The sequence below is a fragment of the Talpa occidentalis genome, unplaced genomic scaffold (assembly GCF_014898055.3).
Source record: "Talpa occidentalis isolate TD23 unplaced genomic scaffold, MPIMG_talOcc4v2.1 talOcc4.2, whole genome shotgun sequence".
Lineage (NCBI taxonomy): Eukaryota > Metazoa > Chordata > Mammalia > Eulipotyphla > Talpidae > Talpa > Talpa occidentalis.
Window position 1 is genome coordinate 30000110 of NW_023602073.1, and position 71413 is coordinate 30071522.

The following is a 71413-nucleotide window of genomic DNA, read 5'->3' on the forward strand; positions in this document are numbered from 1 at the left end:
CAAGTTATGTTGAACATTTTTTCATATGCCTGTTGGCCATTTGCATTTCCTCTTCAGAGAAGTTTCTTTTTAGCTCTTCTGCCCATTTTTTGACAGGATTATTTTCTTTGTTGTTGAGTCTCATCAGCTCTTTGAAGATTTTGTGATCAGTCCTTTATCATTAGTGTTGTGTGCAAAAATGTTCTCCCACTCAGTGGGGTTCCTCTTTGTTTTGGTTATTGTCTCTTTTGCTGTGCAGAAGCTCTTTAATTTGGTGTAGTCCCAGCTGTTTATCTTTGCCTTCACTATCACTGCTTTGGGTGATGTGTCTGTAAAGATATCCTTGATGTGCATATCATGTAGTGTTTCACCTATATTTCCTTCTATGTATTTTATGGTTTCAGTTCTTATGTCTAGTTCTTTAATCCATTTTGAGTTGGTTTTTGTGTATGGTGTGAGGTAGTGGTCAAGCTTCATTCTTTTGCATGTAGCGACACAGTTTTCCCAGCACCATTTATTGAACAAACTTTTTTTTCTCCAATGCGTAGTCTTTGTCCTTTGTCAAGGATTAGTTGACCATAAATCTGTGGGTTTATTTCTGGATTTTCTATACGATTCCATTGGTCTGTGTGTCTGTTCTTGTTCCAATACCATGCAGTTTTGATGATTATGGCTTTGTAGTATAGTTTGAAGTCTGGGAGTGTGATGCCTCCGTTCCCTTCTTTTTTTCAGGGGAGATTTGCCTATTCGGGTTTTTTTGTGGTTCCATATGAATTTCATCAATAATTGTTCTATTTCTTTGAGGAATGACATAGAAATTTTTATTGGAATAGCATTGAATATGTATATTGCTTTTGGTAGGATGGCCATTTTAATAATGTTTATTCTTCCAATCCATGAGCAGGGGATATCTCTCCATTTCTTTGTGTCCTCTTCTATTTCTTTTAACAGTGTTTTATAGTTTTCTTTGCATAGGTCCTTTACCTCTTTTGTTAGATTTATTCCCAAGTATTTGATTTTTTTTTGTTTCGATAGTAAAGGGATTTTTTTTTATTTCTTCTTCTTCAGATTTATTGTGGTGTATAGGAAGGCTACTGACTTGTGCGTGTTGATTTTGTATCCTGCCACTTTACTGAACTTATTGATGAGTTGAATTAGTTTTTCTGTGGCATTTTTGGGGTTCTCTATGTGTATTATCATATCATCTGCAAATAGTGATAGTTTGACTTCTTCTTTTCCTATTTGGATTCCTTGTATGTCTTTCTCTTGTCTTATTGCTCTGGCTAGGACTTCCAATATTATATTGAAAAGCAGTGGTGAGAGTGGACATCCTTGTCTTGTTCCAGATGTTAATGGAAATGCTTTCAGCTTTTCACCATTGAGAATGATGCTGGCTGTTGGCTTGTCATACATGGCCTTTATGATGTTGAGGTATGTTCCTTGTATCCCAAGAATTTCAAGGGCTTTTATCATGAATGGGTGTTGCACTTTGCCGAATGCTTTCTCAGCATCGATTGATATTGTCATATGGTTTTTATATTTCTTTTTGTTGATGTGTTGGATAACGCTGATTGATTTTTGGATGTTGAACCATCCTTGTGTTCCTGGAATGAATCCTACTTGGTCATGGTGGATTATCTTATGGATACATTGTTGGATTCTGATAGCTAAAATTTTATTGAGGATTTTTGCATCAGTGTTCATAAGGGAGATTGGCCTGTAGTTTTCTTTTTTGTGTTGTCCTTGTTCAGTTTGGTATAAGTGTAATATTGGCATCATAGAATGTGTTTGGTATTATCCCTTCCTTCTCAATTTTTTGGAAGAGTTTGTGAAGTATAGGCATTAATTGGTTTCCTAACGTTTGGTAGAATTCATTTGTAAATCCATCAGGTCCTGGGCTTTTGTTTTTGGGGAGGTTTTGATTACCATTTCAATTTCCCTGCTTGTAATTGGTCTGTTTAGGTGTTCTATTTCTTCTTTATCTACCTTTGGGTGATTGTAGAGTTGTAGGAATTTGTCGATCTCATCTAGATTTTTGAACTTGTTTCCATATAACTGTTCATAGTAGTTACTGATTATTCTTTTGATTTCAGCCTTGTCCATTGTGATTTCTCCTCTTTCATTCATGATCCTGTTTATTTGTGCTTTCTCCCTTTTTTCCTTTGTGAGCTTGGCTAGGGGTTTGTCTATTTTATTGATTTTTTCAAAGGACCAGCTCTTGGTTTCATTGATCTTTTGGATTGTTTTTTTAGTTTCAATTTCATTTATTTCTGCCTTGGTTTTTATTATTTCTTTTCTCCTACTGGTTTGGGTTTTTTGTTGTTCTTTTTCTAGATCTTTGAGCTTCAAGATTAGGTTGTTTCTTTGAATTCTTTCTTGTTTCTTGATGTGAGCCTCTATTGCTATATATTTTTCTCTTATTCACTGCCTTTGCTGCATCCCATACATTTAGGAAATTGGTGTCCTTGTCATTCAATTCAAAGAATTTTTAATTTCTTCTTTGATCTCCTCATTAGTCCAGTGGTCTTCCAGTAGTGTGGTTTTCAATCTCCATGAGGTTGGGGATTTCCTTGCCTTCTTTTTATGGTTTATTTATAGTTTGATGCCTTCATGGTCAGAAAAGATGGTTGGTATGATTTTAATCTTGGTGAATCTGTTAATGTTTGTCTTGTGTCCCAGTATGTGATCGATCCTGGAGAATGATCTGTGTGCACTTGAGAGAAATGTAAACTCAGATTTTTTGGGGTTTAGTGTTCTATAGATGTCTATTAAGCCCAAGTGCTCTAGGTCCTTATTTAGAGCTTTAGTGTCTTTACTTATTTTTTGTCTCGTAGATCTATCCATTGTTGATAGTGATGTGTTGAAGTGTCCCACTACGTATGTGTTTTCTCTGATGTCTGTTTTCAGAGATGACAATAGTTGTCTGATATATTTTGGTGCTACTTCGTTTGGTGCATATATGTTAATGAGTGTTATTTCTTCTTGAAGTATTGTCCCCTTGATCATAATGTAGTGACCGTTGGGGTCTCTTTTTACCTTTTTGAGTTTGAAATCTGTTTTATCTGATATAAGTATAGCTGTTCCTGCTTTCTTTTTTGGTCCATTTGCTTGTAGGATTGTTTTCCATCCTTTAACTTTGAGTCTATTTTTATCTTTTGTAGCTAAATGTGTTTCCTGGAGACAGCAAAAGGTTGGGTTTTGTTTCTTAATCCAGGTTGTGACTCTGTGTCTTTTTATTGAAGGGTTTAGTCCATTTACATTTTGAGTTAATATTGATATGTTAGCATCTGTATTTGCCATTGTGTTTGTCTTTCCTTTGATTTTATTTATTTATTCTTTTAATAACTTTTTTTGGCCTTCTTTCGTTGTTATTCATCCCTCTGAGGTTTTGGCTTTAGGAGTCCTTGTAGTATTTTTTGGAGTGGGGGTTTAGTCATAATGAAATTCCAGAGTTTCTGTTTGTCTGGGAAGGTCCTTATTCTTTCTTCATAGAGGAAGGAGAGCTTTGCAGCATAGAGTATTCTTGGTTGGCATCTGTTTTCTTGGAGTCTGTTGACTATGTCCCTCCACTCTCTCCTTGCCCGTAGTATTTCTTTGGAGAAGTCTGATGTCAGCTTGATTGGTTTTCCTTCGAATGTTATCTGTTTCTTCCCTCTTGTCAGTTTCATTATTTTTTCCTTGTCCTGGATTCTTGGGAACTTTACTATTATGTGTCTTGCTATATTTTTCCTTTCGTCATGGAAGTTTGGTGTTCCTCTTGCTTCTTGTATATCAATTTTAAGCTCCTTCTTCACGTTTGGGAAGTTCTCTTCAATTATCTCCTTGAATATTTTCTCTGTTCCTACATCTCTCTCCTCTCCTTCTGGGATTCCTATAACTCTTATATTTCCTTTCCTCATGGAGTCAGATAGTTCCCGAAGTCTTTCTTTGGTCTTTTTCCTTCGTACTTCTCTTTCCTTTTCTATTTTGGTTCTTTTTATTTCTGTGTCTTCAAGAGTAATTATTCGTTCTTCCATTTCATCTATTCTGTTTTCATTGCTTTTCCCAGAATTCTTTAGTGCCTCCATTAATTCTTTGATCTCCTGCATTTCTTTTACTTCCCTCCTTAGGGACTCAATTTCATTCTTCTGATCATTGATTATTTCCCCCCTATCATTGCCTTCCTTTATGACTTCTGTCAGTTTTTTCAATCATGGCAATTTTAAATTCTCTTTCTGGAAGGCTCAGAAGTTCTTCCAAGTTACTGTCGTTGCAATCTGGCGGTAGTTTTCTTTTTGTGGTATACTTTTTTCCTGAGGAGTTGCTAGGTTATGTGTGGTTCTTCTACTCCCTACTGTCTGTTTTCTAATTTGCCATATGCATTGGGACACTGTGTTGCTGGGACTGGCCAGCATCTTGGGTGATTTTCTCTGCTCCCCTCTAGGTCCTCTGGGTGCCATCTGTCGGTTTCAAGCAGTCTTTACTGAAGAAATGTCCCTGTTCTAAAATGGCGGTGTGGGGACACGCTCCCCTCGCGCCTGGTCTGCCACGGCGGTGGGTTCCCACTCCCTCTCTGGGCTCGGACTGCAGCCAGAAGGGGCCTGGCGTGGGCGAACTTCCCAGCTCACCTCCTGCTCCTCTCGGAGCCTTCTGCTGGTTTAAGGCAGTCTTTACTGAAGAAATGTCCCTGTTTTGAAATGGCGATGCGGGACACACTCCCTGCACACCTGGTCTTCCCCGACGGGGTGATTCCGCTCCCCCTCTGGGCTGGAACTGCAGACCAGAAGGGGCCTGGCGTGGGCGAACTTCCCAGCTCACCTCTGGCTCCTCAGGGAGTCTTCTGCAGGTTTTAAGCAGTCTTTACTGAAGAATGGTCCCTATTGTAAAATGGCAGTTCGGAGACAGGCACACTCTTCCACACGCTCGGTCTGCCCTGGCCGTGGGTGCCCGCTCCCCCTCTGGGCTTGGACTGCTGCTCAGATGGGGCCTGGTGTAGGCGACCTCCCAACTCACCACTGGTTCCTCCGGGAGCCTTCTGCTGGTTTCAAGCAGTCTTTACTGAAGAAAGGTCCCTATTCTATGAGGTGTTGGTGATTATTTTTCTGGTCGCTAGGTGCACCAGATATCTCTCTTAGTGTCCTTGGGGAGCAGTTTTTTTCACTCTGTGGGATGTGGAACAGATTGGGAGTGGTGGGGAAAGCCTCAACGGCTTTGGGGTGCAGTGTCTGCCTTGTGCCTCACCGTCGTGGGGAACCCACGCCTCGAATTTTGTGCCCGGGTGTCAGTTCCAAAGCCCTCGGGTCCAGGACGTGGACTGTAGCCCAGTTCAGTGTCCGCAGAAATGACGCCTTTTGCTCCCCGCTCTCGTGTCCAGGTGCCTGGTTTCTGATTACTCAGTGAGGGACATTCACCTCACTGACGACCCCCACGCGACTCCCCACAAACCTAGGTCGCAGGTGCAGGGACGTGGGCAGCCGAGATCTGCGTTTTCTTTTCAAGCACGTAGCCTTCCTGCACAAGCTTACCAGCTGGCCTGGGGCTGTTTGTAGGTCTCTGGGAGTCTTTGTTTTTCTCTAATGGCGCCTGGAGCTGTTAGCTCACCTCTGCAGGGAATGCTGCAGGGTTCTCCACAGCTCCAGCTCATGGGGTGTGGTGGCTGATATACTTCCTTTCCACTCACAGTCCCGCTTGATGCGTAGTTTGTTGTTGTTTGTTGTTTTAGTTTTTTTGTATTTTCCTCCTTTCTGTTGATCGGAGAGTGCTGACTTTGTGGGTGGGGGAGGGTAGTAGGGTTCTGAGCTTTCCTCCCTTCTAGTCCTCTTTTATGGCAACTTTCTTCTTCGGGTAGTTTGCTGCAGTGGTCCCTTTATCTTCCATGTCCCAGTTCTCACTGGGACCTGCCGCTTTTCCTCCCTATTAACTTTTTTTTAATGGGAGATGTTACTCACAGCGTTTCCTAGCCACCATGTTGATCTGCCCTCTTCCTATTTATTTATTTTAAAAGAAATAAATGGCAAAATTCCACCAGGGGGAACCTAGCCTCCTCCCCAAGTAATTAACAGGAAAACCCTGAAGCATTTTTTCTTTTATTTATAAGATCATGCCACATTATCTTTCTTGTTTTTGAGTTTTTATTTTTATCTCTTAACAATTTTAGCCAAGTCCGGGCTCGAAATTTGGGCTGGATTTTGGAATGGTCTCATAATTGGGAGCCGATGCCTCTGCAAAGAGGTCAGTACTGGTTCTGGGATTGATTTTTGATTTTTGAAAAATAATTTTTTCATCTGCTTAATCCTGATCACTTTCCCTAGTACTGCAGGCTATTTTTTTCTTTTACTTTGGGTATTGCATCTTTTGTTTTGCCTCCAGCCAGGCAAAAAACGACCTATCTGTTCAGGCAATTGTTTTGTTAATACCGGGCTGTCAGCTGAGTCCTCTTTGATGTTCTTTAGGGATACAGCCATAATTTTCTGAGTTTTTTATTTATTTTCTCTAATTCAGACCCTTGATCTAGCATATCCTGTAGCAGACCCACAGTGAAAAGGCATCTATGGGGACCTTCTTGGGTCCATGGAGAGTATAATAGGTTGTCATTTTCTCTCCTACTCTGGCCCAGGTTCTTACATCCAGAGTACCGTCCCTTGGAAACCAAGGACAACACATTTCAACAAAATTTGGAAACTAGCCAATTGCACATGAGAGGTCTTAAGGCCTCTCTTAACAAGTATACTTATATCAATAAAGAGTCCTCTTTCCCTAGACTCAATATGGCCCAATGGCTTCTCAACGATAAGATACCCACTCGCCTTATCACGTAATAAGACACCCACTAGCCTTATTATGGTTCTGAACTACTGCTGCCTCCAACCTTGCTTTCTCTGCAGTGGGGCATGCACCCTACCCTATGGAGCAGAGCCTAGCCATCCCCGCACAGGAAAGAAATCTCTCCTTTCAAGTCCCTGCTTCGAGCGCCACTTTCTGGGGACCAGCCTCCGGCAAAATGTCGTGTCAGGGGTTCCTGAAAGGATGAGATGGCCTAGGCAACCTGTAAGGGGCTGAAACTTAAGGGCTTAGGGGAAGGGATAAGGTAGTGAGGAGACACTAACACTGGATGAGGTGCAAGTATCTTCTGCCGAGAGACTCAGCAGGTCTTTATTTATTCATTATTAGTAATTAGAAAAAAAATACATCATCATGTGCAAAGCAGAAACAATTAGTGTTTTATATTCCCATGGACTACTGGCTCCTACGGGTCCCAGTTAGACAGTAGCCTTCAAGGTTAATAGATAAAAAAACCAAACCTAACACTAAAACTTATTATTTCAGCTAGACAATTACCTAAGACAGTTGATAGCTGCCAGCACATCCCTATTAGCTGAAGCCTAAGCATCCAAAGACTATTCTATTCATATGGCCTTCAGCCGGAGACCAGCTGCTACTCAGCTATCAGAACTATTTCTACCTAGAAACTCCTTAACACAGTTAACTTCATTTAAATCTTTCCTAAGAAATTTCTAAAAAAGCAAAAGAAGGATATACTAGGATTGCTGTGCTGAATTGCTTGTCAGATATATACAATAAATTGTCTCCCATTATCAAGTGGGCCAAATTGTTTAATAACTAATTTCTAAACAGATAATTTTCTGTGTCATTTATTTGCAGTATACTGATGTATATAATTTATTGCCTAATATACTTTTTGGGAAATTTTTCTCTTTGTATGACCAAGAACAAAAAGTGAAGGAATGTTAGATCTTCAGTCCCACGGTGTGAGGCACAGGGAATCTTCAGCCCCACAGTGTGAGGCCTTTTACCTTCGGCCCCACAGTGTGAGGCACTTTAGCTTCGCTGCTTGCCAGTGTCTTATCTGGCTGGGGCAACAAGGCCCCCTGCAGCAACACTTGTTTCTGGTCTTTTTGATCTAGGCCATTCTCACAGGTGTGAGATGGTATCTTATTGTAGTTTTGATTTGCATTTTCGTGATGATAAGTGATGGTAAACATTTTTTCATGTACCTGTTGGTCATGTGTATGTTTTTGGAGAAGAATCTAGTTTAGATCTGCCCATTTTTTCATTGGGTTATCTATTTTCTTGTTGAATTGAGTTCTTTATAGATCTTAAATATGAGCCTCTTATCAGATATATGAAGATGTTCCAGCATATTTGACAAGGCATAACTCAGGTATTCCTGGGTCTTCTGGCCAAATACCATTGAAGCAGGGCTATATGGGTACTGTTGCTATCCAAGGACAGTATCCAATAGAGCAAAGATCACTGTCTGAGTTCTTCATCTGCACGCACAATTGCAAGACCACTCAGGTTCAGGGAACAATAATGGGGTTTATTTAACAAGCAGGGAAACAAAGAGTTACTAAGCCCTTAAATGGCCAGCTGTCTCACTACCAGCTGTAGACACCACAGGGTGTCTACAGTGTTTAGAAGGCTGCCCTTCCAAGATGGTGCCATCCTCCAATAAGGGCCAGAAGCATGTGGCAACTGAAAGTAACAGGCCAGGATCCAACAGGCAGGCTCAGTGAGATGACAAAACAGCAGCCCTCAGTGACAGTCTGAAGATCAGGACGAACAGTATCGAACGCTGGAACAGACAACAGCAGCAAACACAGGAGGCCATGGCAGATGATCCAAACAGCTCTTGGTGAACCCTTGGCTGACTCCAACAGCAGGTCAGCAGACACCAGGCCCGGGCCCTTGGTAGTCTCTCCAGGCAACAACAGCGACAAGACCAGAGGTAGGCTCAGCCACCTGGTCTCTGTAAAACTCCTTGGCTTCTCTCTCTTCAGAAGTGCCACAAGTCTAGTCTGGGCCTCAGTGTATAGGATCCTGGTGAAATGCTCCTGTGCTCCCTTAAATTCACTTCTAGGGTCTTCCCCTCCCCCTCCCATCCCTCTTGACTGGACAATTAACCTGACTGGTGCCTGAGGGAGGGACTGCCCACAGGCAGCAGCTTTTGGTGAAGGCAGGTAAACCCACCACATTTTTCTAACAGCTACAGCTGTTTAAGAGGCAATGAGAAAAACACGTTTTACCCTGCAGTTTACACTGCAAGGCCCAGTAACACCCTCATAATCCCACCTATAAATGCTTCAGAGCTTGTGCTGTTTTAGGGAAGGGAAGAATTAAATATAATTCTATTGCATCCTCTTATTCAATGAAGTAGTGTGTTTGTAAAGAGACACATATATTGCTGATAGAACTATACATTAATACTGTAACAGGGTGGTCTCCAGGACAGGGGGAGTTTCCAAGTTCCCTGCCCCACCCAAAGGAGGGTGGAGCTGAGCAGAGAGAGAAGAAGCGGCAGAGGAAGGAAGGAAGGAAGGAGGATGGAGCCAGAAGGAGACCTGGAGGAGGCACATGGAGAGGAGAAACGTGAAGAAACTGCGCTTGTCTTTTGATCGTGGACTGCTTGACACAGATGTGGGTGAGAGACCTGTGGGGAGGTAACAGTGGGGGTTTTTGTCTTGATTTTGATTTTGCTCTTTTCCTTCCAGACTTGACTGGCTGTTTCTGATCCTTTTCTGTGGGTCCCCACTGGAAGGTGCTTTAGACTTGGGGCAGGTTTTGGGGCCTTACTCTGGGCCATTCCCGCTTGGGTGGACTTTTACCCACAAGGGGATGAGTAAATTTGGGTGCTTGATTTAGAAGCTAGATTCTTTGCCTTTCCTGTATTGTTTCCTAATAGTATTAAAGTTCCTTCCCATGAAAGTCTCATATGTTTTGTGTTCATGTGGCTGATGGCAGAACCCATTTAGAGTAGGCAGGTTTGTGGGGTCTGGGCTGCCCCTCTCCCTGCCCTGTAACAATATCACCTCTGTGAAGGTAATTTTGTAGTTTCTTTCTGTATTAATAAAGTATATACACTTGGACTCAGAAACTCCTCCCTTTGGATTTTATCCTCCTGATGTTCTTGTTTATTGCAATGTCTATATAAGACACTAGTTTTTTTTTTAAAGATTTATTTTTATTTATGCAAGAACGGGGGTACAGGCCAGATGTGTGGGAAGGTGAGAAGATTCACCAGAGACAGAGCAGGGAACAGAACAGGCAGAATGATGAAATACACTGCTGAAGGGAGCAGCGGGCGAGACAGGAGAGGTCTGCACGCCATGTGGGTTGCTCCAAGGCCAGCACTGCTCTAGAGGCTGCGGACAGCTTCACAGGGCTGCGCTCAACTGCCTGCACAACCAGGGAGGCCCCTAAGACACTAGTTATAATAACCAAAGGTTCCCAATAACCTAACTACCCATCAATAGGCTAACAAAACACCTGCCACACAGGATCACCTAGAAGATAAAGTATGTCTGGCACTCAGCACAGCAATAGCACATAACGAGCACTCAATGAATGATTACCACTCTCATTTGAATTATTATGATTCATAGCACCAAAAATTTCTAGCTTCAAGCCCAGTGTGTCGTAGGACCAGATGCCACCTACTCTCAACTGGGTGCTCCCACTCACTGGCCACAAAAACAGGGAAGAGCTTTACTTTCCTTATTCCCAAGTCCTTTTCCCAGAACTGAAAACTGCATTCCTCCTTTTGATTCACAACTTCCACTGCAAGCGGCTACCCCACTCACCTGGGACAGATAGGACTTAAAATTCAAGACTGTTGGGCCTCCCCAGGTGGCGCAGGCAGTTGAGCGCCACGCTGTAAAGTTGTCCAGCTGTCCGCAGCCTCTGCAGCTGTCCAGCTGTCCGCAACCTCTGCAGTGCCGGTTCGATCCCCGCTGGCGGCGGGGGTCCCACATGGCGCGCAAACCTCTCCTGTCACGCCTCTCCCTCAGCAGTGTATTTCATCAGTCTGCTTGTTCTGTTTCCCACTCTGTCTCTGGTGAATTCTCTCACCCTCCCGTGCATCTGGACTGTACCCCGGTTCTTGTATAAATAAATAAATAAATAAATACTCTTTTTTAAAAAATGAATAAATAATTTTTTTTTTTAAAAAAATTCAAGACTGTTTCCAGACTGGGCAAGGTAAAGGGGGTGGAGGTTTTGTTGGGTTCCAAAGAAATTGATGAAGGCACATCTCAAGTTTCCCCCTGTACTGGGACTTAGTGGGAAAGATACTGATGGTAAGTGACTAGAAGAGAAAATTAAAGGGCAGGGGAATGAAATGATGTTGGGGGTTAGGAGGGGATAAATAAAAAGAACTAGAACTCTAAGACAAACAAAAATATGAATATCTGTGGTAGCAGACAGACCACACTTGTAGAGATTTTTCTGTCTAGGCTGAATAGTCTTACTGTCAGGGAACATTTACCTGTGTCCCTGGCATAAGGCTTACCTGGGAGTTTACCCTGAGATAACAAATGTTGGTGACATTTAAAATCCTAACTTTTGCTGCATCTTCCTACACTAAATATCAAGATACCTGAGTTTTCATCCCAGCATTATCTGTATGATTTCAGGCCCGTTTCCCTATCTGTAAAGTAAGATTTCACTGTTATGTTACTTTAAAGATGCCGTCCAGGTTTAAGGTATTATGATTCTGTGGGTGTAATGATACTGAAGTTATCAGAGGATTTTTAACAGATTCTAACAATTCATCTTCTTTCATGAGGGGCTGCAGTTTCATAAGGTTGGGGGAATATAAGAATTATCATTCCCATTTTAGAAATAGAGGAAGGAGATTTGGTAGGGAGGAGGAGGGATCAGACCCACCTTTTCTCTCTCCCTAAATGCATATTTCACCCTCAGTGACACTGGAGAGATAAATAGCTGTGGGGCTAAAAGGTAGCAGCAGGGTGAGTCAAAGGTTTGTCTGCAAGAGAAAGTCCCTATAAGGCCCCACCCTACTTCCAACAACCTGCCAAGCAAGAGAAATACAAAACAGCAGAAGTTCTGGTTGACTTATTGCCAGTGCTGGAAAGTACCTGCTCTTCCTGGGAATGTGCAAATTTCACTTTCCTAGAAAAGGAACCTTCAAAGGTAAGTCCCGCCAGACAGCAGTGATGTGTACTGCTCTGGATTTTCAATATATAATGCTCAGGGAGGTCAGTGGAGGAAGGACATTTGTTTATTTATCCAACAGGCATTTATTTATTGTCTACTATGAACTTAGCTCTGCGCCAGGTGAAGGTATGACGCTTAATAAAATACATTGCCTTTCCAGGAGCTCCAGGAAAGGGCATTTTCTCTGACTGAGGAGATAAGCAAAGCTTCCAGGAGGACCTGAACCCTGAGTTAAGACTTGGAGAACTTGGGGTACATCAAGAAGGTGGTGCAGGGAATGGCAAGGGCATACCACATGCAAAGGAAGTCTGCAACAGGAAAGGGGGAGACAATCAGGTTGGAAAACCTGGAGTGCCCTCAGGGAGCCCTGGGCAGTAAGGGAGGATGCGCAATGGAAGGATTTTACAGAAGTGACACTAACCTCTGTGGCTTCTAGAAAGTGAAGAGACTTCACGAAGAGTGGCTAGAAATGGTGATCAACTCTGGCAATGAGAAAACCTGAAATTGTGAGTGACAACAATGGTACAAGAGAGAACATAATGGATTCAGAGGTACTCAACACTAAAAAGAAATGAATTTTATTTGATCTCATTATGAATTAGAGATTAGGGACACAAGACACAATGTAATTTATTGGTTGGGGTCATGAGCTCTGGGGTCAGGCCTGGATTCAAATTCGAAATCCACCACTCTGTGACCTTGACAGAGTTATTTAATCTTTTCCAAATTTGGTTTCCTGTCTATAAAATGGTTTTTAGTTTTCAAGATAAGGATTAAATGAGAAAATACAAACCTCCTTTGAGGTTTATATTTGAGGATCAGAATGAAGTAAGATAATAGATGAAAACACATAGTTCCTACTCATTAAGCACTGTAAGTAGTAATTATTATCAGTGTTTTAACACTATAAATTAGAGAACTACGAGCTTCCCTTCTATTCAAGTTTCCCCAAAAATATCAGACACCAGTGGAAATGGGGGAGAATACGAAAAAGGCAACTTCATGAATATTTGTCATTTTAGCTATTATGTATGTTAAACAATAGGCTACCTAGGAAAACAGTAGCCATGATTATTAAGGTAAAAAAATCACTTTCACTTTTCTTTTTTTTTTAGATTTATTTATACAAGAACTGGGGTACAGTCAGAGGCGTGGGAGGGTGGCAGAATTCACCAGAGACAGAGTGGGGAGCAGAACAGGCAGACGGACCAAAGACACTGCTGAGGGGAGCAGCAGGCGAGGCAAGAGAGGTCTGCCGCGCCATGTGAGTAGCTCCCTGGCCAGCCGGGAATCGAACTGCACTGCAGAGGCTGCGGACAGCTTCAAAGTGTGGTGCTCAACCCACGGTGCCACCAGGGAGGCCCACATTTTCACTTTTCTACATGAATGTGTACTATTTATATATTATGGAAAAAATATTTTAAAATATATTTCCCATACACTACTCAGGGCCAAGAAAAGCACGTGTCTCCAGGAACCCAGGTATTTGGACACAGACAGCACCAAGGCCCATCAGGAGGAAGCATACATGGTCTAGACAGCCAACCCAGCTCCAGGAACAATGCCCAGGCACAGCCCAGGGAAACTCAAGGCAGGAGCTACCCGGGGTCATGAAGATGTCCCCATAATGGGCCAGAGTCCTCGGGCTCCTGCTGCCGCTGTTGCTGCTGTTGCTACTGCTGCTGCTGCTGCTGCTGCTATTGCTGCTGCTGCTGCACCAGTCGGGAGTACAGGTCCTGCCCCCCCATGAGCTGGGCTTGCTCCTGCAGCTGCCCCTGCCTCAGTACCAGGATCCGGTCCGCACTCTGAATCGTCTGCATCCGGTGGGCGATCACCAGCACCGTTAGGTCCCCGAGGGCTTTCCAGTCCTGCACCTGGGAGGGGAGGTGTCACCATGTTTAGGAAGAGAGGAACAGGCTGGACACCACAGCCCACTGGGCACCCTCTCTATGGCTTATGGTAAAGACCCCGTTAAACATGAGAAGGCAGGGAAGAGCAGAGGAAGCGCCACACTGCCCTCAGTGCTGTGCAGCCAGATGACGGGCAGGGCAGCCCTGGAGGGAACGCCACACAGGAAAGCTCACCAAGCACCTACTCTCCATCCCATCCCCCACCCTAAGAAGGCGCTGATACTCTGCCCAGCTCCGCACAGGCTCGTCCTTCCAATGTGACCCCTCAGGCGCCTGGCCCTGGCCCTGGCATCCGGTACTCACGGCCTGCTCACACTGCACGTCCAGGGCACTGGTGGCTTCGTCCAGGATGAGGACGCGTGGCTCCCGCACGAGGGCCCGGGCGATGGCCAGTCGTTGTTTCTGCCCCGCAGCCAACAGTTTCCCTCTCTCTCCTACATCTGAGGAAACCAGGGAAATAGCCCTCCTCAGAAACAAGGGGCCACCGCAAAGTCCTGCCCAAGGGCAGGCCGACTCCAAGCCGGTGTCCCCCACACCAGTGAGGAGGTCTGAGGACCTGGGGTAGGGAGGCCAGGCGGCGCCGCTCGGGGTGCTGTGCTGAGGGGGCTGTGCTGCGTCCTGTCTCCAGGAACACAGACCTGGGCGCACCGGAGGCCCAGGAGGCCCAGGTGGCCCAGGAGGCCGCGTGGTGGGGAAGGCCGGCCAGCGGCAGCTGGGGAAGGGCAAGGGAACTCAACCTCACCCCAAGGGTAAGCTCCAGTTTCTTTTTCGACGGGAGGTACCTGTATTTAGGCCGTGCTCCATTTCGTCTATGAACTCATCCGCTCGGGCCGCCCGGATGGCAGCCAGCACCTTCTCCTCGCTGCAGCTCTTCAGCCCGTAGGCGATGTTGTCGCGCACAGACCCTGAGAACAGCACCGGCTCCTGCCCCACCACGGTCACCTGCACAGGGGCGCAGAGACAGTGTGAAACCCCCACCTCACACCCTCCTCGCCTCTCTCCCCCAGGCCTCCACCATCCCCGTGCTCGCTCTCTTCTCCCACTCTCTCTCTCTCTCTGTCTCCGACACACCTGTCGGTGCAGGTAGCAGTGTTCGTACAGGGAGAGGGGCTCCCCATCCAGCAGCACCTGCCCCTCCGTGGGCTGGTACAGATTCTGCAGCAGGGCAGCCACGGTGCTCTTCCCAGACCCGTTGGGCCCCACCAGGGCCGTCACCTCACCAGGTCGCAGGGTGAACGTCAGCCCCTAGAGAAGCCAGGAAAGAGTCAGGAGCCTCCTTCTTCTCCCCTCTCTTTATAGCAGACGGAAGATCAGCTTCTCGGAGGCAAACGCTCCGCTGACCATGGTGCCTGAGCAGCAGGGGTGAGGGGGCCGAGCCTTCACCTCCCAGCGCCCCCGCTCGCCCCCCACCTCCGCAGGCACCTTGAGCACAGGCCGGTCAGGACTATTGGGGTACGCGAAGGTCACTCCCCGGAACTCCACCAGCCCCCGCAGTGTGGAAGGGGCCAGTGTCCCCGGAGGAGGCAGATTTGGCTTTCTGTCCAGATACCGGAAAACCTTCTCCGCGGCCCCCACGTTGCTCAGCATGTCCACACATACGTATACCAGGGTCTGGAGAACAAGAGCAGAACAGGTCCGTCCATCAGCGCCACCGGTACCAGATCCCCACGCTCTACACACAGCCTGGCACACCTCACCCCGCCCACCTCCCCTCCTCCTAAAAAGATTCTCTGCTTTCCAATGTGCGCTTTGGCTGGAATTTAAAAGCAGTGTTCCAATTTACAATGTAAGGGGTGAAGACAACCACGCTCCCCCCACGCAGTGCCCTGACTTCCAGTCACTGTTTTGTGAACTTATGCGGGGTTCTGCCTCCCCTGTAAGACAGGGAGCCCCTTCAAAGCAGGCTCTTTGCATATCTCATCTTTGTAGCCACCAGAGGGCCTAGCACAGCCCTGCACATATAAAAGACATTTTAAAAATATCTAAGAAAATAGGGCCTTCTCTGGTGGCGCAGGCTGTTGAACACAGCGCTGTGAAGCTGACCGCAGCCTCTGCAGCGACAGTTCGATCCAGACCGGCCAGCGAGGGTCCCACATGGCGCTGCAGACCTCTCCTGTGGCTCCAGCTGCTCCCCTCAGCAGTGTATTTCGTCAGTCTGCCTGTTCTGTTCCCTACTCTGTCTCTGGTGAATCCTCTCACCCTCCTGGGCATCTGGCCTGTTCCCCAGTTCTTGTATAAATAAATAAATAAATCTTAAAAAAATTTAAGAAAATAAATCAGGAGAAAGACAAATATGGTGTCGCTCACATGGAGAAACAAAACAAAGGAACTGATTAAACCAAAATGACCCTACAAATACGACTGCAAAATTGGGGCTACTGGAGGGGATGGGAGGGGGTGAGAACAAAGTGGGGGGGGGGCAGGAACGGTCTATGGTAAAGGATCATGTGTGCTTGGATGGTGGGGGTGCTGTGGTGACACACATCTGAGGAGGTGTGAGTCCATTCCCCTAAATCATATACAGCATTGTAAACCAGTGTTGCCTCAATTGACTTCTAAATGAAATACTTCACTATAAAGCTGCTTAAAATAAAGGTCTTCCATTGTAAATAGTGCTGCTATAAACATAGGGGTGCCGGTGCCCTTTGGAATTGATGTTTCTGTGTCCTTTGGGTAAATACCTGGGAGTGGAATTGCTGGATCATATGGAAGCTCTATGTTTAGTAGGTCCAGAAATCTCCACACAGCTCTCCATAGTGGTTGGACCAGTTTGCACTCCCACCAACAGTGCAGAAGAGTCCCTTTTTCTCCACACCCTCGCCAACATTTGTTGTTGCTAGTTTTTTTAATATGTGCCATTCTCACTGGTGTAAGATGGTATCTCATGGTAGTTTTGATTTGCATTTCCCTGATTACAAGTGATGTTGAACATTTTTTCATATGCCTGTTGGCCATTTGCATTTCCTCTTCAGAGAAGTTTCTTTTTTGCTCTTCTGCCATTTTTTGACTGGATTATTTTCTTTGTTGTTGTTGAGTCTCATCAGCTCTTTGCAGATTTTTGTGATTAGTCCTTTATCATTAGTGTTGTGTGCAAAAATGTTCTCCCAGTCGGTGGGGTTTCTCTTTGTTTTGGTTATTGTCTCTTTTGCTGTGCAGAAGCTCTTTAATTTGATGTAGTCCCGGCTGTTGATCTTTGCCTTCACTATCACTGCTCTGGGTGATGTGTCTGTAAAGATGTCTTTGATGTGCATATCATGTAGTGTTTCACCTATATTTCCTTCTATGTATTTTATGGTTTCAGGTCTTATGTCTAGTTCTTCAGTCCATTTTAAGTTGGTCTTTGTGCATGGTGTGAGGTAGTAGCACTATTTACAATAGCTATGCTATGGAAACAATCCAAAGGCCCAAAAATAGATGACTGGATCAAGAAGATGTGGTACATATACACAATGGAATATTACTCAGCAATCAAAAAGATAAACACATGAAGTTTGCAGCAACATGGATGGAGCTGGAAGGGATCATGCTCAGCGAAATAAGCCAGAAAGAAAAATAAAAATACCGGATGGTCTCACTCATAGCAGGAATCTAGAGAACTTAAATAAGAGACCAGGAAAAAGACTAATCAGTACAAAGTAAAAATCAAAATCAACAAGCAACTATAACCAGAGACACACTACAGGATGGGGGGGGGAAGAGGTGGGGAGCAGAAGGACTAGAGTCAAAATAAGGGGGGGTGCAATTGTATGGGGAATATAACCATAATGAAGATGCATACATTGTGCAAAGATGAAAAATGATGTAAGAATTATATAAAATAAAATATTTTTTAAAAAAAATGAAGGTCTTCCAGAAGCCATCCGCACAATTTTCCACTTAACCAGGAAATACTTCCTTCTAAATGCACAAAATCATGTTGGTGTATTCTATAGGGGTTTACACTGATTAATAAATATATCTGAAACTTGGGGGGATCAAAATAAATAAATAAATAAAAATAAATATATCTAAGAAAGTCACAAAATAAATCCAAGATAAAGCAACTACTTAATTTTGAAAACTGGTAAATACAAGGAAGGAAATAAATGTTCATTCTATCTTTCCTAATCAAATTGTACCACCAGGTAACCAAACAGCAGAAGAGGGGAAGTCTCCCTTGAGAGGTACATTCCAGCTGATCAAGGAAGGAAATGGACCACTCTGATGATGTAATGGGCCTAGGCACCAAGTCCCAGTGCTGATGCTTCTCCTGCGCCTGTAGGCAGACACAGGTACACAGATACATAGGTACAGGAGAGAGAAGCATACTACACGTATGCTTGCATTACATGTGTGAATGAGACAAGGGGAAATTTGACCACTGATTGTATCTGATTAATTTTAGAAATTATTGTTATGTTCTGGGCTTTATGTTGTTGTTATGTTGTTGTTTGTTAAGATTTATTTTTATTCATTTGTATATACAGCAACTGCGGTATAGGCAAGAGGTGCGGGGAATGAGAGCATTCACCACAGACAGAGTGGGGAGCAGTAGAGATGGATCTGCTGAAATGCGCTGCTGAGGGGAGCAGAGGGCAAGACAGGAGAGGTCTGCTGTGCCATGTGGGTCAGCTCCCTGACTGGGGATCAAACTTGAGCTTCAGTGGCTGGCTATTGCTTGATAGCGCTGAGATTTTTACCTCTGCACCGCCAGGGAGTTCCCTTTATGGTTTTTCTAATGTTTATATCTTAAAGATCCATACTGAAATATTTACATAGAACACTACGTCTCCACTCTGCTTCTAAAAAAATATGTGTGAGGGAAGTAGGTGGAGATACAGATGAAACAGGTTAGCCAAGAGCCACTAATTGTCAAAGCAGGTGATGCAGGTTTGTTATAGTTTATCTTTGGGGAGGTGGGGGCATGTATTTGAAATTCTTCATAACAAAATGAGTTGGGTTTTTTGTTCTTAAGGAGAACAAAAAAAGCCCAAGTTTCAGAAGATCAGAAAGAAATCGGGGGGTGGGGAGAGTCAGGGAGAGAGGAGCAGGCATTGCCCGCTGACTCACCTGCACATACTGGCCCACGTTCTCTTGGTAGAGCAGAAAGGAGAGCAGCCCGCCCCGGGAGAGGGACCCGCCCAGGATCTGCTGCAGCCCACAGTTCAGCATAAGCACCTGCACACCCAATTGCAGCATCTGGAAGGGAGAAGATGGGTGAGTGTGGGAAAAGGGTCTCCCCCTTTCTTCCCCTTTCTGCCCCATGACACTGAGCAACAGGAGTAGCGTCAGGCTTTCTGCCCCCTCCCGGAGCCTACCCACAAGCCACTCAGGCCCTCACCCTGCTAAAGAGCAGGTAGATGGCCCGTTCCAGGTCTCTGCGCCACCTCAGCTGCCGGCATCGTTCAAGGGCCTCCTTATAGTGGCAGACCTCCTGCTCCTCCGCCCCAAAGCTGCGCACAGTGGGCAGCCCTCCGACGGCCTCCCGCACCACCTGCCCTGCCTTGGCCACTGCATCCTGGATCTCCAGAAGCACCACCTGGAAAAGCACAGCAGAGATGGGAGGAGTTGATTGGTCAGAGGCAGCAGAACCCCATGTCACATTCCAGTCGTTGGGGTGCTCCCCCATTTTCCCTAAACAATACCAAACTGTCCTCTTTCCCTCTTCCTTACATTGCTTTCTAGAAGGACTAATGAGTGTGAAGGAGGGTGGGAACAAAATATGGCAGAGCTCTCGGTGCTTTTGCTTAAACCTTCATTTGAAGTGAATCACACCTCTCCTGCTATGTGAATGAAGAAGTAAGTGTTTTCCAGAAGCCACAGCTAGTTAGAGAAGGTGGAGATATTCTTCAACGTGGATCAAAGATGTAAACAAGAAAGCTAAAACCATCAAACCCTTAGAAGAAAATACACAGAGATGTTTCTGACACTAATTTGGTAATGATTTCTGAGCCTTCTGACGCTCATTTTGGTATTGATTTCTTAGATATGACACCAAAAGGAAAAGCTACCAAAAATGAAATTCGATTTGCCAAAATTAAAAACTTTTGTGTATCAAAATGGTATCAACAGAGTGAAAAACGAAACCCACAAAATGGGAGAAATATTTGCAAACCATACATCTGATGAAGTATTAATATCAAGAATACATAAAGAATTCCTACAACCCAACAATTAAAAAGCAATGTAATTTAAAATTGAGCCAGGATTTGAATGTGTTTCTCCCAAAAAAAAAAAATGAAAAAAGGCCAATAAGCACATGAAAAGAATCCCAGTATCACACAGCTTCAGGGAAATGTAAATCAAAACCATGATGACATATCACCTCACAACCATTATGTCTGTAATGGAACACACAAACACACAGAAAATGACAAGTTTTGAAGAAGGGTATAGAGAAAGTGAAGTGAGTGTGTATTGCTGGTGGGAATGTAAAATGGTGTTGCCACTATGGAAAACAATATGGGGATTCAAAAAACTTAAAGTTACCATATGAATTCTACTTCTGGGTATAGACCCAAAACTATGAAAGAAAAAAATCAAACAGATATCTGTGTAGTCATGTTCACAGAAACATTAGTCACAACCGTCAAGTGTTCACCCACAGGTGAATGGTTAAATGAGGTCTATGTATCAATGGAATGGTAGTCAGCCCTAAAAAAGAAACATCTGACCCACAGATGAATCTTGAAGACAGTATGCTAAGTGAGACAAGCCAGCCACAAAAGGGCAGATACTATAAGAGGAACCTGGAAGAGCCAAATTCACAAAGGCAGATAGTACAGGGAGACTACAGGCCTGAGGGAGGGGGAAATGGAGACTCAGTATTTAACTAGCTGGGGGCTCAGTATGGAAAGTTCTGGAGGGAACTGTGGTGGTGGCAGCACAACACCATGAACATTCTTACCACCAGTGAACGGCACTTAAACATGGTGAAAAAGGTAAGCTTTAAGCTTTATATAAATATAATGATATAAATATAATTTTACAAAATTAAAAGAAGGTGGAGCTGACATTCCGACTCAGGATTCCTGTCAGTTTACCTCCCCTGCACACCGTTCATACTCCTTCCGTTGATGATAAAGGGGATCAGTCTCTACCTAAAATCCTCTAAGATGACTTTCCTAATCATTTGTGGATTCTTTACAGAAAAATGTGCTTGCATTCTGTCTCTCTCTCCACACACACACACACACACACACACACGCCTGGGGGGTGAGGATCTTGGACCTCTGCAGCCTGTCAGAACTGCTGCTCTAAGGACTGAAAAGAGAAGACCCTCAGGGGAGCTTGATTCTTCCAGGGACTCCCCGCCATCCACATATACCTGATAGCGGAGGTTGTACACCTTTTTGGCCGCAATGGTGAGAGGCACATCCAGCAGAGACAGGAGGGTGAGGCGGGGAGACAGGCTGAGCATGAAGCTGTACAGTCCCACCACTTTGACCAGGCTCCGCAAGAACACGTTGGCATTCAGGGGTAGCCAGCGGCTCATCAGGGTGGTGTCCGAGTTCATCCTGGAATTCAGCTCCCCTGGGGAGGACAGAACAGGTGAGGAAGCCCTGTGTAGTGCCAAAGCCCCAGAAACTCTCCCCTGACCTTTCCCTCTGATAGCCCCCTCTTCCAGGTGCCTCCCTCCTCCAAGGGCCTCCCTCACCCACGGAGAGAGCCAGGGGGTGCCTCACTGCCCTGCCCCTCAGACAGAAAGGCCGAGCAAGCAGGCGCCCGGGGGGGGGGGGGGCAGAGGTTGTGTGCAGGTGAGGGGAACTTGCAGGGAATGTCCAGGGAACCCCAGACTTGGACTCCACACCACCTGTCTTCGTCTCCTGGAAGAACCCGAGGTCCTGGCGTAGAAGGGAGGAGAAAAGCTGCTCCCGGATCCGCAGGTTGATGTTGGACATGGTGTAGAGGAAGGAGCCTCCACGGCACCCAGCACACAGCGCGCTGAGGGGCGGGGGGTACAACAGGTGAGAGGAGGAGAAACATGCAGTGACGGAGGGAATGGGGGAGCGCAGAGAAGACATGGGATGAAATAAATGCACAGCTGGAGAACCATGTAGGGGCGGAAAGAAAAAATAAGATGGAGGGGGACAAGCAGGGCAGGAATAAACCAAGGACCTGGTGAGCTAGTGTGGGGACAAGATCACAACATGCAAATCCAGGGGTGTTGGTGGGGTTCACTCTGTGGGAGGTCCAGTAGAGGACAAACAGAGAGAGAAGGTGTGGCTTCCGACCTGACCTGCCTGCTTTCCCGCTAGGTCCCCCTCTGCCTCAGTCTCTTTCCTCCCTGTCCTCAAAGTGCCTCTTCCTGGCCCCAGATACTGCGTGGCAGGGACCACAGCCATGACCCCCTGTCCTCACATTCTCCGGAGCCCCAGAGTTTCGCTGCCCTCCCTTCGCTCTCCTCCCTGGAGTTCGAAAATTCCTCTTACACCAGCCAAACTTATCATAAGACAAGGAAACATCAAGGGGGAAAGCAGATATTTTACAAAATATGGATTCCTAACACAAATTTAATTGTTGTGGTGAGGAGGCTGTTGGGACAGCTGGACGTGAAATGATGAGGGTTTGGCCGTGAGCACAGTGAGGATGGAGACAAAGGAGCTGCAGCTGAAACACTCTGAAAGTAGATATGACAGGGCAAGAGCATGAGAGAGGCAGCACGGGTGCTGCCGCCTGGGGCCTGGGATACCATGGTTCATGAGTGCGAACAAGAAGAGAAGACATAGGCCTTCCCAGTGGTGCAACGGGTTGAGCACAGCGCCATGAAGCTATCCACAGCCTCTGCACCGTGGGTTCGATTCCCAGCCAGCCAGGGAGATACCCACATGGTGCAGCAGACCTCTCCTGTCTCGCCTGCTACTCCCCTCAGCAGTGTATTTTGGTCAGTCTGCCTGTTCTGTTCCCCACTCTGTCTCTGGTGAATTCTCTCCTCCCCTCATTTCTGGCCTGTATCCCAGTTCTTGTATTAATAAATAAATCTTAAAAAAAAAAAAAAAAAGAAGAAAGAAGAGAAGACAGGGAGGATCATGAGGTTTTACAGCCCTGGGCATGTGGAGTGTGAAATGAGAGAGGCTGTCGATGGGCAAGTGAGGGGGCAAGAGGTTACAAGACTGCTGCTGACACAGGGGTCACCTACAGAGAGGGGCTGAGTTAGCACAGGGTAGTGATGTTCTCAAAGTCTAAAGAACTGATTTGTAAGGAAAGTTCTTTAAGGGTCCAGAGTAGGTAGAGAGGATTGAGAAGAAGAGAGATGTAAAAGCTCACTGAAGCAAGAGATCAATAATAGTTTATTCAAATGACAAATACTGCAGAAAAGCAAAGAGAACTGAGAACTGATTTTTTGAAAGCATGGACTGATCAATAAATGTACCTTTGAGTGACCGATGGCAGCCAAGAACTGCAAGTACAGAATGAAGGTGTGAGGAAGAAGTGGTTTGGGGCATTCTAAATGAAGTCTGACCATAATAAAGGTGTATTATGGGGAGGGGGTACCACGGGAAGGAGAGTGAGGTATGAGTATAAGCTTGGGAGCGAGCACCTCCTTAAATTTTGCACCCAAAGTGCATCCCATTCCAGTCCTGGCAAATAAGAGAAAAAGAATGAATATGCTTGGGGGGAAAAAAATGATAACCTTCAGAGTAAGATCTTCATCCACTGACAAGATGAGTTAGGAGGAAGGGTCAGGAGGAAGAAACAGGCCAGCCTGACTTGGGAAACAAAGCTGGGTGGGAGGTAAGAGACAGGAAAGAGAAATGGGGGTTAAAGAAGACAGCAATGTCGAGAGACAGCAAAGAGATATTCCACGTGACACCCAAACCCCCTCTCTTACAACCGCTCATGCTTCCATCTACAGTAATAGAATGTAAACTCTGCAGATGTTGGATAAATATGGTGAAATGAGGAATGAATGAAGTGATGTGAAAATAGAATGAGTAACTAAATCCATGCATATTTAAGTCTAAGTATTGGGTGCTTTGTGCACAAAAGGGCCTGAAAACAGAGGTAGGAAAGTGAGGGTCCTTGGAAAGGGGGCTAGCAAAGGACCCAATGGCCCGTCACCTACCTCCCAAAGGAGAAGACACACATGAAAAAGATGGCACTGGCAAAAGCATCAGGGTCAAAGTCACCTCCCAGGATGTCAATCACACGACCAGAATAGTGTGGGATTGATGTCTCACCTGAAAGAGGCGGGAGGATACAGTTGAAGGCATCGTGCAAAGGGTCTTTGCCCACCTTCTAGTCTCCATGCCTCTCTTGACTCACCCAGCACCGCAAGAACAAGGAAGATGAAGGCCACGATGAGGAAAGGCAGGTCTGGCCTGGAGAGCCGCAGCAGCCTCCACATCAAGGCTTTGCTGTTCTCCAGGCCCTGGTCTCCCTTCTGGGCTGCGGGAAGGCTCAGCACAGCCCACACGGCCCAGCCTAGCCCCGCAGCCCCGTACCCCAGCAGCAGCCAGCTCCAAGAGGCAGAGGCCACTCTGGCGGGGGTAGCGCTCAAGGCCCCAGGGACCAGCGCCCTCAGGGAGAGAAACAGGGGGGTCACCAGGCACAGGGGGGGCAGCAGAGCCCCCAGGCATCCCAGCAGCCCTCCCAGCGTCAGCAGCCACCACAGCCCTCCGAGTCGCAGCGCCCCCTCCAGCCATAGGCCTGGAAGGCCCCTGGGCAGCAGAGACCCCAGAGACCCCTGGAGCAGCCAGAGTAAGGCCAGATCGGCCAGCAGCAGGGAGGCCCAGGGTGTCAGGTCTGGGAGCCGCATGGCGTTACCTGCGGGTGGAAAGTGAGGTATTGGCGAGGCGGAGCCCCAGGCCCTGTCCCCAACTTCGCCACCCTAACTCCACCCATCCCGTCCGTAGGTTCTCACTGTATCCAATCCTGCCCAGAAAGATACCCTGGGGGCCCGCGCGCCCCAGCACCTCCCTCCTACAGCGGCGGGCATGCTGCGGCTGGGGCGCCGAGGAGCCCGGCCGCGGGTCCCCCGTCCTTTTTAACCCCTTGCTCCCGCTGCCGGCGAGCTCCCAGGGGCCCGGCGCCGCCTGCCCGGCTCCCTGGCCCCCCACGGCCCCTCGTGACCCGACGCGGGGGCACGGCGTGGGCAGGGGAGAGCCGCAGCCCGCTGGAAGGTGGGCAAAGACCCCCGGCCCGGCGGCTCCAGCTGCGTCCTCCCGCCTCGCCCAGGTGCGACATCAGCCACTCACCCGCCGCGGCTCCGGGTCCTCCGGCTAAAAGCTGAGGGCGAAGCGCTGGAAGCGCCCGCGCCGCCTCGGCTCCACTTCCCCTGCCCAGGCTTTCGCTTTCGCTTCCTGGCAACGCCTGATTCCAGGCGCGGCCAGAGCAGGGGCGCGACACCCGCAGAAGCAGAAACCGATCCCAGCTCCTGGGACCCGAGCCAGGCCCCCTGTGAGTCACGAGCCTTTGGCAACACTTACTCTGTAATAGGAAACTCCTGAGGTTTCGAAAAATTGCTGAAGTTCTTTCATAAGCTGGCATGCGTTGTAATCGAAGAAACAGTGAACTTTCTTTAAAAAAAAAAAAAGATTTATTTATTTATGCAAGAACTGGGGTACAGGCCACAGGCGCCGGAGGGTGAGAGGATTCACCAGAGACAGAGTGGGGAACAGAACAGGCAGACGGGCTGAAAATACTGATGAGGGGAGCTGCGGGCAAGACAGGAGAGGTCTGCTGCGCCAGGTGGGTATCTCCCTGGCCGGCTGGGAATCGAACTCGTGCTTCAGAGGCTGCAGACATCTTCACAGCGCTGAGCCACCAGGGAGGCCCAGCAGTGAATTTTCTTATCTCGGACTCTGAACCTGTTTTTAGAAAACTGTCTGCCCTCTTCCCCCATTTGCAGGGTCTTGGGGTAAAAACAGATCCCCATTCTGAGCAAAATACACAAAGCACATCTCCTAAATAGAAATCGCTAGCACCTCTCACCTAAGTGGGTTTCCACGTGGAGATTGGCACCTGAGAAGGCCCTGACCCTTCTCAACTCCACACCCTGGGCAGAGCACACCTTCATATGCCTCAAAAGTTACGTTCCACTATATGTTGGGAGGCCTTCAACATAAGAGGGAAGTGGACTTTGTTTCTTGGTCTATTTTATCATTAATGAGAACAGTAAGTAAGTTTCTATAGGTCCTACCCTACCGAAGCCTATCCCTGAAACTTGAACATTTGTTTATTCCAAAAATATTTCTGCAGGTTTAAACTATCCCCCAAACTCAAAACATCCCCAAAGGAAGGACCACTTGAATTCCAAACCATTCCTGAATGCTATTGGTGTGATTACCAATAAGTTATTTCAACTTTAAATATAATTGAGGGTGGGAAATGGAGTTTGAAGTAGGGGATTCCTAAAGTTTCCCCAACCCTGTCCATCCTGGGATTTTGAAGATCTCTTCCTACTTTCAAACTTAACCTCTCCTTAACTGAACTTAACTCTCCTCTGGTGACCACCCATGCTCCTTCCTATAGTCCCAACACCATTCATAAAATCGCACTATGTCTGTCTCACTTTCTAAGCTGGTTACATTTTCTGCTCTCACCCACCTTATGGGTTTTCCTTATCACCTGTCTCTTTGGTCATGACCCTGTCATCTTCCGTTGAGCATGCCACAGGGTAACACTGAACCTCTAACATCCATCTTTACATTCAATATCCAGTCTGTCCTGAATGTTAAGGTAAATGGTCCTGTGTTTATAATTACCACACACATATGTGTTGGAAGCTTTTTCATCCAACTCTACAAACTGAAAAGCAACTGTTCCAGGTGGCCTACTTTCCAACACCCAAACCATTACCAATGAACCATGGGGCAGTCTCCAGCTCATATCCCCACAGGAAGGGCCCCAATATTAAACTGCAATAATAAACAAGCAACCACAGTCAGTCTTCCTGAGATCCTGGAGAGATGAGTGTGGAAAGGAAACCCAGAGAAATAGTCAGTAAGGCCCTGTTTCTTAGTGAGGATTTTGAGTCTTCTCAAGAAAACCTTCTCTATTTCCTGCCCCCTCCCCAACAACCACAGCCCAAGTCCACTAAGCCACAGCAGAGACATTTATAACTGTTTTTCCTTTATTATGCTTTGTGGAGTCCCCAGAAGGTAAAGGGAGGTCTTTCTGGAAATAGAGAACACAAAAAACAATAAGCTCCTCCCAGCATCTCTGGCAGCTGGTCCTCCATCTCTGGGCTCAGGCGAGGCCCTTCCTCCCCTGGGGCATAAGCTGGCCCAGGCCCCTGAGTTGACCAGCTTTCCCTTACTGGCAGCCACCACCGATACTGAAGGGCCTCCCGGTACTGGTGCATAAGGTCACTGACGTGTGTGCTTTCCAGCTTCACCCAGCCATCTTCCTTCATGTGGTACCCTGTAGGCAAAGGAGAAAGGACATGGAGTCACCATTGTCTTCACACTCTGAATGCCCCTCTTCTGATTCTGAAACATCCCTCACACACACACTCTGCCTCCCCTGAGTCTCCCACCCACAAAACTATTGCCTACCCCCAGGAAGTGTTCATTCTTGCTATTGACAACACCTCCAGAATAGTTGTCTTGGTGGATGGCATGAACAATAGCCCTGCGGCCCAATTCATAGACCTCTTTGGGGCTGAGATCTGGCCAACAGCCACTGTCCATTGCTGCAAGGGGTCTTGTTGCCCCAGCCACATAAGACACTGGCAAGCAGCTAAGAAAAACGGCCTCACACCATGGGGCTGAAGCTAAAGGGCCTCACACCGTGGGGCTGAAGATTCCTTGTGCCTCACACCGTGGGGCTAAAGATCTAACATCCCTTCATTTTTTGTTCTTGGTCATAGAGAAAAATTTCTCAAAAAGTACATTAGGCAATAAATTACATGTATCAGCATACTGCAAGTAAATGGCATGGAAAATTATCTGTTTAGAAAATTAGTTATTAAACAATTTGGCCCACTTGACAATGGGAGACAATTTATTGTACATATCTGACAAGCAATCCAGCACAGCTATTGTAGTAAGTCCTTCTTTTGCTTTTTTAGAAGTTTCTTAGGAAAGTTTTTAAATGAAATTAATTGTGTTAAGGAGTTTCTAGGTAGAAAAAGTTCTGATAGCTGAGTAGCAGCTGGTCTCCAGCTGAAGGCCGTATGAATAGAAGAGTCTTTTGATGCTTAGGCTTTATCTGATAGGGATGCACTGGCGGCTATCCACTGTCTTAGGTAATTGTCTAGCTGAAAGAATAAGTTTTAGTGTAAGGTTTGGTTTTTTATCTATTAACCTTGAAGGCTACTGTCTAACTGGAGCCAGTAGTCCATGGGAATAAAATACACTAATTGCTTCTGCTTTACACATGATGATGTAATTTCTCTGCTTGCTAAAAATGAATAAATAGAGACCTGCTGGGTCTCTCGGCAGAAGATCCTTGCGCCTCATCCAGTTTCAGTGTCTCCTCACTACCTCATCCCCTTTCCCTCAGCCCCTTTTGCTTCACCTAGGCCGTCTCCTCCTTTCAGAGACTCCTGACATGACATTTTGCTGAAAGCTGGTCTCTAGCAGTCCATGACCCCATAGGCAAAGGACCGGACACTGCCCGTGGAGAACATACTTCCTGAGAGCCGGGTCCCATTTTCATCTACATAGTAGAGTCCAGGGCCTTGTGGAGGAGAGAAGGTTCCAGGTTGGAACAGAGAGGGCGTCGTTAGTAACACACAAGCTTAAGTGTGAGGCATGAAAAGTGGACAAAAGAATAAGAATTACCAGGAACATCTGGACTAGGACAACACTGTGGTAGCACTATAGAACTTTAGGAATAAAAGGAAAAACAAACTTGGAATCAGCCTTTTTAAAAGAGACAAGCTTGTGAAATACATATAGTGGTCCATCTCTAAACCTAGAGCCAGCCTGTGGATCTGCAGAACATTCCATAGCCCAGCATTCTCTATGCCATGATCTTGTAGGGGAGGAGGGGAGAGTGTATAATGGGGAAAGAAATCTCATCCAGGGTTGGGGCATGGAGAGCACCCACCTTCTTGTTCCAGCCACAGGTCATACTACCCATGCAGAAGCCTATGCCCCAGTACTAACACATCATGTTGGAGAGCAGTTTGGAGGCTGCTGACACTGAGATCCGCTCCCCATTCCGCAGATAGTAGAGCCTGGTGAGGATAGCGTTAGGGGAGAGAGAACTCAGTGGTGGCAGGAAAAGGCTAGGCCTCTGACGGACCCACGTGATGGGCAGGAAATGATTGACAAGATACACACTCAAAAGGAATGGTTTTATCAAATCTAATAATCAGGAAGGGATTTGGGATTTAAATATCTAAACCACATATAGAAATCTTAGTAAATGATACTATCCCACCAAGACTGATTATTAAATTATTAAATTATCTGGCTTATTGACAGATGCACAGAAAGATTTGAAAAACACTTTATTCATCACCAAAACATTGGCACTAAGGTGTCCCATGATCATGGGATGTGGCGGGGGTGTGTGTGATTTGAAGGATCCAGGATGGAGGATGGGACGGACCAGTAGATTTAGAAGGGAGATGAGAGTCCTGGCCTACCTGCACTCCTTGGCCAACAGCCGCTCCCAGTACTGACAGTCTGCCGCAGAGCCAGACATGGTGCCAAGCAGGTAAGGGTTAATCTCAATCACCTTGTTCACTCTTAAGTTAGCTGGAAGAAGATGGAGTTTTGAGAGAGAAGGAATGACCACACAGCCCTCCCTGGGTGTTCTAAATCAATGTCCATATGCACTTTGCTGCGCCAGATTCTACTATGGGACACACACTCACCAATGTACACTGCCCGGCCCTGGCCCAGGAATCCACGGCCACAATCACTCCATGCTGGCCAGAGTGGTGGTGCCATGAACCATCTCCATTCCTGGCCAGGGTCTGGAAGAATTTGGTGGGCTAATGAGAGAGAAGAGGCAGAAGAAAGGACAATGAAACCTTCTGCAGGAGGCTCCAGAGCAGAGACTTAGAGAGTGTGGAGTGAGGAGATCAGAAATTCTCCAGCCATCAACAATGGAACAGTTTATAACCAACCTCTACAAGGAAGTGACATGGGAGAAAGAAGAGAAAATCTGCAGAAAACTTTTCCATTTTCCAAGGCAATAGAAACGAGAGGAAATAATTGCCTTAACTAACGTTTTAAGGATTCATTCCCATTCATAGAATGGAATTAACCCTCAGAAAGCATGTTTCTTAGTAGTATCCCCATTTTGCAGAACAGAGATTGAGACCTCCATGGAGTCACTAGTCTCAGGACACACAGCAGTGAGTGGCTGAGGCCAGGCTTACAACCAACATTCATAGGTTTTTCAGAACACTCCACTGCCCCTGTCTTATGAGGCCTCATGAGAAACGCTTGGTGAAATGTGTGTGATGAAAAAATTCAGCAAAGTCTCTTGTCTCCCCATGGGAGCCCTCCCCTCTCCTCTACCTTTTGGCCCTACTCTCATTTGCTAAGGTCGGGCTGTCAATCCGGATCCCCACGTGCCGCCTCCCTGGTGGAGGCCACTAGCTCTACTGCTACAGCAAAGTCCCTCCTGCGGCCCAGGGCTTTGGAGACCCTCAGGGTGGACACCGTTCCCCAGCGCCCTCTTCCGCACCTTCCCTTTCATCCCTGACCTGCTTTCCCGGGGGAGGGCGAGCTCTGGAGATCACATGGAGACAGTGTAGTGTGTCCAGGGTCCAGGGTCCAAGAGAAGCCCGCTTCCCGCGTCTGGGAATGCCCAGTCGTCCTGCCGCCCTCGCCCTCGGTGGGGGGAGGGGGGGTGCACACCTCCAGCAGCGCCATGATCCCCAAGCACCCGCGGATCTGTCTGTCTCCGAGGAGGAAGGAAAGCGAAAGCCTGCAGCCTTAAGGGGAGGGAACCAGAATTTTTTTCCCACATCCCCCTGCCCTTTCCAGGACGAGGCCAGTGGGGATCTGGGGCCGGGAATATCACATTGGGGACCGGCTTCTCTGCCCCGCCTTTATGAAGATTGGGGAAACAGTGGGGCTAAATCGCCGGAAGAAGGGAAGAAAGAGAGAGAATGGGCTTCGAGAGCCTCTTGGCTGTGAGGTTACGGGGAGACACCAGCTTGCTGGGGCATCCTCTGAGCGCGAGCAGATACCGAGGTGGGGTGGCCTCACTGAAGACGTGGCCGCAACCAGAGAGCTGGAAGTCTGCAAGAAGCGGGGAGCAGTTTCGTGTCGGGGGATGGCATGAGATTGACATCGTTTCATAAAAGCCGAGGAGGAATAGGAGTTCGTGGGGTCATTGAGTCTAGAGCACCTGTCTTGGGGCAACTGGCCACAGGCCCGCGCGCGGTAGGTGGGGGAAAGGGACTCCGAGGGGAGGGCGCGGCGCCTGGTAAAGTAAGGAGGTGCCCCTCACAGGTCCCGCCTTCCCACCCGTAGCCCCCCCGCCGGAACCGTCCCGTCGGCCCAGCTCCTCCCGAGGAACGCTGGCTTCACCGGGCGTAGGGGGCGGCTAAACCCAGCCGGTCCTCGCAACCTGCGCTGGGCTAATCTGCCCAGCAACTGTTAGCGTCACAGGATGGGGGTCCAACCAGCGCCCCGCCCCTCCGGGACGCTGTCCCGGAATGAGCTCATCCAGGGCTGAGCCTGCGGGAGAGGACGCGGGTGGTGATGAAGAGGTGAGTCTGAGCTCCTCGGCGGGGCGCTCGCACTTCCCCTGGCGACCTGCGCCCTCCAACTCCCAACTCAGATTAGGCCAAGGCTCAGAGCGGCAGCTGCTGGTGCCCCGAGGGCCCTGCAGCCCCTTCCAACCCATCTTTGGCGGGGAGGGGAATCGGAGGGGACAACTATGGGAAATAGAAAAATTAAGGAAGAAGACAGTGCCCTGAAGGCTCTGAAACACCGAAGATGCTGAAAGGCGCCAAGCCCGCTCCTGAAAGGGTGCAGGGAAGTTGAGAGTCATTTGGGGGTGGGGGGAAGGGGAAAACAAACGACCAGGCAGAGTACAAAACACCACTTTTATTATAAAAACCAAAAGCCCAAGAGCCCACGGGGTATCTAGGGGCCAGCATATTCCTTGGTCATATTGGATAGTAGAGATCCCACTACTTTCCAAATATTTAAGTGTTTAAATATTTAGTGGTCTAAATATCTCTCATTTCAAGGGTGTTAGCCACACCAGCCGTGGCTCTTCACCCAGTTACAGAAAGGAGTTATAATCCCCCTTTTCTTTCAAGAAACCTGCATTATGAGGAGGCATTGGGGAGGGGAAGCAGAATTTCAGCCATAACGCAGGCCGCACACTTCAGAATTTCAGGCACAACTCCCCAACAAGCAGCCACCTACTCTGCAAGGCTGCTAAGATCTTTGTTCCCAAACTCTGCACTCTAGAGAGGGTCTGAGTAGGCTTTCATTCCAGGGCACCTGACGCCCCAGGAGCTTGCACCATAGTCCAGTAGGGTCCCTGATTCTCCATGAGCTGCTGGTGGGTTCCAGCCTCCCGAATGGTGCCTTCTTCCAGAAAGAGGATGTGGTCATCCTGCTCCACGGAGCTGAGACGCTGGGTGATGAGAAGCACAGATCGGGAGCACCGCTCGGGGCTTTTGTACAGGAGCTGCTCCACCTGAGAAGAGACACAGACACGCTCAGAGCTGGGGATGGCTCCCAGCCCAGGAGACTTCTGTGTTATCAGAGCTGGAAAGATCTCGCCAGGACCACTGCTGCCTCTGCCAGCCACTCCAAGGAGATGGAAGATTTAGCTCTGAGTGCTTCTCTGTCAAATCTTTGATTTGTTAAGGACCATTTACATGAAGTGGCAACAGTGGAACAAAAGTCAGAGTCCTGTGGTGTCACCCACAAGAAAAGAGTGGATATTGAATAGTCTTGCTAACAGTATTTTTTTTTTAAAGATTGATTGATTGATTGAGCGATTGATTGATTTATACAAGCACTGGGCACAGTCAGAAGAGCAGGAGGGTGAGAGAATTCACCAGAGCCAGAAGAGAGAGCAGAGCAGGCAGACTGATGAAGTACACTGCTGAGGGGAGCAGCGGGCAGCAGGAGAAGTCTGTGTGCCATGTGGGACCCTCACCCGGTGGCCAGGGATTGAACCTAAGCTGCAGAGGCTGCGGGCAGCTTTGCAACCCAGCGCTCAACCTCTGTGCCACCGGGGAGGCCCTGGACTGGGCATTTTAATATTCTCTTTAAAAGGAGTAAAACTTAGTGATAATGAGCATGAGCATTCACGTCAGGCAGACTTGAGTTGGGGTCCAAGATCTGCTACTCGACAGCTGAAAGACACTGAGCAGGTTATTCAGCCTTTCTTAGCCTCCATTTTATCATCTATAAAAGGAGGATCATCATGTCCAGATCCTGAGCATCCATGATGAATAACTCAGAGAGCCAGTATATGCAAATGGCCTGGCAGCCTTTCTGGCACATAGTAAAAGCTCAGTTAATACTGATAGTATTCGGATGGTCTTTTCTTTATATTTAGCTGCAGAAATTCAGAATCTATAGACAGTCTCTTTTGACTGGTTCTAAGAATCTTGGGGAGAAGCTAATGGGAATGGAGAATTGCAAGGGCTGATTTGGAAAATTATAATGTTAGTTTCACAGATAGAGGGTGCATGGAGGAAGACTGGGTAGGATATAGGTATTAAGAAGATGCTTCTCTCACTCATGACTGGCTGTCTGCATCCAGGGCACTGGTCGCATCATCCAGGATAAGCACGCGTGGTTTCCGGATCAATGCTCAAGCCAAGGCTACTGCCTGCCGCTGACCCCCTGAGAGCTGACTCCCAGCCTCGCCTACCTCTGCAGACACAAGAGCCAAGGTGAGAGCTGTAAATGTGCTCACTTGCACACATGCACACACGCACACACACACACACATCAAGTCTGGTGGATGCAGCTGGACAGGAGAAAGGGAGCTCTGAGGATGTGAGGACGAAGGAGTCATAGGAACCAGATCGCACAACTGCAAACTGATGCCAGTGGGGCAGGCGGAAGTGATGAATGACAGCACGGCTAGTGGGGTTTCGTGAAGGTAAAGGTGTCTGGGTGTCATGTGAGTGGAGAGAGCACCTGTGTGCCCTGAGGGAGTTTAGAGATGAAACCATGGGCCCCCGACTCCTTTGCGGCAGCTGTGATTTCCTCCATCGTTGGCTTCTGGGTCAGGCCATAAGCAATATTTTCTTGAAAACTTCTTCCAAATAGTTGTGGCTCTTGTCCCACTGCAGCCACCTAGGAGAAATATGATGAAGAGTTAGAGAACAGAGAGGCATAGGATCTAACGACTGAAGACTCAAAATCTTCATGGAGGCTCTATCACAAAATCACACACCCTCTCTCCTGACCACACCCTGATTGCCACCCAAGGTCGCTTGTCATTCCCTAGCCCTCCTTTCAGAGTGCTCAGTGAGGGTGCTCAGAATGCCCCCTTTTAAATTAAATGTATTTACTTTCTTATGTCATTGTTTATTTTTGCATAATATTTGATTTATCCCTTCAGGTGTAGTCCCCTTAGTTCTCTCACCCCCACAGCACCAAGAATTCATCACCACAGTTCCTTCTGCTCTTCGTTCTCCTGTTTTGATCCCTCTCCCTCCTCCTCCCCTGCTGAATGCCTCAGATCTGCAGTCAGCTCGCAAGTTTCCTCTATTTCCTGATCCTTTGTTCGGTTTCTTTATATTCCATCTATAGGTGAAACCATCTGATTTGTATATTTTTCCTTCTGACGTATTTCACTCAGCACAATCCCTTTCAGCTCGTCCATGTTGGATGGCATGGATCTTTTTTGATCCACTGTGTATATAGACCACATCTTCTTGATCCACTCATCTGTTTGGGGACATTTGGGTTGTTTCCATAACTTAGCTATTGTACATAGTGCTAGAAAATGCCCTTCTTACTTGATGCGTTATCCTCCCCCCCCACCCCCCCCCCGCCTTTTTACTCACCTGTGTGTGCAGATAGTGGTGCTCATGTAGGGGAAGGGGCTCCCTACCCAACAGTTCCCCCCAGTGGGCTGGTACAGATTCTGCAGCAGGGCGGCCACTGTGCTCTTCCCAGACCCATTGGGCCCCACAAGGGCCTTCACCTCATCAGGACGCAGGGTGAATGTCAGCCCCTGGAGGTCAGAGAATCACACAGTAAGAGGCCTTGTCTTCACCTTGACACCATCATTGTCTTGTTACATACCATGTTGTCTTACTCCAGAGAAGAAAGGAGAAATTGGAAAAATAGAACCTCCACCCTCCACATGCACATCCGTGGGGATAACTCCCCCAATGAGTAGAGGTGGATGATGAGACACAGAAAGAGCAAAACTAAGGACCATTATGCCACACACCAAATACCAGATACTATAAGAAAAATGGAAAAAAAAAATGGAAAGGGAAAGGAAAAATGAAAGACGGGAGGTACAGATTTTGCTTCAGCGATTCTTTAGGATGTGAGATGCTTCTCCCTAGAATCTCTTCTCTCATTCTCCTTGCAAATCCTAACTGGTTCTCAAGTTTAGAACAGTTTTATGGAATAGCTGATGCTCACTTTTGCTTTTGAAGGGTTAGGAAGGATCTGTACATGGTCTTAAGCAGGCAGAGGCCAGGAAAAAATTTAGGATGGTAGAGTGGAGGATGAGGCTGGTGGCGGGCCTGGTGGAGTGTACCTGCAGCACTGGGACATCTGGACGATTTGGGTAAGCAAAGGAAACATCCTGGAATTGGACAAGGCCCTCCAAGCTTGATGTAGTCAGCACGCCACTGGGTGGGCATCGAGGGATCCGGTTCAGATATTCAAATATTTTCTCTGAGGAACCCACAGCCTTCTGTACACTAGGGTAAGTGGAGAGCAGCACCTGCGAGGGGAGGAGATATGACTAATGAGAGGGAGGGGAGAGACCGATCTGCTTGCCAAGGCTATGGGGTGTGAAAAGGGCAAATAGAAGGAAAGTGATAATGATGGTGCTGGGGTGGGCAGGAAAGCACTGGGAAGTGAAGCGGAGGGAGCTCACCTGAACAGCTGTGGTGAACTGCATCTGGTAGAGAACAAATGCGACAAGGTCCCCACTGCTTACAGCCCCACTGGTCACCAGCTTCCCACCGAGGTATAGGATTCCCACTTTCAGCAGCATCCCTGAGATCTGTGCAGAGACCACAGGGAAATGAGATTGTGGTAGAAAACTCTAGAGGTGGCGATTCGGAATCATTAGTTTTAAGGGAATATAAAGTCCCTTCCCCCAAGTAGCAGCAACAGTAGTAGAAAGGGAGACGAAACCTTAGGGAGCCCATGGGGGCCTACTCAGTTCCTCCCAGTGGGGATCAAGTCATCACTGTCAGCAACACCATCATCACATTGCTTGGGGAGCACTTTGCACCAAAGACTTTCATGAATGTAATGTCATCTACTATTGATGTCAAAAGCCCTATGAACAAATTGATATCACTCTCATTTTTTCAAATGAGGAAACCATCTAGAGAAGGGAAGTCACTTGCCCATGGTCCCAGAGCTAGTGAACAGCAGCATCAGCCAGGAACTGCTGGTCTAATTCTCTTTCAGTGACATCACAGATACCCCTCATCCTTGGCTCCTGCTATTCCCCGGGCTGTCACACCCACACGGTTCTAACATGAAGCAGGCCCAGATACAGGATCTATGGCTCCCCATGCCCCCTGTGGGTGCCAAAGGAAGGCCCTAGACTGAAAGACGTGGACTCTCCGTGGTTTGTGTACTCTTGGGAAAAGAAGCAGGCCACCGTGTGTAACAGAGGGAGCGGGTGAGGCACACTGAGCGGGCTAACTGGGCCTCAGGTTGATAAGACGAAGACACTGAACCAACCATGACCCAGAGGAGGAGTGGGGAAGAGAATGGACCCAGGCGTCCCCAGGTGCTCACACTGGTGGTGCAGGTGTCGAATGCATAGGCCAGGGCCTCCTTCTGGCTGAGTGTCTTCAATTTCTACAGTTTTTGTCTAAACTTCTGGGCCTCTCCTTCCTCATTGGCAAAACTCCGGACTGTAGGCATAGCAGACAGCGCCTCGATGGCCACCTGGCTGGACTGTACCAGAGATTCCTGCTTCTGTGTGGCCTGCAACTGTGGAGACACAGACAAGAGATGTCACACAGGGTTGGAAAACCATAAGGGACACTAGTGTCTGAGTTACCTGGCTGGAGATTAAAGATGAAAAGGGAGAGAGGGACAGGAAAGAAGAGAAAGACAGACAGTCACACCCCAAGACTAAAGAGATACAAAGGAGAGGAAAATGACTCAGAGGGGCTGTCAGGGGTCACATCCTTGAGATTGATCATCGTATCCTTAAAGACAGATGTGGTCTGAAGTTAAAAGCACAGAGAATGTGAAGGTCAGCTTTGAGCAATCTGAGACACAGCAAGATGCACAATCAGGGAGGGCGCCAAGAAAGTATGAAGAAATCTTAGAGGAACTGAGCCCTCTGACTCTGGGAGATGGGGGCCTGTGTACCTGGGCCAATGCCCTGGACGTACCTGGTACCATTTTCCCAGCTTCTTTGGCAGAATGAAAAGCAGAGGCAGGGAAACCAGGGTGACCATGGTGAGGGACAGTGACCCCCAGAGCGTGAGCACCAAGAGACACAGCCCCCGCACCAGGTACCACAGCAGTAGGTTCAGCCTTTCGCTCAGAGACTCACTCACGGTGGACGTGTCCTCTGTTACCGAGATGTGATGGCACCTGCCAGGAGTTGGGGAGAAGAGAGCAGAGTGAATGAGAGGTTCAGAGTGGATGGGAGACTAGCAGTGGCAAGAATGCCAGGGAGAGGTGTCAATATGACGTTGTAAGGAGGCTGGGAAAATGGTGAGGTATAGAGGGAGGTTTGGGGATCTCAGTGCAGGAAGGATGAGTGCTAGAGCAGAAAAGCCTTCATTTTAACTATAAGGAAATCAATACCCATGTAAATTTCCATTTCTCTGACAGATTTCTGTGCCACTCCTGTCTGATGCTATACACATAGGTGGGAAGAGCTTAATAAGTTGGTCATTTAATAGAGTAGGTGGGCACGTCGGGAATGCAGTTTAGGAAACTGTGCCATGCACCAGATTGGGAGTCAGAACACTGGGGTCTCCCTCCACTTCTTTCTGTCACAGGTGACAGGAAGTTTCAGCATTAGGGTGCAGGCCTCAATTTCTTCCACTATAAAATAAGGCAGTTAGACTCTGTGATCTCAAAATTTACATATTTGAAATTCTGTAGTTTCTATCTAAATACACATATAGGAGTAAATTTATGGGGAAAACTTTTGATGGAAAAGTAAGCCTTTCTGAAGGCATTTGGCTCTCGATGTGTAGCAAGAATAAGAAATGGCAGTGTGTGCGTGTGTGTGTGTGTGTGTGAGAGAGAGAGAGAGAGAGAGAGAGAGAGAGAGAGAGAGAACAGACACAGCAAGGCTATGTGTAAAAGAGGTTGTATGGGGATATAGAGTATAGCCATGTAGAGTGAGCTTCATGAGAAACCTGTTTGGTTCTGTTGGAAAAACTCTGTTTCCTGGCGCAGGACAGCTTGGAACACCTCTCCCTGCAACTGGCTGTGCACGTGGCCCATGGTGCTCTTGTAAATCCCGTTTTAAGGCAAAGGAAGGCGAAAACGGCCGCCGGCCCACGAGGTCCGCCCACTTGGGATCGCGCGCGCCGGGACCGCTGCGGGAGAAGACGCTGAAGTCAGACCTGACTTCAGATCATCCTTGGCGCCACCACGGACACCAGCCCCACGTTTCCTCTAAGTGGCCCCCTCGCTGCACCCGCTACTGACTGTCTTACTCCAGCCTCAGGCGGGGCTCTCGCGTCACCTGTCTCCGGGCAGGTCTGCCCTGCACAGGTTAGCGCCGCGCGGCGCGGCTTCCTCGGAGGCCTCCGGCGCCCCCTGGCGGCAGGGCGTGGCGCGGCGCGCGGTCCCGGGTCGCGAACCGGTGTCCAGAGCAGCAAGAAGCGCGGTGCAGAGATGCCGCGGGCGGGAGCACCAACCCGGGACCTGCCCCAGGCCGGAAGGCCACACGGGGGTAATAAGTCTGGGTTTGAGGGTTAGCAGCGGGGAAGGGAAGGTGAATGACAGGGGGACCCTGGAGTCTAACAGTGTGAGGCAGTGGCTTGTAGCACCAGTGCTGGCACCTCACAATGAATTTAAGGCATCTCTGCTCTGAAGGGGATCTTCTGGGGCCCGCGAAGGGACCAGGCATGTGAGGCGGTGGCGAAGGGGGTGCTTTTGCTCTCGGTTGCCAGGCGTCAAGGGGAAGCTGTTTTAATGTGCTTTCGCTTTCATTCTGAACTGGAGAGAGGGGCTTGTCAGTTCAAGTTGGAGAAGGTGAAAAACTGAGCATCTGGTGCCCTGGATGAAGTAGGACAGCATTTGGGAGAAGGGAATGTGGATACTGATTGAAGAGAGACAGCTCATCTCACAGACCTTTGATAAACTGTCCTGCTGGGGTGGGGAAATCATGGCCCCAGCACTGATAGGAGGGTTCGTGTGAGCTGGTGGGGCCTTCCTGAGCTTGGGGAAAGAGGACTCCTGCTTGGCCCAGGTGCCGCCACGCTTCCTTTCCTTCCTCTTCCCATTCTCAGACCCTGCTGCAGACTTTGCCCAGCTTGCGCCTGGGGCCAGTGGCAGCCCAAGGCAGACCGGCTTCTACACCCAGCTTGCTGCCACCGCTCCTGCCTGGAGGGCAGCTTTGTCTTAAGGGAGTGGCCACTAGGTGGGGTTGCCCTTGTTCTCTGGAAGATTCTGTTCGTGGTAAATCGGTGTCAGAAAGCACACTCAGGCAGTTATCCCTGGGACCAGAGTAAATTATGGTGCCTGGTAAAGATAGCAGTAAAACCATTTATAAGTTAGAAAATCTTCCCTTGCTGCGAGATGAGCAGTGGAAAGTAGGCAGTAGAAGTCAAAATAAATAGTGGCAATTAGGCCTGACTAAGCACTTGCCTTCTCTATGACTCAGACTCTTCACCTGAACCATGGATCCATCTTTAAGGCCCCATCTAACTCAACAGTAGAAAAATATGTAACTTTATTCTTCCTTAATTTCTTTTCTTGACCTGAAAAAGTCAACTCAAACTCCTAATCAAAATCTTGGTACAGATCTCTTCTCCTGACTACTAAGACACCTACCTACTTCTTGATCAGAAACCCTTAAATGAAACTTTTGTTTTAAACTGTCTCGTATTCTTGCTGCTTCCCTCCTTCCTTGACTCATGGCCCTGCTAACCAATGACCCCCATAATGCTTTCTGTTGTTCAATAAGCTAAAAGAGCTCACTTCTGATTAAATGGAAGTGGGGCCACAGATTCTGGCCTCAAAGAGACCTGAGCTTTCTTCCCAAGGTCACAGTTGCTCTGTGTTGTCTATACAGTATCTGCGCACACAATAAGCATGTGGAGTGGTGGTAATTTACTTGTGAGGCTGCTTCACCAGTGATTAGAAGTTCGTCTCCCTGAGCCCTCCCCTGAAAGGGAACACTTGTGCCTCTAGGACCCTCATCCCACCTCTGTAAGTGGAAAGGGTTCCACTTAAGAAGGCCGGGTCTTAGGGATGCAATTTCTCCAGTGCTGTCTCAAGCCTGGGCTCTGGCATTCCCTTGCAGTGGCAAGAGACAGTAGAGAAAATGGGAAGATGGAGAGAAACCTGTCAGCTCTGGCCCAAATTACTGTATGACATTGGGCAGGTCACCTTTCCACTCTGGGAATGCTTCCTCATCTGTAACATGAAGGGATCAAGGTTCTTTCTGTGCTGACAGTGCATCCTCTGTGTCTCGGCAGATAACCATCATGGCAGTAGAGTTTGATGGGTGTGTTGTGATAGGTTCTGATTCCTGGGTGCGTGCAGGGTAAGTACAAGTTACGATGTTGCTTTTGGAAAGAATTTAATGACCCCCAATGCACATTTTACCTATCCATTTTTAGGGGGAAGGGCGCTAATACCATACAGATTTTGTGGACCCCAACCCCACTCCAGACCAAAGTCATCAAGACATTGGGAAAGACAAATTCCATCACCACCAAAGGGAAGGTGGCTGGGACCTGAGGGTGGAGTTAAGCAGCCAGGTTGGGTATAAGAACCAAACATGTGGGACTTGGGTCGCTCCCTCTGTCACTCGCCTCCTGGCTTCACGGCTCCTGGCTTGCGGCCAGCTCTCAGAGTGCCATTTGGGATTCCAGATAGGTGGATCGGGTAGGACACACTTAAAACTTTGTCTCGCTCTTTTCTCCCTGAGTTGTACATTTCCTCATTTGCCCTTCCCTTGTAAATAAACCTTTTATTAACCTTTCGTGTGTGCCTGCAGTTGCTGCAGGAGGCCTTGTTGCTCCAGCCAGATAGGATACTGACAAGCAGCTAAGAGAAAAGGCCTCACACCGTGGGGCTGAAGATCTGGCATCCCTTTGCTTTTTGTTCTTGGTCATAGAGAGAAAAAAAATTATCAAAAAGGTACATTGGGCTATAAATTATATGTATCAGCAGACTGCAAGCAATTGGCACAGAAAATTACCTGTTTAGAAATTAGTTACTACACAATTCGGCCCAATTAACAATGGGAGACAATTTATTGTATATATCTGACAAGCAATCCAGCATAACAATTATAGTATATCCTTGTTTTGATTTTTAGAAGTTTCCTTTTTATTTAGAAGTTTCTTAGGAAAGTTTTTAAATGAAGTTAACTGTGTTAAGAAGTTTGTAGGTAGAAAAAGTTCTGATAGCTGAGCAGCAGCTGGTCTCCGGCTGAAGGTCATGTGAATAGAATAGTCCTTTGATGCTTAGGCTTTAGCTGATAGGGATGCACTGGCGGTTATTCACTGTTTTAAATAATTGTCTAAATGAAAAAATAAGTAGCTTTAATGTTAGGTCTGGTTTATTATCTATTAACCTTGAAAGCTGCCGTCTAGCTGAGACCTGTAGGGGCCAGTAGTCTATGGGAAACATAATATACTAATTGTTTTTGCTTTACACATGATAATGTATTTCCTTATTATTATTACTAATAATGAATAAAAAAAGACCTGCTGAGTCTCTCGGCAGAAGATACTAGCACCTCAGCAAGTGTCAGTGTCTCCTCATTCTACCTCATCCCCTTCCCCTCAGCCCCTAAGTTTCAGATTTTTCATTTTCGCTGACGCCGTCTCATCCTTTCAGGAACCCCTGACACGACGTTTTGCCAGAGGCTGGTCCCCGGCAAGCAGTAGAGTATTGATAAGGCCTTTTAAGCGCGTGGGTGAGGACCCACAGTCAGGCACCCCATTTTGTATTGGGGCTGCCCTATAACAGTTTGGCGCCCAGCGTGGTTTCCAAGTTACACCCGCAGTTGACCAGCCCAAAGTAACATTCCTTACGTTGGTCACCATAAGCACACTAGTTCTGCAGGACTCGCAGTGTAATATTTGTCTCAAGTCCTGAAAAGTCTGTTTTTTTTTCCTGTGCATACAGCTCTTGTGGGTGCGTTTTTGACTCAAATAAGGCCTCAAGCATGAGCTTATACAGTTTCATCCCTAGCTTGAGTTCTTTCAGTTTGCTTCCGGCCTTGAATTTAAGTAGCCTTCTTCCAATAAATATCACCACCAGTTTCATTAATGTAAGTAATTTGATGAAGCCTGGTGTATGGCATGTGATTTTACTTTTCTATACATACATGACTGGTTTACAAGTCATCCCTTTACAGTCTGTGCTTCTGGGTGTTTTTTTGGTAATATGTGTAAGCACCATTTGCTACATTCTTGTTTCTATGAGAGATAGATGTTCTACTTCACATACTGAGAATGTGCAACAACACGTTCAGGCTCTTAACTTAGCCATGCAAGAACAAATTCAGGCTTTTAAAGTGGCCATACAACAACAAAATCAGGCCTTCGATTTAACTATTAAGTGTATGAGGGATGAGAACCATAACATCTTTGAGTCAGTTTATAAAAGCATACAAGATCAAGCTTTTAAAAGTATGCAGGACTGGATAGAGGTCACCCTTCATAAATTGGATATGGCGGAGGCACGGCTCATGGCACAGAGAAGAGATAAACCTTCTCCTTCCCATGAGGACTGTAGAAGTGCGAGTTAGAAGAGGAGGAGTATCATTTGCTAAATACCTTAAACACTTCTGGACAAAGCCTTCTTCACTTGTAGAGCCCTCCCATGCAGACTCCTGAGGCTTCAGGACTAAGGCCTTCGCCATGTGACGAGGCCCCTCCCAAGGCCCCTCCCGCACAGAATCCTGAGGCTTCACAGCCTCCATTGCCCTCCGGGGAGGAAGCTAAAATGGCGTCTCCTCCCCACACTAGATGCGGCACCCATTTTGGCAGGAAGGATCACCTTGAGGCAGGACACTTTCCCCTTCGCCAGATGCCAATGGGTGGCTTGAATGAACATGGGCGACCTGATGGGTACTTTTGGTTGCGTCATCCCTTCAGTACTGCGGACCTCCTGAATTGGAGGAGCTCTGTTCCCTCGTACCACTGGCAGGCTCCTAAGAGGATGGCAAACTTGTTTGCCTCTATCTTAGTCTCCCAGTGCCCTAACTGGGCAGATATACAGTCCATGCTGCATACTTTGTTAGCCCTGCATGAGTAGAGAATGGTATTCAGGAAAGCCAGGGAGGAGGCTGACCGTCTCCACCAACAGGATAGGCAGTCCCCAGAGCCAGAGGTTGTTGTCCCAGAGAAAGATCCTGGATGGGACCCTAACAATGGAGGAACGGCAATGTTGGATCTGTATAAAAAATGTTTATTGGTAGGACTGCAGCAGGGGATCCCAAACAAAAAAAACTTTAACAAAATATTGCAACTCAAACAAGGAGCTAATGAGGATCCGTCAGAGTTCCTTGAGAGGATTATTCAAACGTACACTAACCACACGGATATAAACCCAGATGCCCCAGAAAATGCTCGTCTGATCACTATAGCATTCATTACCCATAATGCCCCAGACATAAAGAAAAAGTTAGCTAAGGTGGACAGCATCACAGAAATGAGTGTGTCCCAGGTAGTGGACTTGGCATTTAGGTTTATAATAATAGAGAGGACAGGAGACCGAAACCTGCGACTGTTTTCTTACAAAGAGAGCACAGAACAGGGTTTCAGGGAAACAGTAATGGACAGAGATGTGAACCCCTAGGAAGAAATCAGTGTGTTTTCTGTAGGGAAGAGGGACATTGGAAGTACAGTTGTCCCAGATTACAGGGAAGCAGCAGACGAAATAATTACAGAAGGCAGGATAGAAGACTGAGGACACCACGATACGATGATTCACGCAGGGGTTACAGGAGGGAATATAGAAGGAGTACACAGAACCAGGAACCAAGGAGAGAGGAAAGAAGACAAATGTTAGCACAGAGTAGAGGCTCAGATGACAATAGGGAATACAGACAGAGAAGGAATCGAGAGCCCAGCACAGAGGAAAGGAGACAAATGTCAGCACAGGGTAGAGCCTCAGGTGAAGATAGGAGGGAATATAGACAGTAGAAGGAATCTAGAGCCAAGTGCAGAGGAAGGGAGACAAATGATAGTTCATGGAGAAAGTGCAGATGCAAATAGGGGTGCCCAGTGGCTCCACTAGATCTAGAGAAGCCCATTAGAATAACCCCTCAGAGTCCCGGGTAACACTCGCTGTGGGGGATCGTTTCATTAATATCTTGGTGGACACTGGAGCGACATACTCAGTTTTGAATTCAAAATTAACTAAAATGAGCAAAGAGACTGTAGCAGTCACTGGGATTATGGGAAGGCCACAATAGAAAACCTTCTTACAACCTTTGGAGTGCCGGCTGGGCACCACACAGCTCCAGCACAGCTTCCTATACATGGAAGAGTGTCCAATCCCCCTACTTGGTTGTGACCTTTTAAGTAAGCTCAACACACAAATTATATTCTCACCAAAACATCAGAGGCTTCACCTACAGTTACCTCCGGAGCATGCTCTGTGGTTCCAGATGTTACTTACTCAAGATGTTCCACCAAAGGTGAAATTTTACCTCCAGAAATTGTTGAAAGAGTAAGTAAATGAGTATGGGCTGATGGAACCCCAGGATGTGCGAAAAATGCAGAGCCTGTAAACATAGAAGTGATAGAGGGGAGCAAAACCCTGAGGAGGAAGCAATACCCCTTAAAGGAGGAGGGCTTGAGGGGAATTGAGCCAGTATTGAAAAGGTTCCTTCAATCTGGACTCATTCGGCCCTGCCGCTTACCGTACAACACCCCGATTCTGCCAGTGAAGAAACCCCATACAGGCCAGTACAGTTTTGTCCAAGATTTAAGGGCCATTAATGACATTGTTCGGGATTTACATCCCACCGTGCCTAATCCCTACACCTTATTAACTGCCATACCTGGTGACTTCGGGTGGTTTTCGGTATTAGACCTGAAGGATGCGTTTTTCTGTATCCCAATAGATGTCCAGGATCAACCGCTTTTTGCCTTCGAGTGGCAAGACCCTAAGTCCAAGAGCACTCTCCAGTATTGCTGGACTGTGCTTCCACAGGGGTTAAGAACTCCCCAACTATTTTTGGGGAAATACTGGCCAGGGATCTCAGGAAGGTTCAATTAAACCAGGGCGTCTTGTTGCAATACGTAGGTGATTTATTGATTGCAAGTCCAGACTACAAATCTTGTCTGGAAAATACCATAGAGGTACTGAACCACCTGGCAGAATGTGGCTACAAGGTGTCACCTCAAAAGGCACAGATCTGTAAACAAATGGTGATGTATTTGGGGTTTGAAATTAAGAAAGGCAGACAGAGCTTGATGACAGAAAGGAAACAGGTAATTTCAGCCCTTAGAGTCCCCAGCAACCGGCGACAGGTGCGCTGATTTTTGGGTATGGCTGGGTTCTGCAGGATTTGGATTCCTAATTTTGGACTAATAGTGAAACCCTTATATGATGCTCTCAAAGGCCTGGACTCTGAATCTTTGTCTTGGACTCCAGAATGTCAAAAGGCCTTTGATGAAATAAAAGTAAAGTTGATCTCAGCACCAGCCTTAGATCTTCCAGATCTTAGGAAGCCATTCAAACTTTATGTACATGAGAGACAGGGGTTGGCCTAGGAGTGCTAATCCAATTGTTGGGGCCAGAAATGCAGCCCGTTGCATATCTGTCCAAACAGTTGGACCACAACACTAAGGGATGGCCTCCATGTTTTCGTGCTGTAGCTGCCACTTGTGACCTCCTACACGAGGCAGAGAGGTTTACATTGGGTCAGCCCATCACTGTGTGTGTGCCACATCAGGTCTTGACATTGCTGGAGCAGAAGGATGGGCTTTGGTTGATTGCCGGGCAAATGGGAAAATATCAAGCAGCTCTGTTGGACAATCCTAATGTGAAGCTGCAGGTTTCTAACTCCCTGAATCCTGCCACACTGCTTCCAAGCAATGCAGATGGACCTGAGGATGACACTTTAATCCATAACTGTTTAGAAACCATAGACACAGTGTATGCCAGCCAACCAGATCTGACTGACCAGCCTCTGCCAGACCCAGAGTGGGAGCTATTTACAGATGGCAGCAGCTTCATGGACCAAGGCCGTCGATGTGCGGGATATGCAGTGGTGACGCTCCAGAACATCGTGGAGGCCAAGGCTCTTCCGGCAGGTACATCAGCGCAGAAAGCCGAATTAATAGCCCTGACCCGTGCATTGGAACTCTCGAAAGGTAAAAGAGTCAATATATTTACTGACTCCAAGTACTCTTTTATGATTCTCCACATGCATGGGGCCATTTGGAAGGAGCGGGGACTCCTTACTGCCAGTAACAAGGACATCAAACACCCATTCGAAATCCTGACCCTGTTAAAGGCAGTAGCTTTACCATCAGCTGTTGCCGTGATGCATTGTCCTGGCCATCAAAAGGGTGGGTCTGACATGGCAAAGGGCAACAGGGCAGCCAATCGGGTGGCTAAGGCCACTACCCGTTCTGCCCTCCAGGGTGCACTCATCCCTCTGTGGACCTGACTCAGTATGCTCCTGAATACACCGAGCGGGATGAGGAGAGAGCTCGTGCATGAGGATTTATTGAGTTTGACCCCAGTTCCACTTGGAGAGTAAACTCCCATGGGATGAGACTCCTCCCGGAGGCCCTGGTATATCCGGTGCTAAAACATCTTCAAGAAGGATCTCACTATGGGAGTGATGCCTTATTAGAAACAGTGCTCCCATATTTGAAGGGCCCATATTTACACAAAATAGCACAATGGATCACCCGAGGTTGTGAATTATGTACCAGGAATAACCCCAAAACTGACTCCCACCCTAAAGCCATTGGGGTTCAATATCGGGGCAAGTGTCCTTTTGAGGACTGGCAAGTGGACTTTACACAAATGCCTAGAACAACAGGCAACTTCAAATGCCTATTGGTTTTTGTGCACATGTTCTCGGGATGGGTGGAAGCATTTCCCACAAAGACGGAAAAAGCTTCCGAGGTTGCAAAACAGCTGCTGATGAAGATAATTCCTCACTTTGGGTTGCCCAACTCCATCCAGAGTGATAACGGGCCGGCATTTGTCTCTGATGTCACTTATGCAGTAAGCAGTGCATTACAGATTAACTGGAAATTGCATGCTGCATGGAGACCGCAGTCTTCTGGGCAAACAGAATAGATGAACCATACCTTGAAGAAAACCTTGGCAAAGCTGTGCCAAGAAACACAACTTCATTGGGACCAGGTACTATCCCTTGCCCTCCTCCGCATAAGAGTGGCACCTAGAAGTGGGCTACAATTAAGCCCATTTGAGATTGTGTTCGGAAGACCCTTCCAGGCCTCAGTTCTGAAAGCCAGTCCAGAAGCAGCACAAGATTGCCAGATCATACAATATGTGAAACACATCCAGGAGGTTTTGGCAGTAATTCACAACTTTGCAGCCTCGAGGATCTCTATGCCTCCGGATCAACCATTGCATCCCTTCAGACCTGGAGATCAGGTCTTACTGAAGACTTGGCAGGGCGGGGATGCTCAAAACCAGCTGTAAGAAAAAATGGACTGGTCCCTGTGATGTTTTGCTGAGCACACATACTTCTCTGAAACTTGCAGGCATAAAACCCTGGGTACATCACTCCAGAGTTAAGAAAGCCCCAGGAGGAAATGACCCAGAGACGAAGTCCCATTGGTCTTGTGAACCCATTGAGGACTTGAGATATTTGTTTAAGAAACAAACAAAAACTTAAATGTTACTGACTTCTTTTCCAGTTATTGTTGCAGGATACCCAAGGACTCACTTTTTCTGAAGAAACCCTGAGAAAACTAACATGCTGTAACCAATCTTCTTCTTTTCAAAGTTTAGGAGACGTGAAATAACATCTAGGATCATGCATATGCTGCCAGTATTTTTTTAACACAGAAAGGCATTCAATCTTGATTTTGGTATTTCTTTTTAACTTTAAGATTTTTTTTTCTTTTCTCTGCTTGTTTTTGTTACTTTGGCCTATGAGTGAAACTGCAGTTGTATGAGATATCCGACGCGTGATAAATGGTAACTAAAGAGCTCTTTGTGTCTATATGTTGTATGTCTGTATGTCCTTTCCTTGTGTCCTTGTCTTGACCTCCACTAGTTGACAAATTGGTACACATGGTGTCCATAGACATTGGAAATAAAAAAAAAGAGTCTCCAGTTATGAGGAAACACAAAGGTTATGGTTTCATTGTCAACATTGTACTACTGAACTAAGCCGGTGCCTTCATAGAGATTGAACATTGTTGTTTCTGCTTTTTTTCTGATGTTTATGGCAAAGCTTCCCAGAAATCTAAATTCAAGTACAAATTTGGTAGACTGTCGTTTGGCTAATGCAAGGAAATTTTGTGGAACCTCAGTAGAGCTCCTGAGACACTCCACAAAGTTTCTCCCTTTCCTCCTGGGAAAAGCATTAGATGAATTTGTTCTATTAGGCTTACCTAGTAGAGTAAAACTAGAAGGGAAGCATTGTCACTTGGGAAAACGGGTAACACCTACCTGATATGAATGTAAATTGTCAATGGTGATTGTCACCTTTGTATTGTATACTTCAATTGTTTAATATCTACAGAAACTGTTTCTGGAAATATAGGGAGAAAAGGGCTCAACAGATTCCTAATGATGGAACTGTTGACAGTAAGACTTTCCTACTAAGGACTGAATAGACCTGGAAATTCACCTGATATTTACTAAGTTTTCTTTGACATAATACTGGTAATTTTTTTTTTTGCATTCTGTTCTGAATCCACAAAGTTTTCTTGTTTTGGTGACCAGGATCTGCAGCAAGGTTGCAATTTTTTTCCCAGCAAAGCTAACTTGTGTTTGCATTTTCTCTCCCTTTGATACCAACACAGCATAAAATAGTGGTAGTAATCTTTTACTACTTACCTCAGAGTCTATTTTTGCATAACTTCCATAGGGATTTTGTCTGCTTAAACTAAAAAAATTGGACATAAGTTTCATTGCGTGGCTTTGAGTGGAGTTCTTCCAGAAAGTTGAAACAGAGCTGAACAAGAAGAGGAGAACCTGTTTGCTTTGTTCGTAGGGTTCCAGAGACCTCCAAAGTAGGTGAGGAAGCTGCCTCCATTTGCAGGACTGGACAACCCAGCCAACGAAAAGTCCCTGGTACCCTCGAGAAGAGGAAAGCCCAGGTGGATTCTGATTAAGACCAACTTTGTTCCTGAAGCCTACATGGACTGGATGTCAACAGTTCGCTCTGATCCTATATGGAGTATTCCAACACAACCAGCTAAAATTGCTGCTTAGTTATTCTGCCCTGTGATTTTATGCAAAAATAGGTAATATGGTTTAAAAGTACATTTAGTTTGCAAACTTTGGCTATGCTGTTCACAAATTTGGGATCCAGGCTGAGAGAATTTGTTTTTACATAAGTTAAAGCATTTTAAGATTTTTTTCTTTCCTGTGATCTTGACATATTTGCTGTCTTGTTCTGGCTAATGCCTCCAGATTTTTTTTTTTTTTTTTGGCTTGGACTGATGAACTGTTTTTCAGGAATGGAGGACTTTTGCTTTTCACAATGGGCAATACCTGAGGGACTGGTTTTCCTTCACACTGGAACCCTGGAAAATTTTCATCTGAGGCAATATCCCAGCATCTATATGTATTTGATATTCATCACCATGGAAATGGTGGCAAAAAGTGAAAGGGGGAGGTGTTAGGGGGAAAGGGTGTTCTGAGCTAATCCCATACAGGTTTTGTGGACCCCACACCCACTCCAGACCAAAATCATCAAGACATTGGGAAAGACAAATCCTGTCACCACCAAAGGGAAGGTGGCTGGGACATGAGGGTGGGGTTAAGCAGCCAGGGTTGGTATAAAAACCAAACACGTGGGCCTTGGGTGGGGGGTCACTCTCTCGCTCGCCTCCTGGCTTCACGGCTCCTGGATCACGGCCAGCTCTCAGAGTGCCATTTGGGATTCCAGATCTTTGGATCGGGTAGGATGCATTTAAAATTTTGTCTCCCACTTTTCTCCCTGAGTTGTACATTTCCTCATTTCCCCTTCCCTTGTAAATAAACCTTTTATTAACCTTTCGCGTGTGCCTGCAGTAGAGTATTGATAAGTCCTTTTAAGTGCGCGGATGAGGACCCACAGTCAGGAAACCCATTTTGTATTGGGGCTGCCCTATAAAACATTCACAAATCGATTGGAGCTTGGGAAAAATGGAGTTAACCTTCCAGAAAAGTCATTGCAAGATATTGGTTGCATGTTTTAGTCTCTGAATTCATGGAGAAGAGTAAAATTCTTATATGGCTTGTCCCTGGGAGGAATGGGATCTGAGAAGAGGATAGGGATAGAGGTCTGAGGGACCCTCTTTCATCTATTTTTAGAAATAGAAACAATGGGGCCTCCCTGGTGGCGCAAGTTATTAAGCACTGCACTATGAAGCAATCCACAGCCTCTGCAGCACGAGATCGATCCCGGCCAGCCAGGGAGAAACCCACATGGTGAGGCAGACCTCTCCTGTCTTGCCTGCTGCTCCCCTTAACAGTGTATTTCAGTCAGTCTGCCTGTTCTGTTCCCACTCTGTCTCTGGTGGATCCTCTCACCTCCTCCCCCCATATCTCTGGCCTGTACCCCAGCTCATGTATGCATAAATAAATAAATCTTTAAAATAAATAAATAATTAATTAAAAGAAATGGAAATGATGGTCCTATAAGCAAATATTCCATCATCAAAAGTTGAACTGATTTTATCTCTTTCTCCCTCCTGGCCAAGTGTTTCACATGCAAAATAAGTATATGGGATTAGATTTCTATTAGTCTACCTCAAGATGGTTAATAGCAAAGAAAAATCAGTAAAAAGAATATCATTCTCAACTTATATAATTTTTTCTTTTGTTACAAAAATCTAGGCATGAAAATATGTCTAATTTTGGTTATTGCTTGCTCTAGTCCATTTATTTGAGGTATCTTTTGCTTCCTGCTTTATTCCAAGCATTAACTTTCATGCACTGTGGCTATTCTCTTGTCAATAAAGATGAGAAACACTGGATGATCAACCTCAACTATTCTTGCAGCTCTAACATTGGTGACTATTGACCCCTCCCGACAGTAAGGCAGTGACGAACCGAATGTTTGACAAGCTGTCCCTCCTGTACCAGCGCATCTACTGAGCCCTGTTGGGTTCAGCTGCTGATGCCCAGGCCAGTTCCTACCAGCTGGAACTCCATGGGTGTGAAGTTCTGGGGACCTCACTCCATACTGTTATAGGGCAGGGAGAGGGGCAGCCCAAACCCCGCAAACCTGCCTATTCTATGTAGGGTTCTGCCATCCACCGCATCAACACAAAACATATGAGACTTTAATGGGAAGGAACTTTAATACAATTAGGAAACAATACAGGAAAGGCAAATAATCTAGTTTCTAAATCAAGCACCCAAAGCTACCCATCCCCTTGTGGGTAAAAGTCCATCCATATGGGATTGGCCCAGAACAAGGCCCCAAAGCCTGCCACAAGTCTAAAGCATCTTCCAGTGGGGACCCACAGAAAAGGGTCACAAACAACCAGACAAGCCCGGAAGGAAAAGAGCAAAATCAACATCAAGAGAAAAGCTGCCATTGTCACTTCCCCATGGGTCTCACCCCAGTCCACAACCAAAAGACAAGAGCAGTTTCTTCACATGTCTCTAGGCTCCATGCGCCTCCTCCAGGTCTCCTGGCTCCATCCTGCTTCCTTCCTTAGTCCCTTCTGCCGCTTCTCCTCTTCCTGCTCAGCTCCACCCTCCCTTGGGTGGGGCAGGGAACCTCCCCCTTTCCTGGGGACCACCCTGTTACAATACCACTAGGGCCCCCAGTGTGTAACATTGAACTAGCACTTGAACCTCTTGAAGCTGGTTTCTGCATCTTGTGAACTGAAGACAACAGTCCCTACCAGACCTCATCATATGAGAATGAAATAATATGTGAAGGCAATTTGAAAACTATGAATCACTATCTTAATACAAATAACAAGGAAGAAAATAACAATGTGGCCACCAGAATACCTGGGTGTTAGCTGTGAAAAGTCAAGGTCATTGATGAGGAAGTGAAGATATCTGCTTTTTCCCACAGGGAGGGCCCTTGCAGCAGAGAGTAAGCATCATTAGGGTGGGGGTGGGGTTAAGGGGTCAGGGTAATGGAGGAGAACAATTGAAATCTTACCAAGTGGTGCTGTGAGACATGGTTCTCCGATGCATGTGGGAGGGGAGCTGGAATTTGAACTGTTGCAGCTATAGTTTCAGGCGTCACTTGGAAGGGATGGTGAAAATGGCACAGGAGGGTGGGACTTGAGGCAGTTGTATTGACCCTGTGCCTATCGTTTCCTTCAGAATGGAAATGGAAGAACCTCTACTTGTTTTGACTGCTGCAAACGTGGTGAAGAACATTCCCTAAAAGGGCCTCCCCTGGTGGCAGAGCGGTTGAGCACTGGGCTGCGAAGCTGCCCGCAGCCTCTGCAGCGCCGGCTCAATTCCCTGCAGTTGAGTGCTGGGCTGTACCCAGTGCTTGTATAAATAAATAAATCTTAAAAAAAGTTTAAAAAAAAGAACATTCCCTAAAAGTATCAGGAGGACCTGTCTGTGCATCTCTTGGTAGCTGGCTGGGACCAACGGGAAGGGTGTCAGGTGAGTCTCTCCCCATACATGCCCTCCTTCCTTTGGTGTTCCCCCCCCCCTACAGAAGGGAGTGAAGGTCATATGTTGTTCTTGCAATGAGTTCCAAAGACTGCCTCTAAAAAGCATAGTGTATGGGGTATGGGGTACTGGGCTTCACTGCAGAATGTGGCGACCACCTGCTTGTCTCGGTGGGAAGGACAGATTTTTTTTCTTCTTCATTATTATAATCTATGACTATTAAGTGGAATTTTCAAAATACGGCTTTATATTTGCTCAAGACTCAGTAGTGGTGCTCCACTGTCTTAAATAGTAAACCAAAACTTTACTCTTTCTTACTTTCTTGATCTACCAAATTTCTATAAACAATCTTTTTAACCCTATATCCTCTCACTTTCAACATGCAGCCTTTATTCTACTTAGGCAAAATATAATTATTTTCTCTTTAGCGTGACACAGTCACTCAATAGCAGTGCCTAATTTATATTATTTCGTTTTACTTCTACGAATCACTTCCTCTGCCTCTTTCTAAATATTATTTGCCCTTAAACTGCTAAGTCTGTCTCATGTCTAATGTAAACACAAATCAGTTTCTCTGAACTCTTCTGACTGTCTCTGTTTTTAGCACTTCATCATTTTCTACTTTTGTCACATGCTTTGTCTACTTGGCCTTCTGCAGGTCAAGGAGATTTTTTCTTTTAATATGAAAGACTTTTCCCCTCACCAAACCACCTGTGCCCTTACCTCATCTGCCTCCATCCCCAATCCTCCACGGTCTCCCCTATTCCCTCTGATAACAATTATCTTCTTTTCCTAAATTCAAGTTTTACTTCTGACATCCGCTGCTCTAAAGTCTGACCTGGGCCTCCCCGGTGGTGCAGCAGTTGAGCGCTGGGTTGTGAAGCTGCCCACAGCCTCTGCGGCGCCAGTTCCATCCCCGGCTGCTCCCCGGCCACCGGAGGAAGGTCCCACATGGCGCGCAGACCTCTCCTGCCGCCCGCTGCTCCCCTCAGCAGTGTACTTCGGTCCTTCTGCCTGCTCTGCTCCCCGCTCTGGCTCTGGTGAATTCTCTCACCCTCCCGCGCTTCTGACTGTACCCAGTGCTGTATAAATAATAAATAAATAAATCTTTGGAAAAACAAAAAAACAAACAAAAAAAAACATATTTAAAAAAATAAAATAAAGTCTGACCTGTGACGTTTCCCCAGGTGTACGGAACCCTGGACGGAATGCTGTCATGACAGCCCTTTGCCACTGGTGGCTCTGGCAGCACCTACATCCACGATTATGTGGACGCGGCGTATAAACCAGGCATGTCCCCTGAGGAGTGCAGACACTTCACCACAAATGGTAACAAAGCAGGTGGAATGGTACCTGGGAAGCAGAGTGTGAGGCGCAAGGAGACGAGTACATGGGTGACCATTTCCTTTAACGTCCAGACTGGGATGCTTTTGTGAGTGAAAGGGAGCAGAACAATTGGATGGGACATCAAGACAAGAGGCATGAACCAGAACTGTTCTGAGTACAGCAGTTAGGGCCATGGTTACCCTAACAATCAGTGGTATGCTGGGGCTGGATTGGGCCAGCTCAAGAGTTGATTGTCATTTATCCAAGAATTTGTGAGCTATTGTTAAGCTGTTTCTAACGTAAATAGATCCTGGGGGTGGGGGTACTGAGGCCATGGACATCGGGAGATGCTACACATGAAGGCATTTTCTAAAAGCTGATTTTCCCACACACCATTAATTACCTCCAGGAAATGGGTTGTGGGTTCTGAGATGGAAGTAGGTGTATGGGCCAGAAGGGAAGGGAAAGATTGTTGAAGCTAAGCCACTCTCTCCTACCCTCCAACCTGAAACCCTTTGCAGCTACCGCTCTGGCCATGAACCGGGATGGCTCGAGCGGGGGTGTCATCTACCTGGTCACCATTACAGCTCCTGGTGTGGATCATCAAGTAATCTTGGGCAATGAGCTGCCAAAATTCTATGATGAGTGAATCTCCTCAGACTTCCCTTCCTTATTTTGTAATAAAGAATCTGAGAACACAACCTGGTCTGGTCAAAGGGAGACAAGTGCTCAGGGAGAGGAAGCCTGGGGAAAGAGCATCTTGCCTCCCAGAGGTCAGCACACCCCTTTTATTCCTTTGCCCCCAGACCTAAAACACCTTTCTCAGAGGAGGGGGTGGGCATACTAGAAAGAATCCTATACATACTGTGACATGTATGGAGTGATTCTGAAATATCAGAAATGATAAAGTTCTCATTCTGACCCCCAAGGGTGAGGGTGCAAAGTGAGGAGTAGGGAGTCATTCCCTTAAAGCTGGACTGATAGGTGGGTAGTCACATGAATGGGCTGAGGGCTCCAACAAATGCTTTTGTAAAAGAGTTCCGTTCATCAAGCATTCATTCACACTGGAGATCAAAGCATGGCAAATGCGTAAACATTCTGGGTGCACTTGTGAATTTCAATTTCTTAAAGCAATTTAAGAACAAAGAATAATAACAATAATCCAAAAAAAAGCTACATTTATTGAACCAGGCATTAACTAAATGCTTATAAACTTTGTCTCTTAGAACCCAAACTTTATCTGTTAGTACTTACATCAGTACTATTACTACTTCTATAAAGGAAAGAGTAAGTCACTAGACCAAATTTCAAGTTCAAAAATAGCTCTGGGGTTTAGTTTTACCATATGCTCCTTCTCTCCTGTTATATAAACTTTCTATGCCCTCAACTTCATGCATCATCTCCTTTTTGAAACCTGCAATAGTTAGCTCAGCACATTAGTTGGCATGTAGAGGGTGGATGTCTTAAGTGTATTAAACAAGCCACTTCCCAGGCCATCTTTGCCATGTGCATCTCAATCAGCAGGACAAATCACCCCCTTTCTGTGGGTCTCACTTCCTCCTCTATCAAGTGGAGGTGTTAAATGACTTCTGTGGTGGTTTGAAATTCCGACATTCAGTGCCAGTTTGCTAATAAGTGAGCACACCTTTAATAAAATAATGGCAGGGCCCCCCAGGAAGCTTCTGTCTGCTTTTCTTTCTCCATCTCAGGCTAATACACAAATTCAGAATACTCCAAAAACAACCCTAGGCCCTAGAGAGGATGTTTGGTTTGGGGGAAGGTGCCGGGGGGTGGTGGGTGGAATCTAAAAAACTTCTAGATACTTGGGTCCTTTTGAGCCATGATATTTAATTTATTTTGAAATTTAAAATTACAGTTTATGATCACACCCTGAGACTGGCGGGTGATAATTACCAAGTACTGAGAACCCGGAAAAGAAACTGGGAAAAGAAACCAGCAGGTGGATTGTGAAGGGTCAGAACTTGGGGAGACAACCCTCCCAGACCTGATTTGCCATTTTTCCCCTCTCTCCTGTCAGGGCTTAGCCCCACCATCAGGCCTGGGGTGCAGAGCTGGACAGCCTCAGCACCAAGTGCTTAATCTCTAAGAGAAGCATCAAGTTTCTGACCAGAGGAACCAAGAAAAGGGGTCCTATGGGGAGAAGGCAGGGAATCTCCCCAGAGCATAGCTAAACAAGGGAATCCCCAGCTAGTGAAGGGAATCCCCCAATCTAGGTATGACCCCCTTGAGTCCTGGTGGTGCCTGAGCTGCACAAGTGAGCAATGTGCCCAAAAAAAAACACAACAAAGACTGAGGACCGAGGAAAGATTTCAAATTTTTGAAATCCAAAAGCTGTCCTTTTCTTTCTTGCCGAAGAATTTTATCCTATGCTCCTCATTTCAAAAAGGGTATATAACACCTTAAAGGGACAGACACACTTTAAAAAAAAAAAAGAAGAACAAGGTGAAATTGGGGCAAAGAGAAAATAAAGAAAATAAATGAAGCCAAGAGGTAAAACTAATACATAGCTAACAATATACAACATGAATATATATTTTAATGGTGTGCTGCAACTGTCTTACGCTAACACTAAAACACTAGGTTGTAAAATATTCAGGAATTTTGCAAGTCATTTGTTGACCATTTGTAGCTTAATATTGTCATGGAGGATTATGTATATTAGAGAAACCAGCAATGCTATCAGTCAGGACTTTTGTGGTTTTTTTTTCCCCCAAAAGAGTCAGTTTAACAGGACACGTATTTATCAGCTGATTATAGTTAGGTAAAAAACAATTGGCTCTGAACTACAGGATAGTGAAAGCAAAGGAAATGAAATTAGGTACATGGTTTTGTTATAGGGCAGCCCCGATACAATACGGGGTGCCTGACTGTGGGTCCTCACCCACGTGCTTAAAAGGACTTATCAATGCTCTACTGCAGGCACACACGAAACTTTAATAAAAGGTTTATTTACAAGGGAAGGGGAAATGAGGAAATGTACAGCTCAGGAAGAAAAGTGGGAGACAAAGTTTTAAATGAGTCCTACCCGATCCACGGATCTGGAATCCCAAATGGCACTCTGAGAGCTGGCTGCAAGCCAGGAGCTGTGAAGCCAGGAGGCGAGCAACAGCGAGTCAGCCCAAGGCCCACGTGTTTGGTTTTTATATCCAACCTGGCTGCTTAACTCCACCCTCAGGCCCCAGCCACCTTCCCTTTTGGTGGTGACAAGATTTGTCTTTCCCACTGTCCTGATGGCTTTGGTCTGGAGTGGGAGTGGATTCAACAAAGCTAATCTGCCAGGCGAATCGGAAAATATCAAGCAGCTCTGTTAGACAATCCTAATGTGAAGCTGCAGGTTTCTAACTCCCTGAATCCTGCCACACTGCTTCCAAGCAATGCAGATGGACCTGAGGATGACACTTTAATCCACAACTGTTTAGAAACCATAGACACAGTGTATGCCAACCGACCAGATCTGACTGACCAGCCTCTGCCAGACCCAGAGTGGGAGCTATTTACAGATGGCAGCAGCTTCATGGACCAAGGCAGTCAACCAAAGTCCACCCTTCTGCTCCAGCAATGTCAAGACCTGATGTGGCACACACACAGTGATGGGCTGACCCAATGTAAACTCCGCCTCGTGTAGGAGGTCACAAGTGGCAGCTACAGCACACAAACATGGAGGCCATTCCTTAGTGGTGTGGTCCAATTGTTTGGACATATATGCAACGGGCTGCATTTCTGGTCCCAACAATTGGATTAGTACTCCAAGGCCAACACCCTGTCTCTCATGTACATAAAGTTTGAATGGCTTCCTAAGATCTGGAAGCCCTAATGCTGGTGCTGAAATCAACTTTACTTTTATTTCTTCACAGGCCTTTTGACATTCTGAGGTCCAAGACAAAGGTTCAGAGTCCAGGCCTTTGAGAAGCATCATACAAGGGTTTTGCTATTAATCCAAAGTTAGGAATCCAAATCCTGCAAAACCCAGCATACCCAAAAATCCGCGCAACTGTCGCCAGTTGCTGGGGACTTTAAGGGCTGAAATTACTTGTTTCCTTTCTGTCATCAAGCTCCGTCAGCCTTTCCTAATTTCAAACCCCAAATACGTCACCGTTTGTTTACAGATCTGTGCCTTTTGGGGTGACACCTTATAGCCACATTCTGCCAGGTGGTTCAGTACCTCTATGGTATTTTCCAGACAAGATTTGTAGTCTGGACTTGCAATCAATAAATCATCTATGTATTGCAACAAGACGCCCTGGTTTAATTGAACCTTCCTGAGATCCCTGGCCAGTATTTCCCCAAAAATAGTTGGGGAGTTCTTAAACCCCTGTGGAAGCACAGTCCAGCAATACTGGAGAGTGCTCTTGGACTTAGGGTCTTGCCACTCGAAGGCAAAAAGCGGTTGATCCTGGACATCTATTGGGATACAGAAAAAGGCATCCTTCAGGTCTAATACCGAAAACCACCCCAAGTCACCAGGTATGGCAGTTAATAAGGTGTAGGGATTATGCACAGTGGGATGTAAATCCCGAACAATGTCATTAATGCCCCTTAAATCTTGGACAAAATGGTACTCGCCTGTATGGGGATCCTTCACTGGCAGAATCGGGGTGTTGTACGGTGAGCGACAGGGCCGAATGAGTCCAGATTGAAGGAACCTTTTCAATACTGGCTCAATTCCCCCCAAGTCCTCCTCCTTTAAAGGGTATTACTTCCTCCTTGGGGATTTGCTCCCCTCTATCACTTCTATTTTTACAGGCTCAGCACTTTTCGCACGTCCTGGGGTTCCATCAGCCCATACCCATTTACTTACTCTTTCAACAATTTCTGGAGGTAAAATTTCACCTTTCGGTAGAACATCTTGAGTAAGCAACATCTGGAACCGCAGAGCATGCTCTGGAGGCACCTGTAGGTGAAGCCTCTGATGTTTTGGTGAGAATATAATTAGTGCGTTGAGCTTACTTAAAAGATCGCGACCAAGTAGAGGGATTGGACACTCTTCCATGTATAGGAAGCTATGCTGGAGCTGTGTGGTGCCTAGCCGGCACTCCAAAGGTTGCAGGAAGGCTTTCTGTTGTGGCCCTCCTGTAATCCCAGTGACTGCTGCAGTCTCTTTGCTCATTTTAGTTAATTTTGAGTTCAAAACTGAGTATGTCGCTCCAGTGTCCACCAAGAAATCAATGAGATGATCCCCCACAGCGAGTGTTACCCGGGGCTCTGAGGGGGTTATTCTAATGGGCTTCTTTAGATCTAGTGGAGCCCCCAGGTACCCCTATTCTGCATCTGAACTTTCTCCATGAACTATCATTTGTCTCCTCTCCTCTGCACATGGTTCTAGATTCCTTCTACTCTGTCTGTATTCCCTCCTATCTTCACCTGAGGCTCTACCCTGTGCTGTCATTTGTCTCCTTTCCTCTGTGCTGGGCTCTCGATTCCTTCTGTCTGTATTCCCTGTCATCATCTGAGCCTCCACTCTGTGCTAACATTTGTCTTCTTTCCTCTCTCCTTGGTTCCTAGTTCTGTGTACTCCTTCTATATTCCCTCCTGTAACCCCTACGTGAATCATCATATCTTGGGGTTCTCTGTCTTCTGTCCTGCCTTCCATAATTATTGCGTCTGCCGCTTCCCTGTAACCTGGGACAACTGTACTTCCAATGTCCCTCTTCCCTACAGAAAGCACACTGATTTCTTCCTAGGGGTTCACATCTCTGTCCATTATTGTTTCCCTGAAACCCTGTTCTGTGTTCTCTTTGTAAGAAAACAGTCGCAGGTTTCGGTCTCCTGTCCTCTCTATTATTATAAACCCTGAATTCCAGGTCCACTACCTGGGATGGACTCATCTCAGTGACGCCGTCCACCTTAGCTAACTTTTTCTTTATGTCTGGGGCACTATGGGTAATGAAAGCCATAGTGATCAGACGAGCATTTTCTGGGGCATCTGGGTTTATATCTGTGTGGTTAGTGTAAGTTTGAATAATCCTCTCAAGGAACTCTAACGGATCCTCATTAGCTCCTTGCTCGAGTTGCAATATTTTGTTAAAGTTTTTTTGTTTGGGGATCCCCTGCTTCAGTCCTACCAATAAGCATTTTTTATAGAGATCCAACATCGCCGTTCCTCCATTGTTAGGGTCCCATCCAGGATCTCTCTCTGGGACAATAACCTCTGGCTCTGGGGACTGCCTATCCTGTTGGTGGAGACGGTCAGCCTCCTCCCTGGCTTTCCTGAATACCATCCTCTGCTCATCCAAAGTTAATAAAGTATGGAGCATGGACTGTATATCTGCCCAGTTAGGGCGGTGGGAGACAAAGATAGAGGCAAACAAGTTTGCCATCCTCTTGGGAGCCTGCCGGTACGAGGGAACAGAGCTCCTCCAATTTAGGAGGTCCGCGGTACTGAACGGATGGTGTGACCAAAAGTACCCAGCAGGTCTCCCATGTTCATTTAAGCCACCCATTGGCATCTGGGGAAGGGGAATCTGTCCTGCCTCAGGGTGATCCTTCCTGCCAAAGTGGGTGCCCAGTCTAGTGTGGGGAGGAGACGCCAATTTAGTGTCCTCCCCAGAGGGCAGGGAGGCTGTGCAGCCTCAGGGGTCTGCACGGGAGGGGCCTTGTCACGTGGAAGAGGATTTTGTCCTGATGTATTTAAAGTATTTAAAATATGATGCTCCTCCTCCTCTAACTCTGCTCGCTGGCAGTCCTCATGGAAAGGGGAAGGTCTATCCTTTCTCTGTGCCATAAACCGAGCCTCCGCCATATCCAATTTATGGAGGGCGGCCTCTATCCTGTCCTGCATACTTTTAAAGGCTTGATCTTGTATGCTTTTATAAACTGAATCAAAGAGGTTACAGTTCTCATCCCTCATGCACTTAATAGTTAAATCAAAGGCCTGATTTTGTTGTTGTATGGCCACGTTAAAAGCCTGAATTTGTTGTTGCATGGCTAAGTTTAGAGCCTGAATGTGTTGTTGCACATTCTCAGTATGTGAAGTAGAACATTTACCTCTCACAGAAACAAGAATGTAGCAAATGGCGCTTACACATATTACCAAAAAACCACCCAGAAGCACAGTCTGTAAAGGGATGGCTTGTAAACCACCCATGTATGTACACAATAGTAAAATCACGTGCCATACACCAGACTTCATCAAATTATTTATATTAATGAAACTGGTGGTGATATTTAATGGAAGAAGGCTACTCAAATTCAAGGCTGGAAGGAAACTGAAAGAACTCAGGCTAGGGATGAAACTGTATAGGCTCATGGTTGAGGCCATATTTGAGTCAACAATGCACCCACAAGGGCTGTACGCACAGGGAAAAAACAGACTTTTCACGAGTCCTGCAGAACTAGTGTGCTTATGGTGACCAACGCAAGGAATGTTACTTTGGGCTGGTCAACCGCGGGTGTAACTTGGAAACCACGCTGGGCGCCAAACTGTTGTAGAGCAACCCCGATACAAAACGGGGTGCCTGACTGTGGGTCCTCACCCGCGCGCTTAAAAGGACTTATCAATGCTCTACTGCAGGCACACGTGAAAGGTTAATAAAAGGTTTATTTACAAGGGAAGGGGAAATGAGGAAATGTACAGCTCTGGGAGAAAAGTGGGAGACAAAGTTTTAAATGAGTCCTACCCTATCCGCCGATCAGGAATCCCAAAATGGCGCCCTCAGAGTTGGCCGCCAGCCAGTAGCGGTGAAGCCAGGAGGCGAGCTATTTCGAGCCAGAGAGCCCCAACCCACGTGTTTGGTTTTTATATCCAACCTGGCTGCCCAACTCCACCCTCAGGTCCCAGCCACCCTCCCTTGGTGGTGATGGGATTTGTCTTTCCCAATGTCTTGATGGCTTTAGTCTGGAGTGGGGGTGGAGTCCACAAAGCCTGTATGGGATTAACTCAGGACATCATTTCCCCCTAACATTAACACAAGGAAAAATATAAAATTTGACTATACCAATAAATATTGAAAAAAATGTAAAAGTTGTAAATGACTTCTGATAAAATAATAAAATTTAAAAGCCCAGATGGTTTCACAAGTGAATTCCTCCAAACATTCAAGGAACTTATCTTAGGTCCTTTTTTTTTCAGAAAATAGAAAATTTAAAGCTGCTCAGCTAATTTTATGAGTCTAGCATAATTTCATTCCAATTTGAGGTATAGAGAACTCAGGAGAAAAAATAGACTCATTTGACCTTGATGACACATGAAACTAAAAAATAATTACATATAAACTGAATTCAACAGTATTAAAATTAATATTATTACACGAAGGTCAAATGGGAAATTTTTAGAATGCAACAGTGTTTCAGTATAATAAAATACATTACAATAATTCACAATATTTGTCAACTAAACAAAATCTGTTTCTCTCAACCAATAGGTATTTTTATAAAGTTAAATATTAATCTATAATTTTTGAAAAACAGCTAAGGAACTAGGAATCAAATAAAATTGTTTTATCTTGATACAGTTAAATTCAAAAATATGTATAACAAGCCGTATATATAATAGAAAAATCTTAGGTGCCCAAGATAGGAAGGCTTACTCTAATTACTAGGTAACATAGCACTGGAGTTCAGGCTAATGCACAAAGGAGGAAAGAGAAATGAAAGGACTGGATGAAAATATTGTTTATTTGTAGATCATATTGTAACAGGGTGGTCCCCAGGAAAGGGGAGGTTCCAGGTTCCCTGCCCCACCGAAATGGAGGGTGGAGTGAGCAGAGAGAGAGAAGCTGCAGAGGAGACTGAGGAAGGAAGGAAGCAGGATGGAGCCAGAAGGAGACCTGGAGGAGGTGCATGGAGCCAAGAGACATGTGAAGAAACTGCGCTTGTCTTTTGGTCGTGGACTTGGGGGTGGGGTCCACAAAGCCTGTATGGAATTAACTCAGGACATCATTTCCCCCTAACAGACTGGGTGGCATAGATGTGGGTGAGACCCTGGGGAGGTGAAAATGGCAGCTTTTATCTTGATTTTGATTTTGCTCTTTTCCTTCCAGGCTTGTCTGGTTGTTTCAGACCCTTTTCTGTGGGTCCCCACTGGAAGATGCTTTAGACTTGTGGCAGGCTTTGGGGCCTTGCTCTGGGCCAATCCCATATGGATGGACTTTTACCCACGAGGGGTCGGGTAACTTTGGATGCTTGATTTAGAAACTAGATTCTTTGCCTTTCCTGTATTGTTTCCTAGTTGTATTAAAGTTCCTTCCTGTTAAAGTCTCATATGTTTTGTATTGATGCAGCAGATGGCAGAACCCATTTAAAATAGGCAGGTTTGGGCCTCCCCGGTGGCGCAGCGGTTGAGCGCTGGGTTGCGAAGCTGCCCGCAGCCTCTGCAGCACCGGTTCGATCCCCGGCTGCTCCCCGGCCACCGGAGGAGGGTCCACATGGCGCCCGCTGCTCCCCTCGGCGGTGTGCTTCGGTCATTCTGCCTGCTCTGCTCCCCGCTCTGGCTCTGGTGAATTCTCTCACCCTCCTGCGCTTCTGACTGTGCCCAATGCTTGTATAAATAAATAAAAATAAATTAAAAAATAAATAAATAAAATAGGCAGGTTTGCGGGGTTTGGGCTGCCCCTCTCCCTGCCCTATAACAGATTTGGTGCCCAATGTGATTTAGGACAGAGCTATCCGTGGTTTGTCAGCCCCATGGGGAAATTGGGCTTCCCTATGGCACTGGCTACCATAAGCGCAGATGTGATTTTTGATTTCTCTGGTGTGTTTGTTTCATATGTAGATTTGCTGTTGAAAAACTGGCTTGGGCTTTGTGAAGATCTGCGTGTCTGTATGTAATTTGTTTGTAGTGACTTGCTAAGACATTTGATTTTGTGGAAATTGTTCTGTGCAACAGTTTTACTCAAAAGATTAGGCAGTACGTTGGACCATGTGGCCAGATCAAAGATGGCGTCTGAGGCCACTTGGTAGGCTCTTGTAAAATTCAGAGGTTCTTGTTGCTAGGACTTTGGAACTTTTTTTTTTCCTTTCTTTTTGTAATCTCTGCTGTCTCATTAGCATTTCTAAAGGCAATAATGATTCTTCAGTGATGTTGCTTTGTCTTTGTCTACCTCCTGACCTCTGCCTGATGGATTTTGCAAGCCAATTGTGGAGCAGTGGTGTTTAAATTAGCAAATGTATGCCTGGGTGTTAAGGAGAGAGTAGCCTTAAGCAGTAACTGGTAATTGCTGGTAGCCTTGATGGATTCTTGGAGATAACTTGAATTTTTGCAAAGTCTGGATCAGAAAAATTAACAAGATTTTGTCTGAGTCTGAAAGGATTTGCTGTTGTGAATCTTGTCTACACAATTTGTTTTGGGCATGTTTGCCATTTTGAATCCTGGATTTGTTCAATTGCTGGTGTAAGACAAGATTCTAAGTTTCTGCTTCCTTCTGAGGAAGGTCTGTTGTGGAAAGCACTCTTTAGGGTGCATCACGTAAATGTACCAGGTTTTCATACCTGTGTTTTGTTGTCCCTCCCTAGTGTGGGGGAGGTGTAATCTGTGCTTAGATGTTGAATCTGCTCTTTCAGCTTCTGTCCCAGAGTGGCTAACAGAAGTAAGGAGATGACTCCTTTTAATTGAAAGTTAATTACTGATATTTTGATTTTGCTTTTTCAGGTTCTGTTCCAGGAAACCCAAGGAGTGCCTGCTTGGTGGCTAACAAGAGATGACTCCTTTTGCTTAAAAGTTAACTGTTGCTGTTATAGGGCGGCCCCGATATTGAACGGGTTGCCTGGCTGTGGGTCCTCACCTGCGCGCTTAAAAAGGACTTATTAATACTCCACTACAGGCATACACAAAAGGTTAATAAAAGGTTTATTTACGAGGGAAAAGGAAATAAGAAAAATGTACAACTCAGGGAGAAAATAGGGAAATAAAGTCTTTAATGCGTCCTACTCGATCCGCCGACCTGGAAACCCAAAGTCACTCTCAGAGCTGGCCAGACGCTGCTAGCTGGCGGGGGGCCAAAATGGGGGACCCCCCCCCAAAGCCCACGTGTCTGCCTTTATACCAACCTGGCTGCTTAACCCACCCTCAGGTCCCAGCCACCTTCCCTTTGGTGGTGATGGGATTTGGAGTTCCCAGTGTCTTTGGCTTTGGCCTGGGGTGGGGGTGGAGTCCACAAAGCCTGTATGGAATTAGCTTTAGGACATCCTTTTCCCCCTAACATTACTTTTGCTCTTTCAGCTGCTGTACAGGATATCCCAGGATTGCCTTCCAATAAAAAGGCTTAAACACTAAAAACCCTAAAGAGATAAACAAGGTCATGTAACTCTTATGATTAATAAACTTTTCCCTCCTATTTTCAAAGTCTTAGGTTTGTAGGATGACATCTGAAAACTTTTCTGCCAGCAACACTCCACATTTTTTTTTTTTTTTGGACTTTGACATTTTTTCTGAGCCTATGGAGTAAAACTACAGTTACATAAAATATTCCACGTGGCATAACTAAAAACACTGTCTTTGTCTACATGTGGTATATCTGTATATCCTTGTGTCTGTCTTGGCCTCTAGAAGTTAAAAAATTGATATACATGGTGCCCATAGATGTTGGGAAAAAAAAGTCTCCAGTTATGAGAAAAACTAAAGGTTATGGTTTGATTGTCAACATTGTGCTACTGAACTAAGCCAGTGCCTTCATAGATATTGAATATTGTTGTTTCTGTTGTTTTTCTGATATTTATGGCAAAGCTTCCCAGAAATCTAAATTCAAGTGCAAATTTGGTAGCCTGTTATTTGGCAGATGCAAGGAAATTTTGTGGAACCTCAGTAGAACTCCTGAGACACTCCACAAAGTTTCTCCCTTTCCTCCTGGGAAAGGCATTAGATGAATTTGTTCTATTTGGCTTACCTAGTGGAGTAAAACTAGAAGGGAAGCATTGTCACTTGGGAAAACGAGTATCACCTTGACCTGATATGAATATAAATTGTCAATGGTGATTGTCACCTTGTGATATTGTATACTTCAATTGTTTATTATCTACAGAAACTGTTTCTGGACATATAGGGAAAAAAGGTCTCAAAAGATTCTTATTGATGGAACTGTTGAGAGTAAAATTTTCCTACTAAGGACTGAATGGACCTGGAAATACACCTGATATTTACTAAGTTTTCTTTGACATAATACTGGTAATTTTTTTTTGCATTTGTTCTGAATCCACAAAGTTTTCTTGTTTTTGTGACCAGAATCTGCAGCAAGGTTGCAATTTTTTTCCCAGCAAAGCTAATTTGTGTTTGCATTTCTCTCCCCTTGATACCAACACAGTGGTAGTAATCTTTTACTACTTATCTCAGAGTCTGTTTTTGCATAACTTCCATAGGGATTTTGTTTGCTTAAACTGTAAAAATTGGACATAAGTTTCATTGTGTGGCTTTGTGTGGAGTTCTTCGCTTTGTTCATAGGGTTCCAGAGACCTCCAAGAAGGTGAGGAAGCTTGCCTCCATTGGCAGGACTGGACAGCCCAGCCAACGAAAAGCCCTGGCACCCTTGAGAAGAGGAAAGCCCAGTTGGAGTCTGATGAGACCAACTTTGTTCCTGAAGCCTACATCGACCCGATGCCAACGGTTCACTCTGATCCTATATGGAGTATTCCAACAAAGCCAGCTAAAAATTGCTGTTAGTTATTTTTGCCCTGTGATTTTATGCAAAAAAATAGGAAAAATGGTTTAAAAGTAGATTTAGTTTGCAAACTTTTGCTATGCTGTTAAAGTTTGGGATCAAGGTTGAGAAATTTTGTGTTTTACATCTGTTGAACCATTTAAGATTTTTTTCCTGTGATTTTCATGTATTTGCTGTCTTGTTTTAGCTAATGCTCCAGATTTTTTTTGGCTTGCATAATGGACTATTTTTCAGAATGGAAAAATGTCATACTGGACATTCATGGACAATGCTGCTAATTGCTGCTTCTCTTACATACATTGTAACCCCGAAAAAAGACTGTCTCCTAAGGCTACACACTGAGATTGTGCCACCATAGATATGGTGGAATAAAAATTAAAAGGGGGGATTGTAACAGGGTGGTCCCAGGAAAGGGGGAGGTTCCAGGTTCCCTGCCCCACCCAAATGGAGAGTGGAGTGAGCAGAGAGAAAGAAGCTGCAGAGGAGACTGAGGAAGGAAGGAAGCAGGATGGAGCCAGAAGGAGACCGGGAGGAGGCGCATGGAGCCAAGAGACATGTGAAGAAACTGCGCTTGTCTTTTGGTCGTGGACAGGGTGACACAGATGTGGGTGAGACCCGTGGGGAGGTGACCATGGCAGCTTTTATCTTGATGTTGATTTTGCCCTTTTCCTTCGGGCTTGTCTGGTTGTTTCGGACCCTTTTCTGTGGATCCCCACTGGAAGATGCTTTAGACTTGTGGCAGGCTTTGGGGCCTTGCTCTGGGCCAATCCCATTTGGATGGACTTTTACCCACGAGGGGTTGGGTAGCTTTGGGTGCTTGATTTAGAAACTAGATTCTTTGCCTTTCCTGTATTGTTTCCTAATTGTATTAAAGTTCCTTCCCAGTAAAGTCTCATGTTTTGTGTTGATGCGGCGGATGGCAGAACCCTATATAGAATAGGCAGGTTTGCGGGGTTTGGGGTGTCCCTCTTCCTGCCCTATAACAATATGATAATCTACTTGGAAAAAAAACAAACTTTTTAAATAAAATATAATTGATCAATGTTTCAACTTTAAGAACTATTAGAAAGATGAAGAGCATTTCTCTACACTAGAATATTCAATAAGAAATCCAATAAAAATTAGATATCATTTATAGTAGCCAATAATTCATAAGGTATCTTATGATTAAGTTAATTAAGAATTCATAAAAATGCAAAATTCTAAAAAAGAGTTATTGAATATGATTTGAGATAATGGAGAGTAATTTGTGTTCTTGGAGGGGATTATAATCTTATGAAGATATCAATTGCTCCCTAAATTAATCTTTAAATTGAAAGTAATCACAAATGAAATGTCACTTGACCTTTTAAGGTATTTTATAAATTTATTCTAAAAGACATGTGATATTATGAAGGTCCTCAAGTAGCTAAGCAAACCTTTAAGAGAACAATATAAAAGGGACATTTGTCTTAAGAAACACTTAGGGAGTGTATGGAACCATAATTATGAAAAAGACATACTCTGAATCTAATAGTTATTTGAAAAAAAGATAAATTGACATGGGAACAGAATTCCAAAGTAAGAAATTAATATACAATAAAGATGTCACTATAAATTAATAGGGGAAATATGGATTATTTAACAGGTGCTACTAGAAAAAAATGGCTCACTATATTTTAAAAATTGCATTGGCTCCTGACTTCATGCCACATACAGTAGCAGGTGAGTTGAAGACACAAAAGACAAATGTGAAACTTCAAATTTAATAGAATAAAACATAAAAATTATCTTTGTGACCAGGATAAGAAAGAAATTCTTTCTATAAAACCACCAAACCCATATTGGAAAATGTTTTATTATCCTGTTACATCAAAATTAAAGGTTTTTTTTTTTTTTTCAGATGAAGACAGTGAATTCTGTTCATATGCTCTTTGAACAACCAACCCAATGATCTATTGAATACATACTGTTAGCTAAGACAGTAATAATAACAATCATATATGATTTTGATGTCAGCAGATTATAAGCTTTTCCTAGTCTTGAGCGCTTCTCTCTCACTCTCTCGCTCTCTCTCCCTCTCCCTCTTCCTCTCTCTCTCTCACACACACACACACCAACCTTGTACCTTAATTTTTTATTTGTAATATATATGATCACACACAGAAAATAAGCCCTCTTTTTATAGAAAAAAAATTTTCTGCAATTCTTGTATGCTACAAACCTAAACTGGTAAGATACATGCAGGCAACATGACAATAAAATATTGTATTTCAAGAAAAAATACAACAAAGAAATTAAAGCAATGGTCTTCATAACAGTTTTATAACAGAAAACAATTCAGTGTCTTGCATATACCACAGTAGGACCATCTGGTTATTTTTTTTTAATCTGTTTACAATAGATAGTAATTGAAGCTATTATTTTATTGATTTGTAACAACTTGCCTTTAACAAAACTTTGAGCATGGAAAAAAATTTCCACCTACAAATACAAGCATGAATAATTATATTCAGAATGTTGGCACCTTGGGGAAAAAAGACAAATGAGGACCATAGGCAATTTTTATAAACAAATAACAGAATAGGAGAGGATATTTGCACTGTCTAAAACCACCAGGGGTAAATGCTGACGATATACTGTGAACTGAAAATATGATTAATTCTACCATTCGTGTCTAAGCTTTGTTAAGTCAATGATAAAGAAAATTGTAGCTTTGAAAGCAGTTTTTTTCTGTATTTTCATGACAAGTATTAGACAATTTTCCATTTTTTCAGTCCAACTAAATAGGGAATATAGTTAATGTTTGAAGATCAAGATTTAGGAAGGAGGGTAGAAATTAAGAATATGTTGATCCCTCCCTATATTTGCAGCATCTCTCTTTATTCTAGATATTTTCTGATTTTTTGATTTTTTTACATTGCTGTTCATTTTTGTACAGTATTTGATTTCTGCCCTCAGGCGTAGACCCGGTAAATATCCCACTAACACCACCTGGGAACCATCACCACTGTCCCTGTCCCTTGTGCTCTTCCCACCCCTGTTTTGATCCCTTTTCCTCCCCATCCTCTTTTTTAAGCCTCAGATCTATAGTGCCTATAAGTTTTGTCTTTTTTTAGACCCTTTGGTTTTTTGTTTGTTTGTTTATTTAAGATTTATTTATTTATGCGTACAAGAACTGGGGTACAGGCCAGAGGTGCATGGGATGAAAGGATTCACCAGAGACAGAATGGGAGCAGAACAGGCAGATCCACTGAAATACACTGCTGAGGGGAGTAGTGGGTGAGATAGGAGAGGTCTGCTGAGCCATGTGGGTAACTCCCTGGCAGGTGATCCAACTCATGCTACAATGGCTGGGGATAGCTTCATAGTGCTGAGACTTAACCCCTTGCACCACCAGGGAGGCCATTTATTTTATTTTTTGAGGCTTTTGTTCGGTTTCCTATATCCTACAAGTGATATCATCCAATATTTTTCTTTTTCCTTCTCACTTATTTCACTGAGCATAATCCCTTTCAGCTCCATCCATGTTGCTGCAAAAAGCATGAGTTTATCTTTTTGATTGCTGATTAGTATTCCATTATGTATATATATCACATTTTTTGATCCAATCATCGGTTTGGGGGCATTTAGGTTGTTTCCAAATCTTAGCTATTGTAAATAGTACTGTAATAAACATGGGAGTACAAGTTTAAACATGTTGTATTTTATATAACAAACCAGAAATAGATGGATTATCTTTGGTTCTCCTTACGAAATTCTTAACTCTGCTGGTTATGGGCATACATTATAAGAAGAAAAATATTTAATTTCATTGGACTTATTCAGAAGCTTTGGATGTTGATTCAACAATATTCAACTTTACCAAACACCATTTACGACAGAGCTCTTTGTGTATATGTAATAATACTCTCCAAACCCAAGAGATGAAGTATGGAGATTAATTTTTTTTTTGAAAGATTTATTTATTTATTTATACAAGCACTGGGTACAGTAGGAAGCGCGGGAGGGTGAGAGAATTCACCAGAGCCAGAGCAGTAACAGAACAGGCAGAATGACTGAAATACACCGCTGAAGGGAGCAGCTGTCGGCAGGAGAGGTCTGTGCGCCATGTGGGACGCTGGCCAGTGGCCAGGTATAGAACTGGTGCTGCAGAGGCTGCGAGCAGCTTCGCAACCCAGCACTCAACCGCTGCGCCACCAGGGGAGGCCCTGGAGATTCAATTTTTATCTAAACTGTGTTGACATAAAAGAGAGTGGATTTCTTTAGAAAACAGCTTACTCTAGAAAATGTATTAATCAGGGTTCTCTAGAGAAATAGAATGTAGAAAGGTTTTTGATTCTTTTTTTTTAAGGAATTGATTCGTGTGATTATGGGGGCTGGCAAGTCCAAAATCTGCAGGGTAGGCTGGAGACCCAGGGAAGAACTGAGTTGTAGCCGAGTTCAAGGATAGACTGGAGGCAGCATTCCCCCTGTCTCAGGACACTCAGTCATTTTCCCTTAAGGTCTTCAACTGATTTGCAAGCCCACCCACATAATCTGTTTTTACTCCAGTCTACTGAGTCACATGTTAATCTCATCTAAAATAATCCTTCAAGGATCATGCTCAGTGAAATAAGCCAGAAAGAAAAAGAAAAACACTGTATGGTTTCAC

General features: G+C 45.8%; 1 protein-coding gene and 3 pseudogenes across 1 annotated transcript; 1 reads left to right on the forward strand and 3 right to left on the reverse strand.

The window, feature by feature from the left end:
- Nucleotides 1-13035: 13035 nt before the first annotated feature.
- On the reverse strand, nt 13036-25140 carry LOC119251981 (antigen peptide transporter 2-like). Its single transcript, XM_037519246.2, has 12 exons — nt 25022-25140; nt 24090-24590; nt 23890-24004; nt 21637-21767; nt 21151-21356; nt 19165-19362; nt 18894-19022; nt 15267-15455; nt 14916-15089; nt 14627-14786; nt 14148-14284; nt 13036-13808 (listed from the first exon to the last, which is right to left on the reverse strand). The coding sequence occupies exons 2-12, from the start codon at nt 24580-24582 to the stop codon at nt 13632-13634; spliced, it is 2109 nt and encodes a 702-aa protein (XP_037375143.1). The 5' UTR covers nt 24583-24590; nt 25022-25140; the 3' UTR covers nt 13036-13631.
- Nucleotides 25046-30604, reverse strand: LOC119251130 (proteasome subunit beta type-8-like; annotated as a pseudogene).
- Nucleotides 30605-32180: 1576 nt separating this feature from the next.
- Nucleotides 32181-38368, reverse strand: LOC119251131 (antigen peptide transporter 1-like; annotated as a pseudogene).
- A 2192-nt stretch (nt 38369-40560) lies between these two features.
- On the forward strand, nt 40561-54821 carry LOC119251132 (proteasome subunit beta type-9-like; annotated as a pseudogene).
- Nucleotides 54822-71413: the final 16592 nt, after the last annotated feature.

Excerpts from the sequence above, each read along its gene's own strand:
- LOC119251981 (XM_037519246.2), bottom strand. The coding sequence starts at position 24,582 with ATGCGGCTCCCAGACCTGACACCCTGGGCCTCCCTGCTGCTGGCCGAT. Across the intron at positions 24,005-24,089 it reads CCTTGTTCTTGCGGTGCTGG|GTGAGACATCAATCCCACAC; the intron begins GTGAGTCAAGAG and ends CGCCTCTTTCAG. Across the intron at positions 21,357-21,636 it reads CTTCCAGGAGACGAAGACAG|GGGAGCTGAATTCCAGGATG; the intron begins GTGGTGTGGAGT and ends TGTCCTCCCCAG.